Source organism: Cnephaeus nilssonii, assembly GCF_951640355.1.
Source record: "Cnephaeus nilssonii genome assembly, chromosome: 6".
Classification (NCBI taxonomy): Eukaryota; Metazoa; Chordata; class Mammalia; order Chiroptera; family Vespertilionidae; genus Cnephaeus; species Cnephaeus nilssonii.
In genome coordinates, this window is record NC_137077.1 from 83,052,290 (window position 1) to 83,124,378 (window position 72,089).

Genomic DNA, 72,089 nt, shown 5'->3' on the forward strand with positions numbered 1-72,089 from the left:
AAATTGGAAGTACAGCCCCCATTCCATATACTCTGCCGTGGCTACTCAGTAATGGCCCTGAGAGTATGTGTAAGCATTCCTGGGAGTGCCTGGTTAAGCACTGGAAAAATTGGAACATTGGCATTAAGGCGAGAGCTATAGCTTAGTCAAAAGAAATGATTAGTGTAAAACAAGTAAACAAACAAACAAGAAAACACAAAAGTTTTGGGATTGCTTGGGATTACTGAGATGTGGATGATGAAGGCTGAGAGTTAGTTTACTGGGTCATAACAAGCATAACGTGGACTCTCTGGGAGTGAGGTTAAATCTGTGTATTTTGTGTATTGAAGAGAAAGTAAAGGCCCTGGCTACCATAGATCTTTTAATTAGTGAGCAAATAATAAAAGGCCACCACACATTCTTTCAGTCAAAAGTATCCAGTGACAATGGATACAAGGCTAATTGGGAGATAAGCATTCATTACACACACACACACACACACACACACACACACACACCAAAAACAAGCATGATTCTCACTCTCATGGAGCTTATGTCAAACAGAGGACACAATGTGTAATTACTAATTATAGACACTTTTTCATTAAACGCATAAAAGGAGCCATGTAGGAAAAATATAGAAGGCTTTGAACTTCCATAGTGAGGAAGCTAATTTAGTCAGTAGAATTTAAATCTTTAGAACTTTAGAAACATGTTTTCCTTATAATCTGGAATGTTTGCGTGTCAGGGAGGGAGGGAGTAGGTGAGCAGTAGTCTGGTGGCCCAGAGCCAAGGGAAGAAATAACTTTGCTCACAATAGTCATCCTTAGCAAAACCAAAGTATAGTGACATCAGCATCTACATATTTTCCATGATTTCTAAAAATATAATCAGCTCATTAATAGAAAACTGCCACAACATACAATTTTTAAAATTAAAGCATGATTTTTTGCACTTGGCTGTGATATTGCATTTAGATGATGGCCTCCCATATTTCCCATGCCTTATACTGTTGAGAAAATACTCTGCAAAAGAAAGATGGCATCTCCTGCTCAACCCTGACCATTATTTTCCGGCCTTCCTCCTCATTATTATTTTTTTTAAATATATTTTTAGAATGGCTGGGGGAGGGGTGGTCAATTGGGATAAAAGAAGACATATGTAAAATTTTAGACAAAAAAAACAAAACAAAACAGTGACATGAGTTAAAAATAAATTTTTCTTAAATTAATTAACTAAAAAAATATTCAGGTAAAGCAAATAAATTCCACAGCATCTAAAAATTAAATATATATATATATACACACACACATACACACACACACATACACACACACACACACACACACACACACACTAAAGGCCTGGTGCACAAAATTCGTGCGCTGAGGTCAGAGGGGTCCCTTAGCCTGGCCTGCGCCCTCTCACAGTCTGGGACCACTCGGGGATGTTTGACTGCCAGCTTAGACCCTGGGGATTGGGCCTAAACTGACAGTCCTGGGGGGATCATGCCTAAGCCGGCAGTCAAACATCCCTCTCACAATCTGGGATCCCTCGCTCCTTACCACTTGGCTCCTTACCACTTGGCTCACTGCTCCTTAGCACTGCCACAGAGGCGGGAGAGGCTCCCACCACCTTGGCTGTGCTCACCAGCCATGAGCCTGGCTTCTGGCTGAGCGGCACTCCCCCTGTGGGAGCACACTGACCACCAGGGGGTAGCTCCTGCATTGTGCATCATAACAACCAATCGTTTTGGTCATTCTGCCATAATGGTCACTTAGGCTTTTATTATATAGATATATAGATTGATTGATTTCAGAGTGGAAAGGAAAGGGAGAGAGAGATAAAAACATCAATGATGAGAGAGAATCATCGATCAGCTGCCTCCTGCACCCTCCACACTGGGGAATGAGCCCACAACCTGGGCAAATGCCCTGACTGGGAATCCAATCATGACATCCTGCTTCATAGGTCGACGCTCAACCACAGAGCAACACTGTCAAGGCTCTCATCATTAATCAAGATGTTTACAACTATGAACTGTCCTAGTTTTTATGTGTAGGTGTTTGGGGTATTATGTGCTAAGTCCACATCTAAAGAGAACACACAACTCTCCTTGATAATCTTCCGGTCTTCAGTTATAGCAATAGTTTCCTAGAATAGCAGTACAATTATTTGCCCAACTGTAGTCTGTGTTCCAGAAATGCTTAATACTGTCTTGTCATCCACAGTCTAATGGTAAATAGGGGAATTATAGTCTATCAAATTAAATGACCAGAAGAACAGATAAAGCATGACTTTAAAGATTTCTCCCTGTTTAGGAATGGAATGGTTCTATCTGTGCAAATGATAGCATGTTGGAAACATCCCTGTGGTTGTGAAAAAGAATAAAAACATAATTATACTATAGGCCCAATGCACGAAAATTAGTGCAAGAGTAGGCCTTCCTTCCCCCGGCTGCCGGCACTGGCTTCCCTCTGGCACCCAGGACCCGGGCTTCCCTCCTCTGGCCGCCTGCAGGCCCCTGGACCCGGGCCGGCTTCCCTCTGGCCCCAGCTTCATCAGGAAGGACATCCGAAATGACATCTGGAAGACGTCCAGTCTAATTAGCTTATTATCCTTTTATTATTATAGATTATTATTATAGATACTTCTACTCAAGAAAGAAAGTGTGCATGAAGTCCTTGTGCAGAATAGAATGTTATGATTTAGGAAATCATTTTTTGGTCAGGGTTTATTAAAACTGAATTTTTATGATTCTGATTGGGATTGGAAATTTATATAACCAATATTGGCTCCTAGGGAAGACTAAAATCCTTCCATTGATGAACTCAACACTTTTTGCTCAGACTTTTAATTTCAAAGTAATCAAGCTCTGTGGTAGCAGGAAAAATGGTGCTGAGGTATCCAGGAGGTAGCAATGGGAGCAAAACCCTTCATCCACTTTGCATCTTTGCCCTTCCCCAGACCATCCCCTCCCTTGACACACATATAGTGATGCTGCCATCCAAACCCAGCAAAAGTCCTTAACCCTTAGGTCAGTAAGCAGTGATTCTCACCGTGTGCATAGGAATTATCTGGGAGTAGGTAGGAAAATCTCTGTCCTCTAGAAATTGTGATTCTGAGGTCATGTCTGAGCCTAGGATCTTTTTTTGTTTTGTTTTGTTTTGTTTTCAATTACTTCTGGTCAATCTGATACAGATGGCCTAATGCCACACTTTATGGAACTCTGCATACACTTTACACGCTGGATAGCCATGGTCAGCTGCATTTATCTATCCTTGGTTCAATTGGCTGTGCAGTAGAGTGCAGTATCTGAAGTACAAGCATCCTGCTAGGTCCAACTGCATGTAAGGGGGGTAATTCTAAAACATGGAAGGGTGTGGTCTGGGAAAAGCACCTGCCATGAGTTACCAATATTAGCACAGTTAGGGATAATTAAGATTTCTATAAAATACACTTTGAGTTCCATTCAAAGAATTTTCTGGGATTTAATCCGATTATTAGTTGGTGTTATCTAGACTTCTGAAAGTTAATATCAGGTGGTTTATCGCTGGATGAAATGTAAGCTTGTTTAAAGGAAAGGGGCAGAAGTTGGCTTGTGACTTAATACATTAGCTTCAGTGATATTCACATTTAAAAGTACCACAGACTCGGCAGTACAAACCTTAACAAAAAGAAATGGCATTCAGACAACCGTGGGAAAGCTATAATTGTGCCTTGGACTTTTTGGCACCCCTCAAATGATGCTGAAGAAATAAACCATGGAGTGCTATGTTTCTGGTTAACGCTGAATTCACTTTCTTTAGAGAGTGCAGACAGTTTGTGGGTTGAACTCAATCACTGAGTCAGAGCAATGACTGAAAGTCACATCCTTGTTGTAGCTTGGATCTTTGCCATATCCCTGACCAGTGTTTGAACTTGAATTTGGCATGGCACCAGCTACAACGGTCACAAAGCAAGGGCCCATCAGCTATGGCGTGACTGACCTTTCAAGATTCCCTCTAGAACAATTCTCTGAAAATGAATGGATTGGACAGCTTGCTTTTTATCTACTCATATAACTTGAGTATCTATTTTAAAGAAGTTATGTTTTAAACATCTTGTGTGATGTTCCATTCGGTAAACTTAAAAAAGGTAATGCATGTTGGCATAAAAAAGGCTATTGCTTTTGTTTGTTACTCTCAATAACATTATGATTCAAGTTAAAATTAATTATCTGAATCCATTTTGATCTATAAAAATGGCTTTTTTATATAGTTCAATCTACATACTTGCATGACATACTTTGGGAAAAATATATTAGCAAGATATTCATATTATAATACTAAATTAGGAAAAATATAACATTGAGCTTATAGTGAAAACCCAAAATGTTTGTTTAAATTATAGTTATGAATACAAAAATTAACAGAAGAAAGTATGAACGTTGATCAATGGATGTCTGGTATTTTACTTACTTACTGATATTTTATACAGTGGGTATGTATTATATGTATTTAACAACATTGACTGTTTTGTGGTTATCAAAGTAGTATATTACATATTGTTTTTAGAAATCTTGTGAAATAGAAAAAAATGATAAAGAAGAAAACTCTTAGCATACAGAGATTTTGTGATGGCTTTTTACCTACTCCATTCTTGTCATTAAAAGGAACATTGTCATAATAATAAACTTCAATGTTTTTCCTATTGATGAAGATGATAATTTAATACATATTTATTGGTCATTGGTATTAATGAATCTCTTTTATCTATTCTTTCTGGAGCACTGGTCCACTGTTCTTTTCAAGAATAACCTGAGTGTTAGAAGACAGGAAACACTTTGATTTGCTATTGGTCCTATTTTAGCTACAGTGATATTATCAAAAGTAAAATTTTTCATAAAGATACAGAGATAGGCATTCCATATTTTAACAATAAGGCAAGACAAGACAGCATGTAGGAGGAAAATCAAGTACAGAAATGCAAGAAGTGTTGGAATGTTTGAAGATGGTATTTACAGTGTTAAAAATCATAAGGCATGTCAGGTTAACTACAATCAGAAGACAGAGCTTTAGAAAGCATTCATATAGTGAGTCATCATACATATCCTATAAAAATAGCAGTCCATTTCCTCCTCATGGCTCAAACTAACCTGACTTTCCAATAATTCAAAGAACTTCAGGGGAAAAAGCAAAGGCTATTTTTTTTTCATATTTTTTGCTTTCATCCCCACACCTTTCCCCATCCCCAACAAGTGACAGGAATCTTGGAAATAAAGTAAAATTTAGGATGACTTTTGCTTCCAACTCTTTAAGAATCATTACTGTGTATATGAATTTGGAGATGGCAAGTACTTGGCAAAACTTAGCAAAACACTTCTAAAATAAATCTCATAAATGAGCCAATTGTGATGAATAGCTACATTTGAGCTACAATTCTTGGTTAGGTAATTTTAATGCAGTCACTGTGTTTATTTTGTGGTCAATAAATGATATACCGGAGGGAAGAGCTTTACATTTATGTTAAAACAATTCCTTTCTCCAAATTGGTTATTTTCTTCTTTCCTCCTGTTTAAAAATAACTAAATCATCTTATGATTATAACTCTTAAAAACCTGAGCTTTCACTTAAGGAAACCCATTTTAGGTAATTAGGGAAAAATCAAAGTAAAAAATTCTTAATAATTTAATCTCATATTACTCCACTTTGGAGCAACATAATAAATCAACACATTGCTTATCCTTAATTAAAGTCCCCTTATTTCTATATTCTTCCTATTTCCCTCAATGTTTTTTTAATCATTTGAAGTAGACACTCGTATAAATGAAGTTAATTTAAATGTCATCATTTTATTGATTTTCTTACTCTCTTAATTAGCAAGACAACTGATTTTTAATCTTGTTGTGAACTATCCTTCAGTAAAATCAATTTTGGCTTACATGAAATATTCAGCTCAGAAATTCTGTTGGAGAGAAGCTCAAGGAAAACTGTCATCAGGCATCTACTCCTGAAGCATGCAAGCCAGAAATGTATTTTTCTTCACTGATTATTTACAGAGGGCCAGCTAGGACATGAAGGGCAAGGAGAAAAAAATTATTAGTGTTTCTGAGATATTGCTCTTTCTTGACCAACAACTTTTGTTTGTTTATTTTTTCCCTCTAAGGATGTTTTTCTCTTTGGAAATTTAAGTTAGGGTAACTTATGTAAAAGGAACGTCAGACACCTGTTGGAAACTTGAGCCCTGCCCCATGTAGCTCAGTTGGTTGAGTGTCATCCTGTGCACTGAGGGGTCGCCAGTTCAATTCCCAGTCAGGGCAAATACCCAGGTTGCTGGTTTGATCCCCGATTGGGGCTCATGTAGGAGGCAGCTGACTGATGTTTCTCTCTCACATTGGTGCTTCTCTCTCTCTTTCCTTCTCCCTCTCCCTTCTTATCTCTCTCAAAATAACAAACAAACAAAAAAACAAAAACAAACAAAAAAAAACCTCAATAAAAATCAAGAAATTTGAGGGGGTGAGTCATACACAAATAAAATAGACAGACATAGAAGGCTTTCAACGAAAGTCACATTAATTCAAGCATAGAAGTTGCCATTATATCAAAAGAGACTGACATCTTTATATTAGCTTTGAATAATATAAAGTTCTTTTGAGAAGTTTATTTATATACTAAGACTTTGTTTTCTGAGTAAGGAGAAAATAATGCTTACTTAAGCTAATATTGTGGCATGTAAAATGCAAATCATTCTTAACAATAGCAGGGTTGTCTTAGGTCCGTGGTTGGCAAACTGCGGCTCACGAGCCACATGCGGCTCTTTGGCCCCTTGAGTGTGGCTATTCCACAAAATACCACGGCCTGGGCGAGTCTATTTTGAAGAAGTGGTGTAAGAAGTTTAAGTTTAAAACATTTGGCTCTCAAAAGAAATTTCAATCGTTGTACTGTTGATATTTGGCTCTGTTGACTAATGAGTTTGCTGACCACTGTCTTAGGTAATTATAGTGTTAAATATATATATAACTGTAAAAAACAGTTTAATTTTTTAACTTAATTTTTTACCAATTGAAAGTATACTATTATGTACTCATTTAGTACATGATTTCATTTCATTTATTCATTTTATATATATATATATATATATATATACATATGTATATATATATATATATATATATATATATATATATATATATAAAATGAATAAATGAAATTAATTTCCAGGGTGATATATATATATATATATATATATATATATATATATATATATATATATATATACTAGAAGCCCGGTGCACGAAATTCGTGCACGGCGGGGGGTTGTCCCTCAGCCCAGCCTGTACCCTCTCCAATCTGGGACTCCGGGAGGGATATCCGACTGCCCGTTTAGGCCCGATCCCTGGGATCGGGCCTAAACGGGCAGTCGGACATCCCTCTCACAATCCAGGACTGCTGGCTCCCAACTGCTTGCCTGCCTGCCTTCCTGATTGCCCCTAACCGCTTCTGCCTGCCAGCCTGATCACCCCCTAACCACTCTGCTGCCAGCCTGTTTGCCCCCAACTTCCCTCCTCTGCCGGCCTGGTCACCCCTAACTGCCCTCTCCTGCAGGGTTGATCACCTCCAACTGCCCTCCCTTGCAGGCTTGGTCCCTCTCAACTGCCCTCCCTTGCAGGCCGGGTGCCTCCCAACTGCCCTCTCCTGCTGGCCATCTTGTGGTGGCCATCTTGTGTCCACATGGGGGCAGGATCTTTAACCACATGGGGGCAGCTATATTGTGTGTTGCAGTGATGACCAATCTGCATAGTACTCTTTTATTAGATAGGATAGAGGCCTGGTGCACGGGTGGGGGCCAGCTGGTTTGCCCTGAAGGGTGTCCCGGATCAGGGTGGGGTTCCCTTGGGGCGTGGAGCGGCCTGAGCGAGGGGCCTGTGGTGGTTTGCAGGCCAGCCACGCCCCTTGGCAACCCAAGGGGAGGCCCTGGTATCTGGAATATGTTTTCCTTCTACAATTGAAACTTTGTAGCCTGGAGCGGAGCCAAGCCTGGGGCTCCCTCCAAGGCCGGCAGCCATTTGTGTTGGGGTTATAATTGAAACTTTGTTGCCTTAAGTGGGTGGGCCCGGCCAGGGTGTGCGGAAAGCTTTGCTTCCCCTGTTGCCGCCGGCAACCCTGGCCTGCTCTCTCAAGCTCCATTCTGCTGCCATTTGTTTGAATTTGTTTACCTTCTATAATTGAAACTTTGTAGCTTGAGTGGAGGCTTAGGCCTGCAACGGCTATGGAAAGCTTGGCTTGCTCTGTTACCTGGGAAACCTTGCTCTCTGTGGCTGTAGCCATCTTGGATTGGGGTTAATTTGCATGCTCGCCCTGATTGGCTGGTGGGTGTGGCTTGGCTGGTGGGTGTGGCTTATGTAGCGGAGTGATGGTAATTTGCATATTACCATTTTATTAGAGAGGATATATAAAACCCTGGAAATTAATTCATATGTCTGTGCCTCAATTTATTTTTTACTAACACCCCCATAAGGAGCTTTTTAAATACATTTTTTCTTAACTGTCCACACTTAAATTAGTCCTTTCAAGCTTCTAAAACAGAATACTATATACTGGGTGACTTTTAAACAACAGAAATTTGTTTCTCACTGTTCTCGAGGCAGTAAGTTCCAAAATCAAGACACCAGCAGATTCAGTGCCTGGTGGGGATTCACTTCCTGGTTCATAGATGGCCTTAACCTCACTGAGTAGAAGAGACTGGAGATCTAGAGTCTCTTTTATGAGAGCACTAATCCCATTCACAAGGCTCCGCCCTCATGACCTAATGGCCCCCAAAGGGCTCACCTTCAAATCTATTCTCATTGGGGATTAGGCATTTTAACATATGCATTTTGAAGGGACCAGAACATTTAGTCTACATTTAGTACCACTCAATAAAAGTTTAACACCACAGATATACTTTATAGCTGTTTATGTACTGTAGGTATATTTGTGTTTTACATGTTAAAAGGTTGAGATATTTTTCAGCCCCAAAATACTAAGGTTTGCTCCTTTGAGGGAAATATTGTGCCTATTGAGAATGCAAGATAATGTATACCTTTTTAAAAAAATGATTTTTAATTTTTGTTGAACTTTACTTTTTGTAGCTTTATTTTTATTGTTGATGTTATTATAGATATCCCCCATTTACCACCCTTATCTACCTCAACCCAGGCCCCAACCCCCCTTCCCTCTGGCCATCACCACACTGTTGTCTGTGTCTATGGGTTATACATATATGTTCTTTGGTTAATCCTTTCACCTTCTTTTATCCATTCCCCCACTCTCCTCCCCTCTGACAGCTGTATACTTTTTAAATATATATATATATATGTTTTTATCGATTTCAGGGGAAGGGAGAGGTAGAAAGAGATAGAAACATCAATGATGAGAGAGAATCATTGATCGGCTGCCTTCTGCACACCCCACCTGGGGATCAAGCCCGCAACCCAGGCATGTGCTCTTGACCAGAATCAAACTGGGAACCCTTCAGTCTGCAGGCCAATGCTCTATCCGTTGAGTAAACTGGCCAAGGCCAAGCCCTGTACTTTTGCTAAATTCAAAACTTCTGAGTTGGTAAAATACTTTCAGTGAACTGTCCAATCCATTTGTTTGTTTCTTTAACTTCCCTTCAAGGGAATTTAAGGTGCATTGATAAAAGAAACCTAACTATTCTAAGTAGTATCCATAAACACAGTCCTGATGGTGTGTGTATTTTTTTTTTTTTTAATCCTCAAACCGAGGATATTTTTCCATTGATTTTTAGAGAGAGTGAAAGGGAAGTAGGGAGACAGAGAAACATTGATGTGAGAGAGACACATCAATTGGTTGCCTCCTGCACGCACCCTGACCCGGGCCAGGATCAAACCTGTAACCGAGGTACCTGTCCCTGATTGGAATCAAACCCAGGACCCTTCAGTCCACCAGCCAATGCTCTATCCATGGAGCCAAATCAGCTAGGGTGGTGTGCATATTTTAATTCACAAATGGGCATACTAATTCCCCAGGTTCTGTATCTCTTCTCAGAACTAGGAATATTGAAATTTGTTCCCATGTCTCTAAAGCCAATACTAGCATCAAGCAAATGGTACCTTAGCATTTTTTTGTTGTTGTTGTATCAACATATTATGGCTAAACATGACATCACATGGACTACTCTTTTAACTCTGCTGTTGTATTCCAGTTTTGATTACTGGGTCATTACTTTTTTCCAGGTCTATTCGGTGCTGGTCTTGATTATCCCATTTTTCCCTTCATCATCTTGCCTGAGTTTAAATACTTTACTCAACACTTTTTCTTCTCCAATTGTTATTATCCTTTTCTTGTTTTCCCCTCTATCTGCATTGTATGTCATTGCTGCCTATACCATTGCCCCCAAATTGGATACTTGCCCCTGATTTTTATCCTCACAATAATGAGTGTTGGAATTAAGATTATGTTTATAATTATAGTGATGATAATTAGTTCGTGGCTGTAGGTGTTAGTATGTCATGCCTTGAAAAAGTTAGAGTGAACTGCAGATATCGCAATGCTCTTCTGCATCCTAAATACAAAGCTAAGTAACTCAAGTATGCCCTGATCAAGTTTTTCTAGATCTGCTATAATATATTATGCCTAATATTTTGGCACGTGTTGTGAAAAACTTAACTAAAGGTCACATAAAATTCCTAAAAGTATCTAGTGCTATTTTATTAAGATATTAAATTGATATTTGCTTAAGAAAATTAAACTGACTAGATCTTTTACGTAGGGGAACCATTACACAGGCTGACAAATAAAAATATATCTCCAAGAATTTGAGGAACGACTATGGCATCTTTGTCTTTGTAGCATCTGAGTTTTGGGATCTAAACCTCAGATAACTTTTCTAATAAAAAGTTAGAGCTTAAAAATATTTATTGAATTGACGTATCCTTTAGAATTTGTCTTCTACTTTTTACTTTTTATTTTTTTATTTTTTAAATATATTTCATTGATTTTTTTTTTTACAGAGAGGAAGGGAGAGGGATAGAGAGCTAGAAACTTCGATGAGAGAGAAACATCAATATCAGCTGCCTCCTGCACACCTCCTACTGGGGATGCGCCCACAACCCAGGTACATACCTTTGACCAGAATTGAACCTGGGACCCTTGAGTCCACAGGCCGATGCTCTACCCACTGAGCCAAACTGGTTAGGGCTGTCTTCTACTTTTTAAATTGATCCTTCTTTTTCTCTTGATTTAATCCAATACAAAAGTAAATAAAACCACTCCAAATGGATGCAAAAATTATTTTCATAAAGCTCTAACAAAAGCATATAACAAATCAAGCAACAGCTTAAAATATGGTCTTATGTTGCCTACATTTTTATTCATGTCACTCTCTTTGATGTTGATTTTAAAATTGGTGATAGGCTTTTCTGTGATATCTGATCAAACCCTTTTGTTTTTCTCTGTTCCCAAGTCCATATCACTCTGTCCTGAAATAATAAAAAATGATGCCTTTGTTTGATGAGATGGTCTTTCTTATAGATTAGTGCAAAATATGTGAATTCAAAATAGATGTTAATGAATTCATGGGTTATGAATCCTTGATCAATTATTAAGGGACATAGTACACTTATGCCTGTCTTTAATCTTTGGGGACGATTAAAAGTTAGGATATATTATAATGTAAAGGTACTGTTCATGTTTATGCCACCCTCCCACATATAACTTCTTCCATGGGGACCTTTATTCACCTATTACTTCTACCATCTGCAATCCTTTTGTAGTCATGCTGACTGCTTCTGTCCATCACTTAGTGGATATGGCACTGTACCAGATCCAAGACTTACCAATGTATACACTGTAGCCCAGAGTGAATCAGTGGATTACAGTTCTTCTGGGAATCCTCTCTAATAAAATGGTAATATGCAAATTAACCATCACTCCGCTACATAAGCCACGCCCATCAGTCAAGCCACACCCACCAGCCAATCAGGGTGAGTATGCAAATTAACCCCCATCCAAGATGGCTACAGCCACAGAGAGCAAGGTTTCCCAGGTAACAGAGCAAGCCAAGCTTTCCATAGCCGTTGCAGGCCTAAGCCTCCACTCAAGCTACAAAGTTTCAATTATAGAAGGGAAACAAATTCAAACAAATGGCAGCAGAATGGAGCTTGAGAGAGCAGGCCAGGGTTGCCAGCGGCAACGGGAAGCAAAGCTTTATGCACACCCTGGCCGGGTTCACCCGCTTAAGGCTACAAAGTTTCAATTGTAGAAGGAAAATAAATTCCAGATACCAGGGACTCCCTTTGGGTTGCCAGGGGGCGTGGCCGGCCTGCAAACCACCACAGGCCCCTCGCTCAGGCTGCCCCACACCCCAAGGGAACCTCCACCCTTATCTGTGACACCCTTCAGGGCAAACCAGCTGGCCCCCACCCCTGTGCCAGGCCTCTATCCTATCTAATAAAAGAGTAATATACAGATTGATCATCACTGCAACACACAATATAGCTGCCCCCATGTGGTCAAAGATCCTGCCCCCATGTGGACACAAGATGGCCACTACAAGATGGCCAGCAGGAGAGGGCAGTTGGGAGGCACCCGGCCTGCAAGGGAGGGCAGTTGTGAGGAACCAGGCCTGCAAGGGAGAGCAGTTGAGAGGGACCAGGCTTGCAAGGGAGGGCAGTTGGAGGTGACCAACCCTGCAGGAGAGGGCAGTTAGGGGTGACCAGGCTGGCAGAGGAGGGAAGTTGGGGGCAAACAGGCTGGCAGGGGAGCAGTTAGGCATCAACCAGGCTGGCAGCGGAGTGGTTAGGGGGTGATCAGGCTGGCAAACAGAAGCGGTTAGGGGCAATCAGGAAGGCAGGCAGGCAAGCAGTTGGGAGCCAGCAGTCCTGGATTATGAGAGGGATGTCCAACTGCCCGGGATCGGGCCTAAACGGGCAGTCGGACATCCCTCCAGGAGTCCCAGATTGGAGAGGGTACAGGCTGGGCTGAGGGACAACCCCCCACCGTGCACGAATTTCGTGCACCGGGCTTCTAGTTTGAAATAAAAACATATAGAGAAGTATTAGATGATCAGCTGAATGACTGTTAGGTATCAAGACAAGTTATGAACGGCCAGTAACCATAAGTAATAGAAGAATGAAAGGGACTTCATCTTGTATATTGTTCTAACACGGTAATGGGTAGAGTGCCTTACACATAGTAAGTGGTCAATCAATAAATATTCAGTGTGCAGGGAGAATCAGATTTGAGACCATCTGACTCACTCAAAATATGGGAAGATAAAACTTTTTTTTTTGAGGCACTTTGCCTGGATTCTTGTAACTAAAAGAGATTTCTGAAAAGAATGCAGCAATCACAGTCCTGATTTTTTTAAGGAAAATTGGCCATTTGTCTTTGAAGAAAAGAATAAATTTTCAAAATATAATTTTTTAAAAGAACTCAGTGGATTTGTTAAGCAGGATATAAATGAAAAACCAAATTAAGTGAACTTGAAGATAATTTTGAGGAATTCTCCAGGAATGAATGAGGAAGATATGAAATGTAGGGAACGGTTATAGGGTTAAGCCTCGGACTGACCTGCTGGCAAAGTCGCAAACAAGTCCCAGCTTGGAGGGCACAGCTCTCTAAGCATAATTAAGCTTGATCTTGTGACTGCTCCCTAGATCTTTCCTGGGTAGCTAATGGACTGTGGGAGGTGCAGCAAGTGCTGCCAAAACAAGTGAAATTTACAAGAACATTGTAAATTACCTCTGACTATAAAATAAACCATCAGCTTGCAGTCTGGATCTGTTCTGTGGCCTCAGCCAGGCACAGAATATCCACCTAGACCCAGCTTATTCTCTTTGTCTGTCTTTTCTTCATCCTTCACCGGCCGTCCCTCAGGCTCGCCGAACCCTTGGCTGTGCTGGTGCGGCGCAATGAAGAAAGAAAAAGATTGAGACAGGAGTTGAAATATGGAGAATAGATGTGAAAATATCAGAATCTATTTAGTAGTAGCCTCTGAAGGAACAAGAAGAAAAAAACATGTATATTAAAAATTTGGACAAATAATGGACAAATATTTCCCAGAAGTACAGAGAGACATGGAACTTCAGATTGAAAGGGATCAAAGTGCCAAGTAGGACTTGTAAGAAAACCTCTCATTCCTAGATCCATTAAAGTTAAGTTTAAGAACTTCAGAGGCAAAGGATAAATTTAAAAATTAGCCAGGGATAAAAAAACGATGACCTACAAATGAATGATCACTTTTTTTCCCAATATTATTTTGTATTAGTTTCAAGTAAACAGCATAGTGGTTAGACAATCATAGACTTTACAATGCTCCTCCCAATATTTCCTGTAGCCCCTAGCACCATACATATTTATTATGATATTATTTATTATATCTGTGCTGTACTTTATATCCTCATGACTATTTTATAACTACCAATTTGTACTAATGAAGAACAACTTTCATACCACATTTCTCATTAGTAACACCAGCACAAAAAAAGCAATAGAAAATGTTCTAAGTTTTAAAGAAAAAAATTAAAATTTTTTACAAAACTAACAAATTATTTAAATTTGAAGGAAAATAGCCTTGGTGGTCTGGCTCAGTGATTGACTGTTGACCCATGAACCAGGAGGTCATGGTTCAATTCCAGGTCGGGGCACATGCCCCGGTTTTGGGCTTGATCCCCAGTAGGAGGTGTGCAGGAGGCAGCAGATCAATGATTTTTCTCTCATCATTGATGTTTCTATCTCTCTCTCACTCTTCCCTCCTCTCTCTGAAGTCAATAAAAACATATTTTAAAAATAAGTTTGAAGGAAAATAAAGGTAATTTCAGGCATGTAAGATGTTGAGAAGTATCATAGTCTGGGCTCCTACAGGAAAACAGAGCTTGCATGCACTTAATTTATTTTGAGAAGTGACTCGTGAAAAAGAGGAGACTAGTGAGAGAGAAATACAGATAAAGGGAAAGTCAATACAAGGGTGCTTTCTGAAGTTGGCCAACACTTGTGGACATTTGGGCTGGATCTCAGCAGGATCTTAAGAGAAGCTATGTAGAATGCATTTTAGAATTGCTTACCCAAGTGCTGGTTGAAGGAAGCATTTAAATACTGACCTTCTTCTCTTAATCAAAAATGGTTAACCAATAGGGTGTTAGGTCTCTGTCACCTTCAGGTTGCTTATGCAGGAATGCCAGGAAGATGTCTGAATACATTGCACACTGATGTTAGAAAAACCCCAAGGCAGAAAGTGAAGTATATATATGGTTCAGTTGAGGTAAGCTACTGTTCAGTTTTATCTGTAAATAACTTGCTTTTGCTGTAATTATTGAGATAGAAAGTGGGCAGAGAGGATGTTATGAAGCATCCAGTTCTATAATTTACCCAGCATAGGTACCGTCACATAGAACTCTAAGAGTGTGTACTCCAGTAATAATAATAGTTAATAGTGGAGAATTTATGATTTAGTCTCTTATTCTCTCTTGCAATTTATTTATTGCAACCCCCCCCCTCACATATCACTGAGGCTACACTGGCTCCTTGTGGTCTCTCATATTTCCTCTTCTCTAAAATATCTGAGTGCCTCACTCCCTCCCTTTATTCAGATTTCTGCTAAAATGTCACATTCTTGGAAAGGCTGATCACCTTATTAAAACAATATCACCTTCTCTCCTCAACATGCCATAACCACCTTTTCCAGCTTTATTCTCTCTATAGTAATGATTAATCCTGACATAGTATATATTTATACATTTATTTACTTACTAGTGGCCCAGCGCATGGATTCATACACATTGAAAGGAAATTATTATTATTTTATTATTATTATTATTATCATTATTAGTAGTATTATTATTATTTTAAATATATTTTTGTTGATTTCAGAGAGGAAGGAAGAGGGAGAGAGTGATAGAAACATCCCTGAGAGAGAATCATGGATTGGCTGCCTCCTGTAAGTCCCCCACTAGGAATTGAGCCCACAACCCGGGCATGTACCCTTGACTGGAATCAAACCTGGAACCTTTCAGTTTGCAAGCCGACTCTCTGTCCACTAAGCCAAATCAGCTAGGGCAAAAGGAAATTAATTAGAATTCCTGGGGTGGTGCTGTGGCTTGAAGGGCATCTGTGGAGTGAGCAGGGGGGAAAAAAAGAAAAAGAAAGAAAACTCACACTCCAGTCTTCTGGCTCGCAGAACTCGCATAGGTGCGGGGACTAATGCAGGCGGTCCCAGGTCGTGGCCAGCGGGGTGGGACTGGACAAGATAGGTCAGACACACCCTGGAGCCAACCTCCTGCAGTCCCTCACCCATTGCACCAGGGATGGTGCCGTGGCGTGAAAGGCATCTGTGAAGTGAATGGGGTCCTTTCAGCAGGTGGGGTCCCTTGGCCTGGCCTGTGGGGATGGGGTCAAAACTGGCTCTCTGACATCCCCCGAGGGGTCCCAGAGTGTGAGAGGGCACTCTGCAAAGTCACTGTTGTACAGGATGTGGAATGCAAACACAAGTGTGCAATAAACCAGCAACAACATAACCCACAGCCAAAGGTGGAATCACGCGGCTCCCTCCTCTCTGGTCCGGGTCCGTCACCCGAGAACTGCCACTGCCAAGTCATCGCAGCTCGCCAGCTCCTGCGTTGAGTGTCTGCCCCCTTGTGGTCAGTGTGCATCATAGGTACCAGCCGGTCAGATGGTCAGACAGTCTCACAATCTGGGACCCCTTGGGGGATGTTGGACTGCTGGTTTTGGCTGATCCCCACAGGCCAGGCTGAGGGACCCCAATGGTGCGTGAATCCACTTCCCTCTGAAATTTATCAGTCTGTTCCATGTTTCCTCAATGCCTGTGCATTGAGTGTCTGCCCCCTCTTGGTTGGTGCGCGTCATAGCTACCGGTCAAACGGTCAAATGGTCACCTAGGCTTTTATATAGTATATAGATTGTTGTAGGTCTTCTCATTCTTATTATTCAGTTTTTCCAATTGGTTCACTGATGCATTTCTAATGTCTAGCACAGTGCTTTGCATGTATAAGTATTCAGCAAATATTTGTTGAAAAATGAATACTTATAAAATCTATAACTATAAAGTTAACAGAATAAAATTTATGAATGGTATATATATAAGAACAAATCAAATAAATAAAGATGAAATATAATAAAATTTAAAATATGTATATGAAATAAAGACATAAAAATAAGCATTAATGTAAGAGTAATTATAATAGAAATGAGTTAGAATTAATGAATAAATGAAAGACTCATATTGAATTAAATTTGATTAAGCAATATATTTTTATAAGATACATTTAATAGAAAATTTAATACAAAAGAATTCTAATATGTTGAACATAAATTGATGGGAAATGGCATACCAATAACATATGAGTAAATGGGAAGGCAATATAGAAATTTTAATATCTAAAAATAGAATTTAAGTAAGAAACAACATGATTAAAAATAGTTATAACCATGAGGGACACTATAAACTTTAACTATATAAAATAACTTACAGAACTTACATATAATCTTTCCCTTGTGTTATTTTATTGGGTAAAGCCACCAGAGCAATGCTGAATAATATTTCTAGCTGTAGACGACTGTTGTTTCTGGCTTATGTGGGGATACATTAACACTTGTGAATCATGTAAATTTTATTTTGCATATATCTAGGATCACTGAGGGAACAGGATATAACAAATTAGTTACAGTTGATCATTCTGCTTTTTTATTCCATCATTAAGTATGAACTGGTATGTTTGAGAAAGAATATGTAATTGAGAAATGTTTAATACTCTATTGAAAGAATCACATGCTTTTTACCTTTTGACTTATTAAAGTGATAAATTATTATGATAATACTAGAGGCCTGATGCATAAAATTCATGCAAAAGTAGGCCTTCCTTTCCCCGGCTACCGGCACTGGCTTCCCTCTGGCACCCGGGACCCGGGCTTCCCTCGCAGCCCCAGCTTTGTCTGGATGGTCGTCAGGAAGGACGTCCAGTCTAATTAGCATATTACATTTTATAGATTGAAACATCCTTAGATATTATATTTACTGTACTTGTTCACAATGTAATAGTCTTATAATATAGTGATGGATTGGAAGTGGTAGTGTTTTAGCATTTGTATTTATATATAAGATTTGGCTAAAACATTTTGGATGTGTGTTATGGACTGACTGTTCATATTTCTTTCAAATGTATATATTGAAACCCTAAATCCCACCTGCATGTTGATGGGATTAGGAGGTGAAGCCTTTGGGTGGTAATTAAGTTATGAAGGTGAAGACAGCATGAATGGGATTAGTGAGAGCCCTTATAAGAAGAAATGCTAGAAAGATAGTTTTGCTCTCTACCATGTAAAGATACAAAGAGAAAACAGCCAACCAGGAGGGACTGCTTTCACCAGACACAGGATCTGCCTGTGCCTTGATCCTGGATTCCCCACCTCCAGAACTGTGAGAAATAAATGTTGTTTAAGGCACCTCCTCTGTGGTATTTTTGTTATAACATCCTGAACTTACTAAGATGAGGGGATGCTGTTTTTGTCAGATTTAGAATCCATGTAAATGTCATAAAATGAATTGAGTAGCTCTCAATTTTTCTCAAGTTTAAGCATTGAAAATATTAATCTCTAAATCATGTAAGCTTCATGCCTTTTTAATATTTGAATCAATTACTTTCCTTAGAATATTGTCTATTTTCATCACAGTTTAAAAATAAAAGTTTAATATAATATTTTCCCCAGTATAAAATTCCTCTACATTCATAATTATATTGCTTCAGAAATCTTGTAAAAAGTAAATTTACAATATTTGAGCCAGGTATTGAAGGATGAGTAATATGTGATGGAAAAAAAGGTCATGGCCAGAAGCAATGAAAATGTTTAACATTCACAAAATTTCTTTTTCATAGAAACTCAACACATTGTCAAAAGATCAAACCAAAACAAACAAAACAAACACTCAATTAAATTATGTCTATAAAAAAAAAAGACCAAAACATTATTAGGTACCAATACATGTACTCCAGTCAGAATGCTTCTAAGTCTCTGGGAAAGTGTATATTTTCACACAGTTTTTCCTGTTAGATGGAATCCAGCAACTAATCTATTTTCTTACTTGACAAAAGAGTCTTTGTAGATGTGCTTAAATGAGGATGTTGGAATGGGGAGATTATCTTGGATTATCTACATGGGCCTAATTTAATCAGATGAGCCCTTCAAAGAGAAGAGAGGTTGAAGGGTAAATCAGGAGATGTGATCTGGACAGGAGCTCAAGTATATGGGTGGGCTCTAAATGTGAAAATTGCCCTCCGCAGAAAGCTAGCAAGAAAACAGGGACCTAGGTCCTATCATGGCAAGGAAATGAATTCTCCCTGAGAACCTCAAAAAAGGAATGGGAATGCCACTTTGCTGAAGCCTTTGTTTAGCCTAGTAAGACCCATGTGGGATTTCTGACCTACAGAACTGTAACATAATACATTTGTGTTGTTTTAACCCACTAGATGTGGTAATTCGTTACAGCAGCAATAGAAAACTAACATACCCTTAATACTAAGAGAATCAGAACAAAACTTAGGGATGATTCACATAGAAAGTTATGATATTTTTTAAGTTACAGTTTTAGCACAAAAAAAATCTTGGTTTCATTTTCAAGTTTGTAGTGTATCAACTATATGACTATCATTATTTCTTTGGAGCTATACCATAGAGTTAATACTCAATATAAAATACTCTGTTGAATGAAATCACTATATTTTAACTCATTTACTAGTATGTCAAGAAAGAGTTTATAGTCTCTATACTTTATGTATCTAAGATTGCCTGTCTTGAAAACTCTCCTGTTCGACAATCTGACATCTATTCTTCTACATTACTCTTTCTTGAGACCATGATCCTCCTTAATACCCAAGAAGAATAAATGATGTGCTGTGGTGAGCTAATGGTTTCAGTTCTTTATTTAACACTAGAGGCCCAATGCACGAAATTTGTGCAAGGGGCTCAGCCCCTGCAACCCTAGCTGCCTCGGTCGGCCCTCACAGCCCCAGCTTCGTCCAGAAAGTCGTCCGGATGGTCGTTCTGCTGTTCGGCTTAATGAGCATATTAGCTCTTTATTTATATAGGATCTGCATCCTTACTCATTTTTCTAGGTAGCTAACATACAAGGGAAGGGTTAAAAAATCACTCAAGATTATGAAATGAAGTTTTTGAAAGCAGTAGTTACCTGCCATCGTGAATATATTATGCCAAGTTCATTATTTCATAATACTAATTTAAAAGCCTGGTTAGTGTGGTAATTGTTTTGGCACATCCTTTTACCTTAGCATTTTATATTATAAAAAGAAAATTGATGCAGCTTAAATTAGTGTTTGACCATCTATAATAATAAAAGCATAATATGCTAATTAGACCAGATGGCTGAACAGCAGGACAACCTTCCAGACGAAGTCGGGCACTGTGGCTGCGAGGGCCGAGCCCCTTGCACAAATTTCATGCATTAGGCCTCTAGTTTCAATATAAGGAGCCAGAAGAAATGAAACAGAAGTCACTGGAGAAAAAATTGGAGTCAAACATTTCATTACAGTAAACATTTCTCTCTGCCTCCTCTAATCATCAATAAAAATCTCAATTGATCTAATTATTATAGAATGTTATTAAAATTATATTTAAATCAGAATTTCTGCCAGATTACTTTGTAAAGATCCTGAACTTTGGGGAAGTATTTGTTACAGGTGGGATGTGGCTAAGCTATCTTCATCAAATCTTTGTAGGCTTCATGATCTTTTGAATTCTCTAGGATCTTTAGGACTCTGAGTGACCTGAACTTAAGCTTCTAATTAACTCAGTCCAGGTTCAAGTTCATTGAGTTCACCCCGGATGTAGGTTTGAATAGATCAACTTGTGTAATCGATACTTTGTAATCGATACTACATGCTCCATCTATCCATTCAATTATCCATCCATCTAATGGAGAAGAATACAAAAAGAAAGTAAGGAAGATAAGTTACATATTTGGTGGTGCTATATTAGCAGTTTCTTGTTAGATTTTGTGACCACATGTGCTATTTTGTCCATAGCAGCTTCCATTTAAAAAAAATTATAGTCTCCTTTTTAGCCTATACATCCAAATTATTTTTCTGGAGAATAAGTGCTCTGTGTTTTGGAGATGTTAATGATGTACTCCAACTTCTGTGGGATATCAAGTCCTCTGGGAAAGGAGCTCTGATGTAGGTCAAAATCAGGAGCATGATTAAGCAATAGATTAAAATCACTTAGGATATAGTTCTTATTCCTTTTTAAAATCTGCTGCTTTTTATTAGTCCTTTGTATTTTTTTTAAGATAAAGAGATTTGCTCGTTTTCTGTCTCTTTAATTTTCTACAGTTAGAGAGGTAAGAGCTTATTTTGTTACTTTCCCTGTCACAGAAAGACCAAAAATGTGGGTAATTTTGGCTTGAGGGAATGCCTTTTTACTTTCCTTGCTGTTTGTTCTCCTATTGAGGTTGCCTCTTTTTAGGCCTTACATGCTTTTCTTAACATCTAAGATAAGGAGTCTGGTTTAGAGGAGAAATGGGATTCTGTTAGCCTAGGTTTTTATGCCAGAGACAGAAATTACTGTTATCTGTGGGTTCACCATAGCTCAGGGTTTCACATTATAGCAACAAGTAGTGTGCATTTGCCTTTGACTAGCTCCCTGCTGAACTTGAGCTGTAGACTATAGATGCAGACATTATTCCATCACAGCATGACTAAAAAGAGGGAAATAAAATGTTCAGCTTAAATATTATAAACTAGAGGCCTGATGCACAAAATTCACGCAAGAGTAGGCCCTCGCAGCCCCGGCTTTGTCCAGAAGGTTGTCCAGACAGTTGTTCTGCTGTTCAGTTAATTTGCATATTACACTTTTATTATTATAGATGTAACAAACACTGTGACACTTAAGTGCAGCTGAATGTATAGAAGGCCAAATGTGTGGAGAAAAATAACTAGGGTTTTCAAAATTTGAATTGGTTTACCACTATACAGTTTTTAAGTAAAATCGTATGTTTCTTATAGGTCAGTGATTAATCTGTACTATCTTCATATTCTCTTTCTCTACATTTATTTTCTTCTCTGTTTTGCATTTAACAAATGGTATATGTAACTCTGAATCAGCTTTGGAGAAAATTGGAAATCTGGCGACATTCTTACTAGTTTTCACCTCTATCTAATTTACCTGGTATTCTCATGGCATTCTGCATAGTCCAATATCTCCCATGATGGTTTTTTTTTTTTTTTCATGAAATTTAGGGCTGGAAGGCACAGAAATTTATGATGGTAGAAGCTGGTTATCCAATAAATGAACCAGGCAGGTAACCATTTTCTTCATGTACAAACACTATTAATCTTGTATATGAAAACAGAAATGTTCTGAAAATTGACTGAGCTCTTTGTTTTGCTCAAAAGAATTATGCAACATTTTTGCTCTGAAAATTATCTATCTCTGATGGAATTTTATTGTTTCAGGTGAGTTAAATTTTCTTATTTTTGTAAGTTAAAAGTTATTTTGTTCATCTATGTATCAATTATTTACTGAATATATGCAATTTTCTTTATTGCCTTTTAATTTCAAATATTTAATGGCTGTATTGCTTATATGTTTCAGAAAAAAAAAATACCAGAGCTCAGAAGAAGAAAGGCAGAGAGGAACGCCAGTTTAATTTTTCTGTTTACCAAAAGCAGTTTTCCTAAAATATCTTCCTCAAATATCTGACAGGCAGCACACATACACACACATTTACTGCTTAATTGCTTGTCAGTTTCCATGTATTTATCTTGAACCTAAACTGATTTTTTCTGCAGAAATAATCCTGAGCTTATTGGTAACTGCTAATGGATTTTTTTAATGTGGTAAAAAACATTTCATTTAAATTGAAGCCTTATGCTCAGCAATAGTTCATCATTATGAAACAATCTTTGTATGTAACCCACTATGATGGGCAGTGCAATTCTTTGGTGTGTGTGTTTGTGTGTGTGTGTGTGTGTGTGTGTTATCCAAGGGTGATAAAGGGAGGAGAGGGTGGTTGGTGCTGAGGAAGAAGAATGGGAAAAAGAAGACTATGTCAATTTGAGATTTAGAGAAAACAAAAAGAGCTTAGTCTTGATGACTAAATCTAAGGCTGGAACCTGGCAATTATGAGCTGGAAGGTATTCATGCAATTTATGAGTAACCCTATTTTTGGCTGAAACATAATTCAAAGGACTCACTCACTGCTTGAAAGAAAGCCCAGGTATATTGGCACAATCACTGAAAAACAACATTTCTATAGTGCTTCCAGCAGCTCTTTATTACTGAAAGGAATATAAATGGAAAATCTCCCTCACTTGGGGCTTCAAAAGATAGCCACCTACAGCCATTTTACATTCTTAGTGCTAAAAAGATAAAATCATCATCATCATCATCCTTTTAAAGTTTTTATTTGTTATAGAACCTTAATAACATAATATTTTCCTTGTGGATTAACTATTTCTAACCTGCTCTTAAGCTAAAATTTCAAAAAACAGTTTTCTCTGAAGGTCACAATGAAGCAACTAGGAGTATACAGTTTTTAAAAATTCATGAAGAAGTTGTTTGAATCGAAGCAACATGTATTTGGTTCCTGCTAAGCATCTCTCCGACATGCGGAGTAATCAAGACCTACTGGTGAAACCTCATTGGGCTCGAGCATGATTGACAGTGATGTAAGGCTGCTTTGCTAATGAAATTTCATGAATCTGTGGCATGTTTATGCTGAAAGGGAGGTCACTCTAACTCATAAGACTCTGACACCCAGCACAGTGAGTGTCTGAGACATAAAGCTGGTAGTAGATAACTTTTTATTGAAGCAATAAATGAATGAATCCTATAAAAGAATGTATTAATCAACACGGACTTGTTGCAGGGTTTGTATCCTTCATCCCAGTTTGATGTCGTGGTAATGGGTGGGCTCCATCAAGAGAATTACCATTAAAAAGGCAGGAAAAAAAAAGATAAAAAAAGAGAGTTACTGTTAGAAAAGAAAATCCAGAGCAACACAACTGCCATTCCGTGAGATACTGCGTTCTTCTCAGCCAATGCAAGCTTAGGATGTTGTTACTCAAAAAAGTTCTCCAGGCAGCCACTACCAATCAATCAGAGTTGGTCAAATGTTTATCTTTGAAGATCTAAGCAAATTAGCACAAACCTGACACTATTAGTTAAAAAAAGATGTCTCCCATCTTTTTTGTAGTACATTTTGTACAACCCATTTATTTCCTCATTATTTACTCAAGTTGTCAAAAGGTGGGCTGGAAATTCTTAATTAGAGTTTGTTTATGCAGAAACAATTGTGTCCCAAGTGTAATACTAGGTGCTGTTGCCTTTGCCTTAGGCCCATGGTCGGCAAATTGCGGATCGAGAGCCACATGCGGCTCTTTGGCCCCTTGAGTGTGGCTCTTCTATAAAATACCACGGCCTGGGCGAGTCTATTTTGAAGAAGTGGCATTAGAAGAAGTTTAAGTTTAAAAAATTTGGCTCTCAAAAGAAATTTCAGTCGTTGTACTGTTGATATTTGGCTCTGTTGACTAATGAGTTTGCCGACCACTGCCCTAGGCCTTTAACTGGGTCAATCACATAGAAATCACCTATATGGTCCTCTCTCCTTTGAATGAGGTGCAACCTGTGACTTGCTTCTAAGAAACAGAGTATGAGAAAGGTGATGAGATATCACTCTCATAATTACATTTAATTATATTACTCCATCTTAGTAGACCAGAGAGAGAGAAATTCTCTTAGCTGCCTTGAAGAAACCAACAGCCATGTCGTGGACTCCCTATGGAGAAAGCCATGTGGCAAGGAAAGTGGACAGTCTCTCAACAGTCAATACAAAGATGGGTCCCTCAGTCACATAGGAAATGAATTCTACTCACAATCCAAATAAGCTTGTAAACAGATTAGCTAACCAGCTAAAGACTATATTTACAAAACTTCCTTGTAATTAGCTAGTCCTATGATTAGGTTCTGGACAATGAAAAGTAAGCAAACATTATTGATGCAACTTCTTGTTTATCTTTTAAAAGGAAAGGGGCCCTGTCTCTCTCTCCTTCCCTTTCTCTCCCTGTCAGGCTAAAATGTGAATCTGGTAAGAAGCTGTATTCAATTTGTAGCAAGCCCCTACCGGTGGCAGAGAAACAAATGGAAGGGAGACGGGCGCTCTAATACCATCAATCTGCCATACCAGAAATAAACTGACTAACTTCTTAGGCTCTTTGGGGAAAAAGAAAGAAATTACTTTTGGTAAGAAAGACAAATCAACTATATTGTCAAATATCTGAATATAGAACTCCAGCCTTGAATTTTCATCAATACATCAGTCTATCTAAAAACCTAATACATATTGTCTAAGTGCCTGCGTTCTCACCAAGCTCTATACAACAAATAGGTTACATTATATTCACTAACTTGTAGTCCCCGTTTGTGTAATTTCAGAATCTAGGACATTTTCAGCATCCATTTTTCCCCCTAAGTATTTCTTAAAGTGCCCACAAGTTTTCTCACAGTGCTAGTAAATTAATCAAGGCTGTTTGTATACAACACTGCTTGACATCTGTTCTGGGATATTGCTCATTTCTATTTCTGTTCTATGATATACCGTAAGGAACTGAAGGTTTCTTTCCTCATTTTACTGATTCCTATTATTTCAAGATAAAAAGATGAGCTAGATTTCTCATTCTGTATATTATGCTTTGTTAAGGGGTCACAATTCTATTACTTTCATCCCAGAGTTTACCTCAACTATCAAGGTGGCCAGTTGGAACCAACTGAGTTAAAAACCACCAGAGATTTTTGGCTTCTTATGTATGTGACTTATTTCATAAGAATGAGTTCTATCTCTGTGAACTCATAGTGCCCCTGGAAATTATACCTCTAGAGCTTTCCTATTTTCTAATCCCAGTTTGTTCTGTGCTGATTATAAATTACCCTAGAGGCCCAGTGCACGAAATGCGTGCACAGGAGGGGGGTCCCTCAGCCCAGCCTGAACCCTCTTCAATCCGGGACCCCTCAGGGGACATCCCTCTCACAATATGGGACCACTGGCTCCTAACCGCTCACCTGCCTGCCTGCCTGATCGCCCCAACAACTCTGCCTGTCTGCCTGATTTCTCCTAACTGCCCTCCCTTGCTGGCCTGGTTGCCCTACCTGCCCTGCCCTATTGGCCTGGTCACCCTAACTGCCCTCCCCTGCCGACCTGGTCGCCCCTAACTATCCTCCTGTTTTTATTTCTGGAAAAATTATTCAAAGTATATTCAAAGTGATATACTTTGAATAATATTTCCAGAAATAAAAACATAGGAGGGCAGTTAAGGATGACCTTGTTTTGAGAAACCTTGTTTCTCAAAATACAGAAAGACAAGTAATTAAAAGAGATATACTTAAAACCATTTTTAGACTATGCAAGGAATAGATAAGTGAAAAAAATATTATACAGAGTCAAAGAACGAATAACTTTATTCCTATTGGCAGTAGCCGTATGTTCAAGACAATAGCAACTGTTTGATCAACATAAATAAACATTGTGTAGAATTGCTATTTAAATTCTATATTTCTTAAACCTTTTCAAGGAGAAAGAGGACAAGTAACATTGGGAAACCTAGCAATGTTCTAATATATTTTAGTAAGATTTTCTGTAATATGAATTTGAAAGTATATTTTGGAAATATAATTTGGTTTGGCCAAGAACCATCTAATGGCTGTTTTACTCTAGAAAAAACGGAATAATCATGAGCCTTGACCTGCAGATTTGGATCCTACTTACTGAAGTGCAAAACCTAGAATCATCCAAGTAGTAAATGTTTTAACAAAGTAACCCAAAACTAAAAACATTCCAGGAAAATTTGCAAAAGTAACTTTCCTGTTGACTCCAACCACAAAGCACATATTCATGACTAAACATTTAACATCTATACTAACTGCCAAAATAAAGGGGGGAGGGATCAGGGAGAGGAAGGAAATAATCATTTATATAAATTTGAAATACAAAATGTTCCAAGCAAAAATGAGTTACGTTTTGAAAGTATTTTTTCAATGTCAAAATGTTTTCTAATGGGCCAAAAAGAGCTGGAAAATACGTTTTACTTGCAAACATAATTAGACTCACACATATTTTACTCATTAGCATTGTGTTTCCTCACAATGTTCTGTCTATTACCAATTATTCTCTACTGATCATTCTGCACAAATGATGACATATATAATAACGTAAGCGTAAACACTTAACAATAGTAAACATTGGTTTTCCCCTAATAGATTTGCATGATTATATCAACATGCATAAGATGATGCCACTAAAATGCAGGATATGAAAATATTTCCAGCATTATCAAAAAAGATCAGAATGTAGCCAGTAGTGTTAAGTGTATTTTATTGAATAAAATTTTAAGAAAGATTGATAGAACGTTCCATGTGTCAACTACATAGAACTATTCGCAATTCTCTGAGCAAGTCATGTTCTCTATGCATTCATACATCATTAAATGGCATCTTTTCTTTACCTACCATAGATTTCTTCTTCCTTTTATATTCCTGAAAAACTCAAAATAATTTTTGTGTTAAATATTCTCTATATGCAGCAAACCCTACTCTCATGGTGATTTTTAGCATGCTGTTATTGTAGTACTAGTTATACTGTATTCTACATAGAGTGTAAACAACTCAAGGTTATGTAGTCATATAAGATCCCACTTTCCTAGGATCTTGTAATAAAATTATGATCAAAATGTTAAACAAATATTGACTATAATAATAATTTACATAATGTTTGGAGTTTCAAAAAAGTGCTTTCTCATATATTATCTCTTGTAATCTTTTAGCAACTCAGTGAGATAGCTCTATGTTAGCTGATACAATGTAGGATTCAATTGTTGGATAGCATAATAGTAATTTCTAAACATGATCAAACTCACCAGGAGATCAAACAGATCAAACTCACCAGGAGAGATTTCTCACAAATTAAAAACTAAACTAAATTGAAATAAATATATCCATGATCTATAAAAATAAAAGCATAATATGCTAATTAGACCAGTCAGCCAAACGACCTTCTGGAGATTATTCCTGGTGTCCTTCCGGAGGAAGCCACGGTGGCAGGGACAAAGGCAGAGGTGGTTAGGGGTGATCAGGCAGGCAGGCAGAGTGGTTAGGGGCGGTGTGGCAGGTAGGTGAGTGGTTAAGGGCAATTAGGCAGGCAGGCAGGTGGGCAAGCAGTTAGGAGGCAGCAGTCCCAGATTGTGAGAGGGATGTCCGACTGCCGGTTTAAACCGGCAGTCAGACATCCCCTGAGGGGTTCTAGATTGCGAGAAGGTGCAGGCCGGGCTGAGGGACCCCCTTCCCTGCCCCTGTGCATGAATTTCATGTACCGGGCCTCTAGTATAAAATATAAGGGGTACAGAGGGGCATATTGGATATATATCACTGCAAATAAGATTAAACTATACATTCTATTTTATGATTTCTTTATTACCAACTATTATTACTTTGGAGGTGGCTTTCAATATCATCACATATGGATTCACCTTATTTTTTCAGTAGTTCTGGTATATGCCAATATATGTATAGATGCACAACTTATTCAACCTGGTCTCTGTTTTGTGTTTTCTGGGGGTGGGTATAATGGTACTTGTTTGGTTGGCTCTTACAAAGAAAGCTCAATGGTCATGCTCATATATTTTGTATACATACATACATACACATATATATATATACAGACATGCATATATTTATCTTTAGCTATATATCTTTAGGTACTCTTCTGAATATATTTTGAGGTTATATCACCATATATGAATTGCTGGTTCCAAAGGTATATACATTTAAAATTTTGATAGATGTTGCAATTAGTTTCTAAAATTTTGTATTGATTTTAATTCCCACCAAGGAGAATTGAGAATTACTGATTCACTACATGATTGCCTATGGAGGTAGTATCCAAATTTAATCTTGGCCATCCTGATTGTGAAAATTGGCATCTTATTTCTGTTATATTTGATTTTAATTATGAGTGAGGTTGAACATCTCTTCATATATTTATTGGCTATTAGAGTATGTGAACATGTGTATACCATCTGTTCATGCTTTTGATACATTCTTTTATATTGTTAATCTTATTTTTTGTAATAGCTCTATATAAAATGAAAATAGTCCTTTTATATGACTTGGAAATATTGTCATTAGTTGTCATTTTGGGAGAATAATTTAAACATACATACCACAGGGACTTTCACAGATACTTCCCCTCTTCCCTCCAATCTTGACCCATTGAATCTTTGGAATTGAGAAGTAGGAATCTAAAATTTTGGAAAACTTCACCCAGGTGATTCTAGTTGACCAATGGACAGTATTATATAGGATGAATGAAATAGTTAAGTTCAAAAACCTGTGTTGATAGAGAAGCTATTTTTGATAGCAACATTCAAGAAGAGTCATGGAAACCATGACTGTACTCAACTCGCAATCTTTTCCTCATGGGTGTTAATCTGGAAGTCATTTTTTCTGACAAAAGGATCATGGCTATAAAACTCCTCTTGGCATCATAGCATAGTAGAAATATAGAAACTTTCCAAGAAACAGAGACAACTATAAATCTATTCCTGGGTATCTTAGAAAACATATTTGTGGAGCATTTGGAAAAAACAAGTATTCTTTGCAATGGCATGGGCCAAATGGAGATGCAAAGGCTGAGAATTATCTGAAAATAAGACCTGATCAGCAATAGCTGACGATAAAGGGGCATAATTATCCTGGATAAGAGATACTCCTGAGAGCTATGCCAATCCTTTAAGATAAATGGTTAGTATTAATATTATATCTATAATAATAAAAGCATAATATGCCAATTAGACCAGACAGCCGAAAGAACAACCTTCCACATGTCATTCCAGACGTCCTTCTGGATGAAACTGCAGTGGTGGGGGTGAAGGCAGAGGCAGCTAGGGGTGATCAGGCAGGCAGGCGAGTGGTTAGGGGGAATCAGGCAGGAAGAAGTGGTTAGGGGCAATCAGGCAGGCAGACTGGTTAGGGACGATCAGGCAGGCAGACGAATGGTTAGGGGCAATTAGGCAGGCAGGCAGACTGGTTAGGGGTGATCAGGCAGGCAGGCAGGCCAGCGGTTAGGAGCCAGTGGTCCTAGATTGTGAGAGGGTGCAGGCTGGGCTGAGGGACCCCCAATGCATGAATTTCATGCACCAGGCCTCTAGTAACTTTATATAAAACTAGAGGCCCGATGCACAAAAGTCATGCAAAAGTAGGCCTACCTGGCAGGCACCCAGGACCTGGGCTTCCCTCTGGCCACCGGCAAGCACCCGGGACCCCGGTTTCCCTCGGCAGCCCTGGCTTTGTCTAGAAGGACGTCTGGAAGGATGTCCAGTCTAATTAGCATATTATGCTTTTACAAGCTAAGCTTGCTTAGGATACCTTTTTCCTCCCTTACCCTTGAGGATCACAGTGAATATCATGCTTTTCATGACATACTTTCACAGTGCTTTCAAACACTGCTGTCATGATTTTATTCTTATCACATATTTTCAGAGTAACTGCCTGTTCCAGTCACAGTACCAGGCCTTTGAAAGCAGGGACTGCAAGATAAATGAGTTTTCACATCATTGTTGTCTAGGTGGGAATACTGAGGTTGGGCATTGAGGAAGGTTGGACCTATGGACCTATGATTACTATGGGGAGCATTTGTTAAATGGGCATTTTATATATATACTAGAGGCTCGGTGCATGAAATTAGTGCATGGGGGGTGTGTCCCTCAGCCCAGCCTGAACCCTCTCCAATCTGGGACGTCCGACTGCCCGTTGAGGCCCGATCCCAGTAGGATCGGGCCTCAACGGGCAGTCGGACATTTCTCTCACAATCCAGGACTGCTGGCTCCCAATTGCTCGCCTGCCTGCCTTCCTGATTGCCCCTAACCGCTTCTGTCTGCCAGCCTGACCACCCCTAACCACTCCGCTGCCAGCCTGATTGATGCCTAACTGCTCCCCTGCCAGCCTGGTCACCCCCAACTTCCCTCCTCTGCCGTCCTGGTCACCTCTAATTGCCCTCCCCTGCTGGCCTGATCACCCACAGCTGCCCTCCCTTGCAGACCTGGTCGCTCCCAACTGCCCTCCCCTGCTGGCCATCTTGTGTCCACATGGGAGCAGTCATCTTTGACCACATGGGGCAGCAATCTTGTGTGTTGGAGTGATGACCAATTTGCATATTACTCTTTTATTAGATAGGATAGAGGCCTGGTGATGGGTGGGGGCCACCTGGTTTGCCCTGAAGGGTGTCCCGGATCAGGGTGGGGGTTCCCTTGGGGCGTGGGGTGGCCTGGGCAAGGGGCCTGTGGTGGTTTGCAGGCCGGCCATGCCCCCTGGTGACCCAACCAGAGGCCCTGGTATCTGGGATTTATTTATCTTCTATAATTGAAACTTTGTAGCCTTGAGTAGAGGCCTAGGCCATCCAGGGTGTGCAGAAAGCTTGGCTTCCTCTATTGCTGGGGGCAACTCAAGCCTTCTGTTCTCTCCAGCTCTGTGGCTGCTGCCATTTTTGTTGGGATTAATTTATCTTCTATAATTGAAATTTTGTAGCCTTAAGTGAAAGCCTGAGCGGGCCAGGCAAGGCAGGAAGCTTGGCTTCCTCCATTACCAGGGGCAACCCAAGCCTCCTGCTCTCTCTGTGGCTGCAGCCATCTTGGTTGGGTTAATTTGCATACTCACTCCTGATTGGCTGGTGGGTGTGGCTTGTGGGTGTAGGGGATGTACAGTCAATTGCATATTACTATTTTATTAGATAGGATTATTATAGATAATATAGAATAATAATTATAACAGTAATAGCTAACATCTTAAGTATTTTGCTAAGTAAAATATCTGAATTAGTGCCTATAAAGCAGTCTTTATCATCCCTTTTTTACAGAAAAATAAATGAGTTTAATGTGGTCAAATGGTTTATCTGAAATTGTTGAGATGGTAGGTGGCAGAGGTTTGCTTTGCCCAGTACAGCTCAAGAGCCCATACTCATAACCACCATGGTAAACTTCTAAACTTTACAGTTCATTTTTCATTAAGGTGAATGACATGAAGTTTTCATTCCACAAAGTGATTGTGGACTCTAGGAAATACCTTGTTTTGCCTTTCCTTCTCATATTTTCAATTTAACCATAAATAATAAAGTTTACAATACTTTGAGGTTATTGAGAAAATATAGGGAGACCGTGTCTTTTTTTTCTATGTTTTTGTACTTCTCATCTTAGAAGTAGAATACTAGTAAATTACTCAAACTTCTTATTTGTGTTAAAAGATGGTGGCTTTTTTATAGCATCATCCTAAATCTCTCTCTCTCTCTCTCTCTCTCTCTCTCTCTCTCTCTCTCTTCAACTTACTCTCTCCATGGCTAAATGAAGGCTTATATTGTTTCCACTCTCTACAAAGTAAGTGACAAAACTAAGATTCAATCTAATAGACTCAAGCAGATTTCAACTCTCTCTGCTCCATATTCTTCCCGATCCTAAAGCTGATATTGTAAGTTTACCCCACTGGAACATGTCTGTGGTTTTCAATTGACTAGAATTTGTGGGAGATTATACAGGAATTATTTAGTGCTGGTACAATATGTTTTAGAATAAGAATAAGGATTAACATCTGAGGGGGAAAATCATTCCATGGGAAGATGAGGTAGACTTCTTTTGCCTATAGTGGCTGGTGCTCACTGGACAGAAATTTGATTTAAGAGGTGCTTTTTGGTTGTAAATGGGATCCTGAATTGCAGGAGTATAGTTTTAATGTGACCCCAGATACAATGTCAAGGCTGCAGTTAGCAAAACTCTTTTCAAAGGTTCAGAAAGCTTTGTCCAGAAGTTTAAATAGGAGAGATCTGGTTTGAAGGAAAGAGAAATTCCCTCAGATTAGGATTCTCTCTTAGGAAGCATAGTATAGAAGTAGCTTCATTTCTCCAAGGATTTGCTAAAGTCAGCCCTGGTCATGAAAGCTAGAGAGAAATAATGGGCAGGCTTTGATTTGATATCTAGTCTTTTAATTCATTTTTTCCTTTTATTCCTTCTGTATCCTGTTTGTAAGTGAAAATAAAGATAATTATTTTCCTCAGAAGTTACATTTTGGGATGATCAAAAGACTAGTGGTTATGCAATCTTAAAAGAGGAAAGAAAATGTTTGGAGGAGAAAATATATAGTAAAGGTTTTATTGTTCTCTAAAGGTACAGGCTCATTGAACACCAACATCAAACTAGGACCAAAGGACCTAGGTGAGACTACCTGCGAAGATAGTGAACGCTCAGTGGCATTATGAGGGAAACTCTATGGTGATAGACAATGTGTGATGGTACTAAAATTCCAAAATAACTTGTGCTCTTAAAGGGGATGGAGGTGGAATATATTGCAGCCGTAGAATTTAAGACATTTAGGATTATTATAATTTTTTAATTTCCCTTTTATCATCATGGTGTGTTTGCCTTCTGGATGAAGTTCAGAATCATTCAACTTGGAGGACTGGAAATACAAGACTTAAAGTTATATATGGAAATTATGTTGTTCTGCATGTATGGGGAGACAGCAAGGCCAGAAGAGAGCTTCAAGGAAGTCCTGGAGACAAGGAGTACCACCACTGGAAATGTCTATATTTTTTCAAAGGGCTAGGACAGTGTCAAATGTTACTTGTCTAAAATACTGGGCAACGCAGAGATGATTTTCTGCCCTGAATGTGTGAGGTACAATGTCACAAAAATCTTTCCAACTGTGGTTAAATTTCCAGATCATGCATTACAAACATGTAGCTGAAACAAATGTTTTCCCTACTTTAATGCTTTTTTTTCTGTCTACATTTTGGCTTTGTCTTTCATCAGAAATATGTGTCTGGCTTAGACAATATACTGGGATCTGAAAGCATGACTATGTTATGGGCTAGCCCCCACGGCCTAGATGATTGCTTGTGCATTCTACATATTGTGTGAGAGATGCTGGTGCCATCGTGCTTCCTCTCTGCCACTTTGGAGTCTTCAGGAAAAGTGGGATGTATGAGAGAGCCAGGATTTTGTTAATTCACCTTTGAAGCTCCATGGGATCCCTTTCCTGAGGGTGAGTGTGGAGAGACAGTCCATACCTGCACTCAGAGCATTGATTCTACTCAGTGTCTGAACTAAAATCTTTGAGTAATAATGTGCTCTTATCTTCATTTGACTTTTTTGACATATTTCAAAGGGGTGGAATTCAGGACTGGGTGGGTTGGTGAATGGTTCTCAATTAATAATTTTACAATCATTTAAAAGTCACCATTAGCCCTAACCGGTTTGGCTCAGTGGATAGAACGTCAGACTGCGGACTCAAGGGTCCCAGGTTCAATTCTGGTCAAGGGCATGTACCTTGGTTGTGGGCACATACCCAGTGGGGAGTGTGCAGGAGGCAGCTGATCGATGTTTCTCTCTCATCGATGTTTCTAACTTTCTATCCCTCTCCCTTTCTCTCTGTAAAAAATTAATAAAAAATATATATATTTTTAAAAAGTCACCATTAAATGATTCCATTTGTATGATTCCATTTATGTGAATTATCCAAAAATAAATAAATAAATAAATAAATAAACAAACAAAGACAGACAGCAGATTAGTGGCTTGTTAGGACTAAAAGTGAGAACGGGAGTGACTGCAAATTGGTACATAATTTTTTTTAAAGTTCTGAAAATGTTCTAAAGATAGATGATGGTGATGTTTACATATTCTGTAAATTTACTAAAATAAGTGAGTTATATGATACTAGTAGCCCTGCACATGAATCTGTGCACCAGTAGCTCTCTGCTGCCCTCCTGTAGCTCTCCGCCCACTGCCCCGCCCTCCTGTAGTTCCCCCTGCCCCCTCCTGTAGCTCTCTGCTGCCCGCTTGTAGTTTGCTGCCCCACCCTCCTGCAGATTCATAATTCGGTCGTTATGCCTCATGGCATAATGGATAATTAGCATATTCCTCTCTTATTATATAGGATGTAAATAAAGCTGCTTTATTTTAAATATAATAAAAACAAACCCAAAACTCAGAACTCAGCAAGGAGTATTATACACAAATATCTGATCTGGGTGGATCCCAAATGAAAATTGCTGGTAAAAGGCTGATTTCAGGGTGACCAGATCAGATAAGCAGTATTCTTTAGGCCAAGATTTTTCTTAAATGAGTGTTGTACATGTTACCCCATCATTCATTGTAAAATAATCTACAACCAAGAAGAACAGATTTTACCTTCCTTCTGTGTCCCACAGCAAGGACAAAGCTCAGGCCTCTTAGGACCCTTTCCACTTTGTTAATAACTATGCAAATACCTCTTGGTAAATAATAATAAAGGACATTTCATTTACATTTTATGACTAAAGATTTTAAACATATGTGCCATGCCTTATTTTCATAATTGCAAAATATATTACTTATGTCAAAGTGTAACCATTTTCCTAAGGCTTCTTGTTACACACATGAGTTATTATTATAGGTAAAGTTCTATAAGCCCTTCAGGAAAATCAGCCTGGATAGCACCGTGATCCACACATTGTTCTTCATCAAACCTGTTTTTAAGTGAAGCAGTCTATATGCAAATGGGTAACCATGATTTGACCAAAGGTATAGAACAATTTGATCTGGAGTTTTAACCTACATTTGAATTAAAAAGAAAACAAAAGCTGATGATTTTCTAAGTAGGGCTTCTCTAGCACATAAAATTTAACTATCGTGAGTGATATTTCTCAAACTTACTTGATGCCTTTCACAGCACCCTATCAAATGAAGAATGAGAACTCAGGCCTTATTCTTCAGGATTCAGAAATATTTTCAGGTTCAACACTCCACACATTGTCAACCTAGTTGCTCACTTGAATTCTTCACTTCTTCCCAGTTATGAAATTAAGTAGTTGGTTGGATAATATATTTGCCTTAAATTCCCTGTCTCATCTGTGGGCAGTGTATTATGCATTTCCTTTATCTTTATTCCAAAATAGTCTGGTTGCTTGGTCCAGCTCCCAGAACATCATGTAGGTTCAGAATTTTGAGCTTTGGTTGCTTTATGAGGGAGCTAGCTGAAGTGACAACACAGCTATAGGGCAAAAACAGCAGGGGGAATACAGTTTAGCAGTATGTCTACGCCCGGAGGCAGAGCATTAACTGGAGATCTGATTTTGCCACAGACCCTATAGAATGGTTACCAGGACAGTATTCCTGTGAATGCCTCTTTAGTTGGACATATTCCAGGCAGTAATTAATGTTTCATGTTGCATCATGGAGGTGAAGAAAAGGAAGAGAAAATACACACTTGGCCCAAACTTGAAAGTCCTATAAAAAACAGCAGCGTCTGAGATCTTTGTCTATGATAATGAACATACTAGGTAATTATTTATGGGCAGCCTACCGAACTCATTCTAGAAGGACATAAGACTACGAGAAATCACTAGAATTAAACCTCAAGATCAGAGAACAGTATGCAAATATGGCCACATTAGGGAAGGGAGAAGGGGAGCAGCTAGGTTGTGTTTTTTTTAATGAGCTGGATCACAGTTACTAAATATTTATCAGTTCAGCAAAATCAGAGTTATGTTGAACTCTAGAATGTGAGACTAAATCTGAAATTTATTATATGTTGACTATTCCCCCCTACTACCTTTGCCATTCAGAATACCCCACCTTCCATGATAGAGAATATAAAACAGAAGTAGTGGCCCACTTGTTTCCTGAATTAATGCTCATTCTGTCTTCTCTCTCCCATGGATCCCATGACAACCTTGCTTTGTGTCCAGCTTCCCATCTGGACTTGGCTTTGATTTAAGTTAAAATTCTTCAGATCCAGAGCCTTGGCTTCTAGATTTGACTCTTGGACATGTTGCTTGCTTGGCTCTGGTATTATTTTTGTCTTTGGGGTTTGGTCAGGAATGATGTATTGCTATCCTCAGTCCACCCTGAATTATAGCTAGGTTAGGCAATTCTCTCTGTATTGTTCTCATAGTAGGAAGTGAAATCAGTCATGGTTATAGGTCTGGAGGTGAGCCAACAGAGAGAGATCTAATGCCTAGTCCCCCTTACCCTGCCCTGCTCCCATATCCTCTGTGAATGAAGAAAAGTAAGACCAGGCTACAGGAGTGATCATAAAAACTAACGTTTATTAAGTGTTTACCTCATGCCAGATATTATCCTATTTAATCTTCAAAATAATAATGGGGTCTGTGATACAACACTTTTGGAATTTGGGTTCTGCCAGAGCTTGGAGATGTATCCTGTGGAACTAAGGAATTTATAGAGTATGAAATGGAATAAAGAAGAAAGTTGCCTGGGATATGGGATAGTGATCTTAGCATAGATATATGTCCAAATTATGCTGGGAACTTTATTCAAATCAAATTCTTGTATCTCTAGACATTTGTATTTTCAGTTCCTAATTAGCAATCTGCCTCTCATAGGATTATTTATCCTCCTTATACATTTGATATAGAGATGAAATCATTACAAAATGTGTAATCTTTCATGTCACTCCCAGGAAGTTTTGAGTAGTAATAAGTAGATTCAAATTTATTATGATCAATAACATTCTCCAAGACTGTATGACATAATGGATTCAGGGTATCTACCTTTGGAATCAAAAGCTGAAAAGACCTAAATTATTTTGAAAAGGAAAAAGAAAGACTTGGAGGGATGGGACATGCACTATGGATAAAGGATATGTGATAGGTGACTCTGCAGCTGAGAAAGGAGGTTTGGAACGTCTGTGTGTTAGGGAATTTTTTCTAAGTAAAACATGTGCTGTATATACTCCTTTCTCTTCTCTTTAATTTAATATGAGTGGAGTCTCCATAACAAATAAATATCCCCATTTGGTTTTGCTTCAAGTATTGGCACGGGGTGAAAATAAAGATTTTACTAGTGATCAATTTAAGATATGTGTTTTGTCCCCCAAATGTTAGTCAGACTTCAGTCAGATGGTGATAGTTGATGTCTAACTTCCCTGATGAAAGGTGGCACATAGATGGTAGTGGCTGCACATGCTTTGCAATAAAGAATAAAGAATCCTTCCTGATTATACTTTAACTATTTTGGTTTCAATATACAAATTAAGCAATGTTTAAGAGCCTTCCTTTACTCTATTTTTAGCTCCTTATATACCAAAATTATTTAAATAATAAACACAATTTGTTGACCACTGTAATATTGTGATATAATAAGACATGCTAATATATATGTTTGACTTTGTCCCTAACAAAGGGCATGGAACTTCTAAGACCCTTGAAATCTTTCGAATGATAAAAGTGTCATTTTGAATGCTAATAACGTGACTGCTGGCTGGAGTCTTTAAATAGCTTCAGAATTTGGGCTGGTTGCCAGAAAGACAAAAGCATGATTAGAAGGTTGAGGCTTTCAGTTCTACTCAGGAACCTCTGGGGAGGGGAGAGGACCAATGATTTAATTGTGCTTATGTAATGAAGCCTCCACAGAAACCCGAAACAGTGGGTTTTGAGAGTTTCCATGTTGATAAGCTCATCCATTGGCTGTGAATGTGATGCACTCCAACTCCACAGGGATAGAACAGCCTTTGCTCTGGACATTTCAGGACCTGGCCCACAGTGCCTCTTTTTTGGCTGTTCATTTGTATCCTTTGTAATATACTTTAAAGTAAACGGGTAAATGTCAGTAACTGTTTCCCTGAGTTCTGTGACCCACAATAGCAAATTATCAAAATTGAGGAAAGGGGCTGTGGGGACTCCCAATTTATAGCCAGTTGGTCAGAAGTACAGGTGACAACCTGAGCCTTGTGACTGGCATCTGAAGTGGGGGCAGTGTTGTGATACTAAGTCCTTAACCTGTCAGGTATGCTCTCAATCTGGGTAGTTAGTGTCAGAATTGTGCTGTCCAGGTAGTTGAAAACTGGTTGTATGGGAACTCCCCTCCCACACACACACATGCACATATTGTGACAGAAGTATTCTGAGATTAATAGATTTTCATTTACCCTCCAATCTCAGTGATTTTAAGCAGGTGTGTAAAATTTTTCCTACTCTAAATTCTCTAATAACATTATTTTTAGCATTCTGCGATACTCTCAGAAGGAATGGACCCCTACCTTTTTGATGTTTGGCCAGGCAAGAGGGACCATTTAAAGTAGCGATCAGGAGAATATTAATATTCTACCAGTTTTGTTTGAAAATCCTTAAATGAGGCACAGCAAAAAGGAGAGAGAGAGAGAGAGTGAGAGAGAGAGAGAGAGAGAGAGAATATGTGTGGATGAATATGTAGGTAATATGTGTTTTTGGAATTAAAGCTTTTAATAATATATAAAGTCTATATATTACATATGAGATATAAAATTATATGAACTATTATAACTACATACACAAGCAAAATTTGGCACAAGTTCTCATTTTTTATTGTCTATCATTTAACTTCCAAGTCCTTTGTATATATCTTACAGCATTTACCACTCCCTGACTTATTGTCACTTATAATTATTTCTTATTTGAGATTAAAGTGGACAAAAAGGATCACTGTCTGTATTTGTTTGCTAGGGTTGTCTAACTAAAAACTGGGTGACTTAAACCAAAGAAACTTAACGCCTCACAGTTATGTGATGAAGGTGTTGGCAGGGATGGTTCCTTCTAAGGGCTGTAAGGGAAGGATCTGTTCCAGACCTCTCGCCTTGGCTGTCTTCTCCCTTTGTCTTCACCTTGTCTTCCCTCTGATTATGTTTGTGTTCAAATTTTCTCTTCATATAAGGACGCCAGTTATTTTGTATTAGTATCCATCCTAATGACTTCACTTTCAGTTAATTACTGTGTAAAGACTCCATCTCCAAATAAGGTCACATTCTGAGGTACTGGGGGTTAGGAATTCAACATAAGAATTTTGGAAAGATATAATTCAACCAATAACAGATTCCTTTCACTGGAAGCTGGAGATTTTCTCTGGAAGCCTTCTGGGTTTATCTGATTGTCTTTGATAATTTACAACTGGAGATGGAAGGTAACTTGTGAAGGGCTAATGTCCCTTGTACATAGAAATTCTAAAGGTTTTATCTTTTGAAGATGTAACTAATTAGTTCTCCACGTAAAGAGGCCTATTTTGTATCAAATACAAAAAAAATAAGCATTCTTAATGGTCTATCCTATATAATAAAAGCCAAATATGCTAAGTGTCTGGTCGTCCAGTCGGCCATTCAACCAATCAAAGCATAATAGGCTAATGATATGCTAAGGCCACTCAACCGCTCGCTATGATGTATACTGACCACCAAGCAGCAGTTGCTCCAACTGGTAGATTAGCTTGCTGCTGGGGTCCAGCCGATTGGGACCGAGGGAGATGGGCTGGACACGCCTTGGAGCCCTCCCACGGTCCCTCCCCAGCTGGGCAACCTCCCACATTCCTCCCTGGCTCTGATCATGCCCTGGTGGGGTCCCTCAGCCTGGCCTGCACCCTCTTGCAATCTGGAGTGAGGGCCCCCCCTCAAGTGCACGAATTTTGTGCACTGGGCCTCTAGTAAGTGATATTCTTTAATTCAGTTTTCAGCCAATTTTTATACCTTAATGGTCCCCACCTTAATTAATAAGTTAAACATAATCTTTGATATGCTTGTTTTATATTTGTATGAGTCATTATTTTACCTTATAAAATATCTTTAATACAATATTCAATTATTGAAAACTCCAGAGAAGAGTAACTATGTCTGCTCCCAAGGTATCAGAATCCCACTGAATTAGTTGTGAGGAAGTCCAGACTATAGTTATTTTCAAGCTCATTGTTATTACCACTGGTAGATTCCAAAATGGGAAATTCTCTTTGGAAACATTCTTTGTAAATCCTAAACCTGCTCCAGAGGCTTGTTAGAAGACTCAACTCCTGTTATACATTCTCTTACATTATTAATGGTGGGGTCTGAGTGAAGTATATGGAGATGTGAAAGTTTACCTTTTGTGAATGTCAGTATCATTATGTTTAATTCTATTTTATTTCCTGCTTTGCTTTAAGCCCCATAAATTGTTCCATCCACCCTTGCTCAGCTGCTTATGATAGGGAATGTCCAATTTTGGTCATTTGCATTAACAGGAATCTATTATATAGTTTTTGAAGTCTGAGAGGAAGCCATGGGGAATTCAAAACAAGTTGAAATAGTCAGGCCAGGTCTTTGGAGTTCAAGCAGAAATGCCAAGGCCAAATGAAATTATGGGAACAAGTTGTTAAACTATGATAAAAACACGAACAGAGTGCTTTTTAGTGACCTCAAGGCAAGAGGCTTAGAGGATTTGTAAACCAGTGGAATAGAGGGCATGATATTGGGTCAGGGTGTGGGTGGCAACACTAAACTAGATTCCTCCAACAGGGCTCAGTGATTCCCTCCATTTTTCAAGTTGAGTCCTGGTGATCTAAAAACAGAGATAGTGTGGGGAAAACAAACAAATTGCCTCTGCAGTTGCAAAGGGTTTGAAAAGTATCCAGTACAATTTAAAATTACAAGGTAGCGTAGAAAGAGAATGAAATTTAAAGCCAAAACACTCAGATTAAAATCATAGATTCACCTTTTACTAGCTGTATTCTTAAAAGCCAGATTACATTTCTGAGATACAGTTTTGTCATTTTAATGAAATGGAGATTTTATGCCAATAGCTTATATAATGAGTTCACAAGCTATCTTAAAAATAAAATGAGATAATTTAAACAAAAGTAATTTATAAAGTGTCATACACATTTAGTTTTTATTATTAATCATAGTAATTTAGATAGATAATATCAATGCATCTTTTTTAGGTGCTAAATACATTTAAATTATATTATTTTAATAATACAATCATTAATAAGACTAGTCCTTCTCCCCTTTCTTATTCCAAATGTAAATCATAGAAATAGAATACTAAAATAAGAATGGTGTCTTCTGACTCATGAAATTTTGATTATTTTAGAATTTACTTTTGTCAAAAAAAGTGTACATTCATTTCTGCCCTTTACTGAGTTCAGTGATTGGAAAAAAAACACTAATATAAATTGAAAACCAAATATGTTTGGCTGTGCTGGCACCATGTTGCCTATATATCTAATCTTGCCAGTGACCCTATAACTTAGTTCTCAATCCTTTTATTTCCAGTGCAGATGCTGAGACTGGGAATGGTTAAATACTGGCCCAAAAGGACCCAGCCTTAAGGTGAAGGATGTGATCTAAGTAGAATAAGAATGGGGTGGTTGAGCTCTAGCTGTTTTGGCTCATTGGATATAGCACTGGCCTTGTGGACTGAAGGGTCCCGGGTTCAATTCTGGTCAAGGACACATGCCCAGATTGTGGGCTTGATCCCCAGTAGGGGGCATGCAAGAGGCAGCCAATCAATGATTCTCTGTTATCATTGGTATTTCTGTCTCTCCTTCTCCCTTCCTCTCTGAAAAGAAAAAAAAGAAAAAGAAAAAACAAAAAGAAATGGGGTGGTTGACAAAAAGGATGATTAATGAAAATTAATGAGGGTAATTTTACATTTCAAAAAAAACGGCATCAATGATCTTCAGATCAAACTTGAGTAACTGCCAGAAATGCACAATAACAATAAAATATGCAGAGAATATAAGAGTTGACAGAATATAGATGACTCAATTATCAAAACAATCAACAATTTATTATTGAATCACACATTGTTAAAGGAAAATGTTTCTACCCAGACACTGTTGCTAGAAGTCAAAGGAAAAATTGTATATCCTCTAAAAAATAAAGAGTAAAACGAGGGATTTCTCCCACAGTGTTAGAGAATATTGGACTAAGACCATAATTCTCACAGGTAACAATGAGGCAGCAGACTCATTGAAGGGCATTAGCTCATATCAGAATATCCTAAATAGACTTTCGCAATATAATTATCTTTTATTTCCTATCCCCTCATTTCCCTCATATTTATCTTCTGTTCCTGGTACTTTAGAGCAGGGGTGGGGAACATCCAGCCCTCAGGCCATATAAGGCCCACAAAATCATTTGGTCTGGCCCTGCCAAGGCATTAAGGGTGAGTTAATTAAATGACCAAATATAGCAGGCTAATTTTTAAATTGATAATTTGGTATGGCCCACAAATAATGTTAAAAACATCCAAATGGTCTGCCCTAGCTGGTTTGGCTCAGTAGATAAGGTGTTGGACTACAGAGTGAAGGGTCCTGGGTTCAATTCTGATCAAGGGCACATGCCTAGGTTGCAGGCTTGGTCCCCAGTGGGGGTCATGCAGGAGGTACTAGATCAATAATTCTCTCTCATCATTGATGTTTCTATCTCTCTCTCTCTTTCTCTCCCTTCTTCTCTGAAATCAATTTATATAGATAGATAGATAGATAGATAGATAGATAGATAGATAGATAGATATAGATATATATAGATATAGATATAGATATAGCATAATATGCTAATTAGACAGGACAGCCGAACAACCTTCCAGATGTCCTTCCAGATGAAGCTGGGGTGGCGGGGGCCAAGGCAGAGGCCATTAGGGGTGATTAGGCAGGCAGGTGAGCAGTTAGGGGCAATCAGGCAGGCTGGCAAGTAGTTAGGGGCAATCAGGCAGACAGGTGAGTGGTTAGGGGCAGTGAGGCAGGCAGGCAGGTGAGTGGTTAGGAGCCAGCAGTCCTGGATTGCGAGAGGGTGCAGGCAGGGCTGAGGGACCCCCCTCCCATGCATGATTTCATCTACTGGGCCTCTAGTATAATAGTAAAAGTGTAATATGCTAATTAGGCTGGACATCCTTCCAAATGACCTTCCAGACGAAGCCGGGGCTGTGGGGGAAACCTAGGTCCCTGATGCCTGCCAGGGGCCAGAGGGAAGCCCGGGTCCCAGGTGCCTGCCGGTGGCCAGAGGGAAGCTGGTGCTGGCAGCCGGGGAAGGAAGGTCTACTCTTGCACGATTTTCATGCATTGGGCCTCTAGCATAATAATAAAAGCATAGTATGCTAGTTCGAACGGACATCCTTTCTTCCGGTCAAAACTGCAGCGGGTGGGGGCTGCAGCAGAGATGGCAGAGGCCCCCAGCCATGGCAGTGGTGGGCGGGGGCTGCAGCAGAGGCTCCCGGCCTTGGTGGTGGTGGCAGTGGCAGGCGGGGGCTGGGGCCAAGGTCCTTGCATAAATTTCATGAATCAGACCTCTAGTATATCCTATCTAATAAAAAGAGAATATGCAAATTGGTCATCACACCATAATAAGATGGCTGTGCCCACAGCAGAGGCCGAGTTCCTGTAACAAGCCTTAATGAGCAATCAGCAGGGACCTGAGGCTGTCTGGCACTGGGCCGGGACAGGGAACCTGAGGCTGCACTCCCTGCCTGGTGGGGCTTGACAGGGGCCTCAGGCCGTGCCCCCTGGTCTGGGTCAGGGGACCTCAAGGTGCGCCCCCTGGCTGGGGCCAGGCAACCTGAGGCTGACCCACCACCCGGCGGGGCTTGATGGGGTGGGGCCGGCCGGTTCTGGATCTAGCCCAATGGGGGTGAGGCCGGCCGGGTCTGGGTCTCGTGCAATTTCTAGGTGCATGTGGGTGGGTGGGAACTTGACTCTGGTTTCCCGTGGTGCGCCCCAGACTCTGACAGGAGGAAGATTTTCATACATATACATTTTACTAATTTTCTTTGATCTCTGACACTTCTATTATAGAGAAAGGGCAAATAGCAATATTAAAATATTTCCTCTAATTAATTCCCTTTTAATGTGCACGGATTTTGTGCATTGGGTCACTAGTATATATATAAATTGATAAAAATATCCTTGGCAGAAAAAAAGGTTCCTCACCCATGCTTAAAGGCTATGTTGTAAACAGCTGCTACGTCTACAATTCCACAACTATAGTATTGACTTACTGTGTCCAAATCAATAACTGTATGATCAACCCCCACCCTAAGCAAAGACATTACCATCAGGTATGACATACTGGTATATTACTTCCTAGAAGTCAAGGTCAAAGGACAAACCACTTTTTGGGCAAGACCAAATATTTATTATACACTGATCATCCTGATCAACATTTATTTGAAATATTAAGCTTTCTGGTCTATCTGTCTATTTAGTAAACTCTCCCCCAAACTCTTCACATTGTCTTATCTCATCCTTCAGGTTTTGTTTCAATTCTCATCTCTCAGGAAGGCATTCTTTGACCACTATTGTATAAAGAAGATTCTTGTCACCCTACCTTGTGTTAGTTGTTCACTATTATATCATACTTTTATTTCCTTCATGCCATTTATTTGCTTGTCTCATTATTTATTGTCAGAATTGTGACTAAAATGCAAGGGACTTGTCTTTTGTTTTCTGTAAGTCTCTTATAATTAGAAAGGTATTTTGGATATATGGATACTCAATATAATTAGGTACTAATAATGCATTAGTGAAAAACAGAGCAAGGAGTTTCTTGAGCTTGAATCTTAGCTTTAATGATTTCTAGCTATCTGACCTACTTGAATTCTCTGTGCCTCAGTTTCCTCATCCATAGAACAGTAATAATGATAATAACTATCTTAAGAGTATTTGTAAGATATAAGTGAATTAATATGTATAAAGTACTGTCAAAGAGGCCCTGTTACATAATTAGCATGCTAATGTATGAAATAAAAATGGAAAAAATATTTTGGAGAAATTGAATATTCACAGGAAAAACAATAAAGTTCACTCTTACCTTATACCATATATAAAAATTACCTCAAAATGGACTATAATCCTACATGTAATACTCAAAGCTATAAAACTCCTAGAAAAAAATAGAGAAAAGATTTATGACATTGGAGTTGGCAATGATTTCTTAAATGTGATACCAAAAACACAGGCAACAATAGCAAAAATAGACAAGTAGGACTACCTCGAACTTAAAATGAATTGTGCATCAAAGGACTTAAGTGAAAAAGCAATCTGTAATGGGAGAAAGTATTTTCAAGTTATTTATCTAATAAGGGGTTAATATTCAGAATACCTAAAGAACTTCTATAACTCTACTACAAAAAGTCAAATAACTCAAAATATGAGCAAAGAAAAAGGCTGGGCAGCTCAGTTGGTTAGACTGTTATGCCAATATGTCAGGTTTTGGGTTCAATTCCTGGTTTGGCATGCAGAAGCAGCAATTATTGAATGCATAAATAAGTGGAACAACAAATTGATGTTTCTCTCTCTCTCTCTCTCTCATCAATAAAATAAAAATAAAGGAGATTTTTAGCATCACAGAAAAGATAAACAGATAAAAGATGTAAAGAGATTAAGTAAATTTCTTGTACTCCTGAATTAAATTGGAAATATTACATAAACTTCATAATAGTTTATCTTAAAAGTTAACAATGACAAAGCAAATATACACACAAAAAGAATTTCCTAGTCTGTTCACTGTAAAGACATAGTAGGGAGGTACAATTCAGTAGCTGTGTGGTGGTTAATTTTATGTCAATTTGACTCAGCCAGTGGGTGCCCAGATTAAACGTTATTTCTGGGTGTGTCTGTGAGAGTGTTTCTGGAAGAGACTAGTATTTGAATCAGTAGACTCGGCAAAGTGGACTTCCCTCCCAGTGTAGTGGGCACCATCCAGTTCTTTGAGAGCCTGAATAAAACAAAAGGTAGAGGAAAGAGGAATTCGTCCCTTTTTTTCTGCCTCATTTCTTGAGTTGGGACATTTTGTTTCATCTTCTGTCCTCAGACTTGTACTTACAACATTGGATCTCCTGGTACTCAGGCCTTTGGACTTGAACTGAATTATACCATCAGCTTTCCCGGACCTTCAGTGTGCAAACAATAGACTATAGGACTTCTCAGGTTTCATAATTGCATGAGCCAATTCCTCATAATAATATCTCTTTACTTTCTCTTTTTCCTTTTTCCCACCTCTCTCCTCTCTCTCTCTCTCTCTCTCTCTCTCTCTCTCTCTCTCTCTCTCTCTCTCTCTCTATATATATATATATATATATATATATATATATATATATATATTGTCCATATCTATCTCTCTCTCTCTCTCTATCTCTCTCTATCTCTATCTCTATCTCTATCTCATCTCTATCTCTATCATCTTGACCTCTACCTTTTCCTCTACATCTACCTCAACATCTATTTATATTTATACCTATACCTCTATCTATCTATCATCTCTCTAATCTCTATCTCTAATCTCTATCTCTGTCTCTATCTCTATCTCTATCTATCTATCTTTTATATTGGACTGATATAAGCAGTAAGCACTCATAGTGTCTATTTGGGATACTTTTAACATTAGCAGTAAGAATAATAACTACAATTAATTAAGTCACATAAATAAAATTTAAATCAATGAGTTCATATTGATACTTAAAAATAAGAAAATTATAAAAATCAAGAAAATATCTAATTAGTCATTTTTTAATATACAAAAGAATTCACTCATTATTTCGAGAATTTGTAAACACAGGAAAACTGTTTCTGAAATTTCTATAGTAAGGTTAGCACACAAAATTATAGAATTAAAAGATGAATATGAGTTGTTTGATTGCATTTAAAATGTGTTTTCTAAATGTGTGTCTAGGAATGTGACAAAATTTTTTTCAAAAAGTGAGGTACTACTATAACCAGCATAAAATAGTGTTTAGTGCAACATCCTTGTCCTTTTCCTTTTCCTCAAATTATTTTTTTGTTATAAAACACAATGAAGAAATTAATTATGATAAATATTGCATAGGAAAATATTCAAGAAGCAGTAGACAAAAGATATGTGTCTAGGTCCTTTCTATACAACATGTGGGTTATAGGACACTGTACAAGTCAAGTCACCAAGTTTCTGAACTACAATGATCTAGCAATAACATAGAAATAATGATTTTTCTCTTATTTGTCTCATAATTTAGTTGGGGAAAATAATATCATATTTATGAAAGCTCATTGAGAACTGGATACATAGTTTTGAAATGACAGTTATATTTCACTTTTAACATTTAATAAAGTATTTATTTAAGATGGTCATAATTCTTATTGTACCCTGTCTTGTAAGAGAGCAACACCATAGAATGAGGCATTAAAGCACACCATAGGACACTGATCTATATCCTTTATCTTTTGTTTATCTTTATTGTTGAAAGTATTACAGATGTCTCCTTCATTTTCCCATTGACCCCTTCTATCTTTTCAGAAATAATTCATTAGGAAGTTTCTGTTGATTATTTATGGTTGTGCAGTTCACCAAAGGAGAGAAAATTATAAGGGAACAACATGCATTATCCATTTTAATAGACTTTATCATCATGGGATAGTTAAATTTAAGTGGAATAGATCAGGGCTAATCTCCATTTATTTGTCCACTAGAGTAGAAAATAAAATTTTCCAGAATATTTTTTAGCATTTATCTTCAATTGGTTGTCTTCATCCAAAATATCATTTGTAAGAGGTAAACATGTTATGAAATAGGTTAAGAAGGAAAAGCTTATTAAATGCTATAGATGAGAACATTCATATGGAAATGTGAAAATTAATTGAATCCTGCTTGGCAATTGCAGTGCTAACATGAGTAAAAGCATCATGACCCATCTGTCATTATCCATAATGACTAATGCCATGTTTCAGGTACTGTATATAAAGCAGTTACCATGCAATTAGCTGTGTTCTCTTTCATTTAGTAGGTACCCTCCTGGGTTAAAGCAACTTTATTTCTAACATTATTGTCAACGTTCCATTAGCGTTTCTGATGAAAAAATACCTCCAGGTTGGAACATGGTAGTTAAGCTTTCAGCTTGAGATCATTTTCTCTCTTTGATTCTTTTAAACCTCAGCAATACAAATTATGTGGCTTTAAAATTATGTATGAGTTCAAACACCTTTCAGAAGTCCTTAATAAGTTCCAAAATAAAAATAGCTTGTTTTTTTAGCATAAAATTGGCAAAGATACTAGACAATTTTATACAGTCTTAACTCAGGGCAGTAAGAACAAATTTTGTTCTCACACAGCAAGTTCAAAAATCTTTAAAATCTTGAGTTTAAAAATAAATAAAAGTGTTGTTCCTTCTTTATCTCTGGAACACATTATCTTTGCCTTTCTAACCAACATCAGTGACAAGCTTATCCCTGGCCTTGTATCAAAATGTTTGGCATCTTACAGAGATAGGCGCTACCAGAGAGCAAGTTTAAGAATAAAGGAAGAGTTCTCTGTGCTTGGAGTAGGTGATTTGGGCACCATTGCATTGTGAGTAGTCGGACCACCCCTTTCCTCTCTGATCCTCCCCTATAAGCAGGAGAGGTGTTAAGGTCTTTACCATGCAATTAGCTGTGGTAAATTTAACTATCCCCTGATAGAAGGGGTCAATGGGAAAATGAAGGAGACATCTGTAACACTTTGAAAAATAAAGATAAACAAAAGATAAAGGATATAGATCAGTGTCCTATGGTGCGCTTTAATGCCTCATTCTATGGTGTTACTCTCTTGAAAGACAGGGTACAACACTCTTCTCAGGTGTTAAGGTCTTTTCTTTCTTTTTATTTTATTTTATATATTTTGATTGATTTTTAGAGAGAGAGCAAAGGGAAAGAGAGAGAGAAACATCCATGCAAGAGTGAAACATTGACTGATTGGCAGCCTGCTGCACACCACCTACCAAAGATCAAATGGACGATGCCCAACAACTGAGCCACATTGCCAGGGAAGGTGTTAAGGTAATTTCTGATGGAGGTTTTTTTGTTTTTTGGTTTTTTTTTTGGTGTGTGTGTGTGTGTGTGTGTGTGTGTGTGTGTGTGTGTGTGTGTTTTCCCCATCCTTCCTGGAAAACAACAACAACAACAAAATAAAAACAACTTGTCATGTAAGACAATTCACATACCTGGAATATTTTGAACATAAATTAACAAAATTAATTTATCTAATACATCAATGTCTTATAGTTATAATGTATATATTTTTTATCTCTTTGGTTGCATTTATTTCTAAGTATGTTAGACGTTTTGATGTAAACAAAGTTGTTTTCTTGAATTTTTCTGATATTTAATTGTTAATGTATAGGAACACAACTAATTTTTTTATTTTTTATTTTATTTTTAAACTAGAGGCCTGGTTCATGAAATTCGTGCACGGGGCGGGGGGTGTCCCTTAGCCCAGCTTGCACCCTCTCCAATCTAGGACCCCCGAGGGATGTCTGACTGCCCGTTTATGTGTCAGTCGGACATCCCTCTCACAATCCAGGAATGCTGGCTCCCAAGTGCTCGCCTGCCTGCCTTCCTGATTGCCCCTAACCGCTTCTGCCTGCCAGCCTGATCACCCCCTAACCACTCCTCTGCCAGCCTGATTGATGAATAACTGGTCCCCTGCCAGCCTGTTTGCCCCCAACTTCCCTCCTCTGCTGGCCTGGTCACCCCTAACTGGACTCCCCTTCAGGCTTGATTGCCCCCAACTGCCCTCCCTTGCAGGCCTGGTCCCTCCCAACTGCCCTTCCCTGTTGGCCATCTTGTGGTGGCTATCTTGTGTCCACATGGGGGCAGGATATTTGACCACATGTGGGCAGCCATTTTGTGTGTTGGAGTGATGGTCAATCTGCATATTACTCTTTTATTAGATAGGATAGAGGCCTGGTGCATGGGTGGGGGCCACCTGGTTTGCCCTGAAGGGTGTCCCGGATCAGGGTGGGGGTTCCCTTGGGGCGTGGGGTGGCCTGGGAGAGGGGCCTATGGAGGTTTGCAGGCCGGACATGCCCTCCGGCAACCCAAGCAGAGGCCCTGGTATCTGGGATTTATTTATCTTCTACAATTGAAACTTTGTAGCCTGGAGCAGAGCCAAGCCTTCTGCTCGCTCTGTAGCGGCAGCCATTTCTGTTGGAATTTATTTATCTTCTATAATTAAAACTTTGTAGCCTTAAGCGGAGACCTGGGCTAGCCAGGGTGTGCGGAAAGCTTGGTTTCCTCCATCGCCGGGGAAACCCAAGCCTCCCTCCTGCTCTCTCCGTGGCCGCAGCCATCTTGGTTGGGTTAATTTGCATACTTGCTCCTGATTGGCTGATGTGCGTGGCTTGTGGTGTAGTGGAGTGATGGTTAATTTGCATATTACTCCTTTATTAGATAGGATATATATTTAAGTTGTTGACAGTATTACAGATGTCTCCCATTTCCTTCCTCCCCCCACCTGCCTCCTTCCCAACCCCTACGCACACACCCCAGCTATTCCTCATCCTATTGTTTCTGTCCATGGGCTATGCATATAAGTTTATAAGTTCTTTGGTTTCTCTCTCCTCGTTCCCCACCCCCACATCAAGGTATGTCAGTCTGTTTCATGCCTTCATGCTTTGGGTCTTATTTTATTGGTCAATTCACTTTATTCATTAGATTCCACAAGTAAGTGAGATCATATGATAGTTGTCTTTCTCATATTGGCTTATTTGACTTTGCATAATAGTCTCTAGTTCCATCTATGCTGTCCCAGAGGGTAAGAGATTCCCCTTTTTTACAGCTGCATAATATTCCATTTTGTAATGTCCCACAGCTTATTTATCCATTCATCTTCTGATTGGCCCTTGGGCTATTTCCAAATGTTACCTATCCTATATAATAAAAGCCTAATATGCTAAGTGTCCAACTGTTTGTTTGACCAATTGCTATATGCTCACTGACCACCAGGGGGAAGACTCTCCAACCAGTAGGTTAGCTTGCTGCTGGGGTCCAGCTGATTGGGACTGGGTAAGATGGGCCAGACATGCCCTGGAGCCCTCCCACAGTTTCTCCCCGGCCAGCCAGCCCTGATCAGCCCCAATTGGGACTGGGCAAGATGGCCCTGATTGGCCCTGATCCTCCCAATTGGGACTGGGCGGGACTGGCCGGACACTCCCTGGAGCCCTTCCGCATTCCCTCCCCATCCCAGATTGTGCACCGATAAGGCCCCTGGACCTGGCCTGCACCATCTCGTAATCCAGGACCCGTAGGGGGATGTCGGAGAGCCGGTTTCATCCAACCCCCGCAGGCCAGGCCAAGGGACACTACTGGTGCATGAATCCGTGCACCAGGCCTCTAGTCATAAATAATGCTGCTATGAACATAGCGGTGCATATATTCTTTCTCATTGGTGTTTTGGGGTTTGGGGATATATTTCAGAAGTGAGATCACTGGGTCAAGTGTAAGTTCCATTTTTTAATTTTTTAGGAGACTCCATACTGTTTTCCATAGTGGCTACACCAATCTGCATTCCCACCAGCAGTGAACTAGTGTTTCCTTTTCTCTGCATCCTTGCCAGCTCTTGTTGTTTGTTGATTTATTGATGAATAGAGGCCCAGTGCACAAAGTCATGCACAGATGGGGTCCCTCAGCCTGGCCGGTGATCAAGGCCCATTAGGGGGCCAGCCGGCTGGGGGAAGGGGCCGCAGGAGCTTGGCCAGGTGGCAGAGGGGACGGGCCATGGGAGGATGGCCAGCCTGTCTCCCCATTGGGGCCAATCGGGGGTGCTGGCCAGGTGGGTGGGGGAGGGGCTGTGGGAGGTTGGTTGTGGGAGCGTACTGACCACCAGGGGACAGCTCCTGCATTGAGCATCTGCCCCCTGGTGGTCAGTGTGCATCATAGTGACTGGTCAACTGGTCATTCCAGTCGTTCTAGTCGTTCAGTCGTAAAGGTTGCTCAGGCTTTTATATATATAGATAGCCATTCTGACAGGTGTGAAGTGATATCTCATTGTGGATTTTTAATTTGCATTTCTCTGATGGTTAGTGACTTGGAGCATTTTTTCATATGTGTCTTGGCCATTTGTATGTCCTCTTTGGAGAAATGTCTATTCAGGCCTCTGCCCATTTTTCCATTGGATTGTGTATCTTCCTTTTATTGAGTTATATGAGTACTTCACATATTTTCGACATTACCCCCTTAACAGATGTATCATTGGCAAATATGTTTTCCCATACATTGGGTTCCCTTTTCATTTTGATGGTGGTTTCTTTTGCTGTGCAGAACCTTTTCATTTTGATGTAGTCACATTTGCTTATTTTTCCTTTGTTTCTCTTGCCCTAAGACAGTGGTCGGCAAACTCATTAGTCAACAGAGCCAAATATCAACAGTACAACGATTAAAATTTCTTTTGAGAGCCAAATTTTTTAAACTTAAACTTCTTCTAACACCACTTCTTCAAAATAGACTCACCCAGGCCATGGTATTTTGTGGAAGAGCCACACTCAAGGGGCCAAAGAGCTGCATGTGGCTCATGGGCCGCAGTTTGCTGACCATGGCCCTAGGAGATGTATCGTCAAAAATTCTGCTATGTGAGCTGTCTGAGATGTTACTGTTTATGTTTTCTTCTAGGGTTATTATTTTTTCATGTCTTTTTAAAAATCTTTTACCCATTTTGAGTTTATTAGCTTGTATGGTATAAGTTGGTGGTCTAGTTTCATCTTTTTGCATGTGTCTGTCCAGTTCTTTTAATACCATTTGTTGAAGAGGCTATATTAACTCCATTATATGTTCTTACCTCCTTTGTCAAATATTAATTGACCATAATGGTTTGGGTCAATTTCTGGGGTTTCTGTTCTGTTCCATTGGTCTATATGCCTGTTCTTGTGCCAGTACCAGGCTGTTTTGATTACAGTGGCTTTGTAGAGTAACTTGAAATCTGGTATTGTGATTCCTCCAACTTTGTTCTTCTTTCTCAAGATTGCTGCAGTTATTCCCAGCAATCACCTGAATAGGAGTGGGGAAAATGAGAAGAAGAAAAAGCCCTGGTAAGTGCAATGACATGCATGGGAACATTGAGAAGCCATGTGGAATGCATGTTAGCCTTGTCCCTTGGGAGGGTGAGGAGGGCTGCAACATTGGTTTATGGTGACCCCCAGACCCTTCAGGTGGATCTTCACTAAGCTACCATGGAGTCAGATAAATCCTTCAGGTAGAGAAGCAGAGAGGCTCTGAGATGGGAGGTCTCAGAATGTAAAAATTGGGCTACAATAGCTTCAGGTAAACTGAGACACGGGCAAAGGAAGATGACAGAGCATTCTCAGAAGTCAGTAACTGTAGAATATTAAACATAAGCATTGGGAGAAAATTAGAGGTTTGTGAAGAGGAAATAAAAGGATCTGTGAATTCCATTACAGGAAAAACTGAGGCATGAATTGGTATTCATGTTCGGGCTTTATATGTAGACTACAGGCCTGGTGCACAAAATTCGTGCACAGGGGTGTGTGTCCCTCAGCCCAGCCTGCACCCTCTCCAATCTGGGACCCCTCAAGGGATGTCCGACTGCCCATTTAGGCCCAATCCCAGTAGAGCAGTCGGACATCCCACTCACAATCCAGGACTGCTTGCACCCAATTGCTCGCCTGCCTGCCTTCCTGATTGCCCCTAACCACTTCTGCCTGCCAGCCTGATCACACCCTAACCACTCCACTGACAGCCTGATTGATGCCTAACTGCTCCCCTGCCAGCCTGTTTGCCCCTAACTACCCTCCTCTGCAGGCCTGGTCACCCCTAACTGCTCTCCCCTGCAGGCCTGGGTCCCCCCCTAACTGCCCTCCCCTGCAGGCTTGATCACCCCCAACTGCCCTCCCTTGCAGGCCTGGTCCCTCCCAACTGCCCTGCCCTGCTGGCCTGATCACCCACAACTGCCCTCCCTTGCAGACCTGGTCCCTCCCAACTGCCCACCCCTGCTGGCCATCTTGTGGCAGCCATCTTGTGTCCACATGGTGGAGCCATCTTGTGTGTTGGAGTGATGGTCAATTTGCATATTATTCTTTTATTAGATAGGATTAGATAGGATAGAGGCCTGGTGCATGGGTGGGGGCTGGCTGGTTTGCCCTGAAGGGTGTCCCAGATCAGGGTGGGGGTTCCCTTGGGGCATGGGGTGGCCTGGGCAAGGGGCCTGTGGTGGTTTGCAGGCTGGCCACACCCCCCGGTGACCAAAGCGGAGGCCCTGGGAGGCCCTGGTATCTGGGATTTATTTATCTTCTATAATTGAAACTTTGTAGCCTTGAGCGGAGCCAAGCCTCCTGCTCATTCCGTGGCCACAGCCATTTTTGTTGGGATTTATTTATCTTCTATAATTGACACTTTGTAGCCTTGAGTGTAGACCTGGGCTGGCCAGGGCAGGTGGAAAGCCTGGCTTTCTCCATTGCCGGGGAAACCCAAGCATCCTGCTCACTCCGTGGCTGTAGCCATCTTGGTTGGGTTAATTTGCATACTCACTCCTGATTAGCTGGTTGGTGTGGTTTGTGGTGTAGTGGATGTATGGTCAATTTGCATATTACTCTTTTATTAGATAGGATTAGATTAATGCAATTTGAATCTACTGATGACTCTGATTCTTTTGTAAGAAACCTACACATTTAATATTGAATATATGTATTTAAAACTATTTTCTTATAACTATGTATAATATAACTTGCTTTATACTTTAAATATTTCCAAAAATCATTGAAATGAGAAACTATGCCCACCAACATTAATCCAGAAAGGTTTTATATGGATTTTGGTGCTAAATATTTAATCAGAAAAAAAACATAGTAAATATCTGTACCAACTCTGTTCTAGGCTCAGTTAACCACCACTGTCACAGAGAGTAATAGGTGTGTAAAATGGTAGTCAACAAAGAAGCAACAACAGCAAATTAAGATGTCTGAGGAAAGAGCTGTAGAAGGCCAGAGGACAGAGTAACTGATTTTGATGAACAGCTTGGGAAGCGGAGAAATCTGTGCTCGGTTTTGAAAGCTACATATATATTTCCTATGAACTACCAAAGAATGTTAGAAATTAGTATATAGTGCAAGATAAACAATGACAATTCCATTTATTTGAAAAACATTTAGCATTGTAATATTATTTTCTCTTGTCTTCATGTCTTTAAAGTTTCTAAATGAGGCTTTTCAGTTTTCTTCATATAGGTCCCCGGAAATTTTATTAAGTTTATTCATACGTAGGTTATTCATATTGTGGACCTTAAAAATATTTTTTCTTGTATGTAATAGCTGTCACAAAGGATAACTAATAATTTTCTTTATTTTATCATATACACAAATATTTGTATTGAAGTATTCTGTATTACAGATATTTATTGACATATTATTTCAGGTTTTCTAGGTATAAAGTTGTAGAAAGTAGTGGTTATAAAGTAACTTTTAATTTCTAATTCACTGAAAGCTTTTAAAAATCAAAATGGATGTTGAATTTTATCATTTGAATTTTTAGAATCTTTAGAGGTGCTCATTAGTTTTTTCTCTTTAAATTATTAATGTCAAGAAAAGCATTAATGGATTTCCTAATGTTGAACTGTTCCCTGTACCACTGGAATACACTTTCACTTATCATGCTGTATTGTTTTAATGTACTGTTGGTATTGACTTACTAATAATTTATTTGGAATAAATATATCTTTGTTTATATGTCAATGTATCCTACAGTTTACACTTTTGTAAGCTATCTTAATCAAATTTTAGTATCAGATTCATACCAGCTTAGTAAAATAAGTTAGGAAATTAGGAAATTTCAAAAAAAAGTACCATTTTGTACTCTCTACAACTTCATATATATGATAATTATCTGTTCTTTGGAAGTTTTAAAGAGTATGCCCATCTATTTGTACTGTACCAGTGTTTCTTGTCATATATTTTATATATAATTTCTTTCACACTATTCTGTCATTTTAAAGTAAAATTTTATTGTACTTTTTGTCATATGGACTTTATGTTATTTGCTTTTATTTTTCTAGCAATTTTTCAAACCATAATTTATTGAGCCTGTAATACTGTCTAAGACTATTGACTTAAGTATGTAACCTACTTTTTGAAACATTGTGGAAGAGGTATTAATATCCATAGTTTGCATTTGTGGAAACTGGAACTTGGCAAGTTAAATTACTTGCTGAATGTCCTAGTACCTGAGCACTTCATTAGATTCTGATACAATGTCCTGTATTTCCTTCATGGCTCCAGGCAGATTGCAGACACTCAATAATTGCTTGTAGAATTGAACAGAGACCACTTCTGCCTCACCCAAGGATCTTTCCATGAGTTACAAGGTAATGAAGTATTGTTGCTGCTCCTGTTTCTTAAGATGATAATTGTCTTAACATAAAACAAACAGAGTTATTATGTTTGAGTTCAGAAAATTATAAGCAGCAAAAGTTTTATATTTCTTTTTTTAGTTAACAGTGTCTGGATATAATCCTATATAATAAAAGCCTAATATGCAAATAGACTGGACGGCGGAACAACCAAACAACCACCGGTCACTATGACATGCGCTGACCACCGACCACTAGGGGGTGCATGCAGAACATGGCAGGCATCGGCAGCAGGCAGTAGAGCATGGAACATGGTGGGTGTCAGCCGCGGTGGGATGGTGGAGCAGGTGAGCAGGGGCACCAGACCAAGGCGGGGTGCTGGTTGCTGTCATGGGGGCGAGCCTCTGGTGGTTACTGAAAATTCTTTGCTCATACGGGCCACAGTCCCGCCCAGCACTTTCACCTGCTGCTGGCGCTGGAGCCACCGCTCACACCCGCTGCCAGTGCCCGGCACCTGCCCTGATCTCTCGGCACTGTCTGAGGGTGCAAGCAGCAACTGCCGGCCCTGATCGCTCCTCAGGGTTTCTCCACCTCCCCCTGGTCCTGTGAGGCGATCGGGGCTGGCAGCCACCTCTCGCAACCACTGCCAGTCCCAATCACTCGGTGCCGTCAGCAGGTGCGAGCAGTGGCTGCCAGCCCCAATCACCCCTGAGGGCTTCTCCACCTCCCCCTGCTCCTGAGGGGTGATTGGAGCAGCAGCCGCTGCTTGCACCCACTGACGGTGCCAGCCTCACTTGCACCTGCTGCTGGTACCGGCCCCAATTGCTCCATGCCATCAGTGGGTACAAGCAGGGCCAGCGCTGTCAGCACATGGGAGCGGCAGCGGGAGCAGGGCTGGCTGCCGACAGACAGGGGACTTGGGACTGCGGCAGGAGGAGCCGGGTGGGGGCGTGGAGGATGGGCCGAGACCCGCCCCTGTGCCCACTGCAGCCTTGCGGCCCACAGTTCCTTTCAAGGTTCATGAATTTCGTGCACCGGGACCCTATTTTACTTATAATGTAAGGTACACATTTCTAGTGTAGAACTGGATTAATTATGACAAATATATGTCACCATGCAATAAGTCAAAATATACATCTCCTGCCCTAGCCAGTTTTGCTCAGTGATTAGCCAGTTTGGCCTGTGGACTGAAGGGTCATGGGTTCGATTCCAGTCAAGGACACGCAGGCTCAATCCCTGGCACAAAACCTTCATGAAGTTTTCTTGTATTTAAACTTAATGTAAATGTAAATTGATTTATCAAGTACTTACTGGTTTTTGTGCTTTTTTTTTTTTTTGCATTCATGTACCTGTGAGATTCATCCATCATGTAGCAGTGGCTTATTTGTATATTTGTTTTGATATGTAGAGCTTCATTGGACGAACTCATTATTTGTTTATGTGTTCTCATATCGGTAGATGTTTGAGTTTTTTCTGGTGTAGGGGATGATTATGAATGAAGATTCTACTATTATTGAAGAAAGCCTTCCCAAAACATATACAATCATTTTTCTTCTATTCTTCAATCTAGGAATATAATTGCAGTGTCATGGGGTAGCATATGTTTACCTATATTAGAAACTGTGTAACAGCTCAGCAATTTGGATGTGCTATTGTACACTCCTACCAGCAATGAATGAGAATTCCAGTTGCTCTACATCCTCATCAACAATCGATAGTTTTTCTATATTTACACCTTGTAACAGGTATCTGGTGGTATCTATAGTGGTTTTAAATTGCACTTCCTTTTATGATTAATGATGTTGAACATCTTTTCATGTGCTCAGTTGTCATCCATATATTTTATTTTAATGAACTATATTTCATTTTAAAATTATTTTTATTGTGTTTTGAAATTTTTTACACATATTCTGAATATAGGTATTTTACCAATGTGATTTCTAAATATTTACTTCTTGTCTGTAACTTTAAAAAGGTAGAATGTCTTAATTTTGATGAAATGCAATTCATCAAGTTTTTCTATTCTGGATCATTTTTTTTATTATATATCCTATGATTTCTTCTAATGTTATGTCATTTTAGACTCCACATTTAGGTCAAGAATCCACTTTAAATTAATTTTCATATAACATGCCAGATACAGATCAAAGTACAATTTTTTTCATATTGATATCCAATTTTTCCAACACTTTGTTGAAAGACAATTTTTTCCAGTAAATTTCCTTTACACACTTTTCAAAAAGAAAGTGGCTATATAGGTATGAGTTTATTTATAGACTTTATTCTATCTATTTCTCTATTTTTATGTGAATAGAACACTTTTAATTATTGTGTCTTTATAATAAGTCGAAGTCAGGTCATGTTAGTTCTATAATTTTATTCTTCTTTTTCAAAGTTGTTGGCTATTCCAGTTTTCCTGCATTTACCCCTGAATTTTAGAATGAGCTTGCCAATTTCTAACAAAGCAAACAAAATACTTTCTCAGGTTTTACTTGGGTTCTCACTAAATCTACTACTATAGATCAATTAGCGGCAAATGTCTAACATCTTAACAATTTTCAGACTTTCAATCCATGGGCAGTCTATCACTGTATTTTTTTTAGAATCTTTAAATTTTTCAATAATGTTTTATTGTATTCACCATTCAGGTCTTTTAAATTCTAAATTGGTCCATATTTAATATATTTAATAGCTTCATTAAAATATAGTGGATCTTACACTATAAATAAACTCATACCTATATACATCATACAATTCATCACTTAAAAAGTTGGCTTTCACTTTCATGATGCTGTTCTTTAAAGCATAAAAGTTTTTACTATTGATGAAGTCCAATTTATTAATTATAAAATTCGATTGCTTGTAACTTTGGTGTCATATCAAGGAAGTCATTGCATAATCCAAGATCATGAAGAGATATACCTGTTTTTTCTCCTAGGAGATAGATAATTTTGCCTCTTATTTTTAGGTCTTTGATCACATTTTGAGTTAATTTTTATTAGGTCAGAGTCCAGCATAATTTTTTTTTGAATGAGGATGTCCAGTTGTTCCAACAGCATTAAAAAATAATATAAATATTAAAAATAAATGATTGATTGTTACAAATAAAAATAGGGTTTTCATATTAGTAAGAAATTCAATATTTCCTATCCTGAGGCAAACACTTTGCTGAGCCCTGGATGGATAGATTAGTGAATAAGACAGACAGATCATGTCCCTCGTGGTGCTTATAGTCTAGTTCTAGAAAAAGGTGCTGTTATTACTGAATAGTTTTGGAACATATAACAAAAGTAAGAAATCAAATGTGATAGAAATGTAGCATATGTATGCTTAATATTCATTTCCGAATCCTTTTATCACTTTTTAAGATGGTGTAAGTTTTACATAGTTTTGTGATCTCATAAAGTTTATGTTGGTGGATGTGAAATTTAATATTTATGATTCTGATTCTCTTAACTCAAAATGTTTTACAAGACCAAAAGAAAGTCTCAAAAGCCTTAGGAGATAATTTTAGGACTGTGCAGAGCATTGCCGCCCCCTCACCTGGAGAAATAGGAAGTCTGCCCAAGAGTAAACAAACTCCACAAGGCAATTTAAATTTGGTCTGAAGCTAAGAATCCACAAGATCTGGGTTGGTTCTAAATATTGGGAAACATTATTTCTTCCTCCTCATTATTATCCTGCTGGTCCCCTGTCACTGCATGATTACCAACCACAATCAAATGTTTTGTTCAACTTAAATTTAGATTATTCAACTTCTAAAGGCTTGTTATTCATTAAAAAAGAATAAGTTGTACTATTTTGTGATCTGTATTAATCAAATTCTATTAACTCAGTCATAATTCTCTATATGAAGACTAAATAGTTCATAGAAGGAAAATTATTTTTTAAAAATTTTAATTGATACTCTAGGTTAAAACTTAATAACAACAAAAAAACCTCTCTCCAACTGAAAAGAAATATAAGGCTAACTGGAACATGCAGGACTTGGAAAAGATTCAGAGGCCAGCCATTAAAAAAAGCATCTGTCTGGAATGGCTTAGCTATTCACATGCCGACAGAGCGGTTCTGGGCCAAAGTGTTTCATGAGGTCTTTTGCAGCTCAGATGGGCAATGATTCTCTAAATCCATGTTGGAACATGAGATTTAGTGAAACTATGCAATAGCCAGAATCCCATTATAATTCAATTTGAAATTGGCACCTGTCCTCACAGCAGGCTCACTATGACCATTTCTTTAACCTTGCATAACCCAGCCCCACATTTTACACACTGATCTTTTGCACTCCACTACAACATGATGGGGATAATTGTACTGTGCGGTAATATAAATATACATGGAAACTAAGGCTTGTGGATAAACTTCCCAGAAACTGAGGTTGCACTTGCTGAAGAACAAAAAAGTGAGACATTTCTCAGTAACGACAGTCAGATAACCTATATGCACACCGAGAGGCAGTGGGCTGGGCTACCTAGCACTCTCCCCCAGATTTCCATGTCTTGATTAGTGAAATTGTCAACTTGGGATCCTGAGCCAGAAATCTCTTCTTTGCCTCCCAAGTTAATGCAAAGTTGTAATGATTTGATCCAAGTATTCCTCACAGGAGGGGTTTTCTCTTGTCACTCCTAGGTCTATACCACAGGTCAGGCCCTTGGCTCCTATCATCTGTACTAATGCAGCAGACTCTTGTAGAAATGATAAAACATACACATAAAGAAATAAGGAATACTATAATACATCTGCTAAGCAATACCTAGCTTAAGAAAGAAAACAATACCCATATATTTGAAGCAGCCTGTATACTACTGCTCTCCAACTATATCCTCCTGCTGCCCCACGCCCTGAAGAAGGACCTCCTACCTTCATTTGGATTCTATTATGTCCATGCATGTTTTTATACTCTTTATGTGCTCACATATATACATATCACACATATACTTGTTACTTTGTTTCCTTCTGTAACTTAGGTTTACTACTTAACATTATTTTGAGAGTTATTCATATTAATTTGTAAAATTTTAATGTTTCTTTTTATAGCTGTTTGTATTCAATTGTGTGATTATATCACAATTTATTTATCCATTCTTTTGTTGATGGACAATTAAGCTATTTCTACTTTTGCCTGTTATAGAGGATTGTTATGAACATTCTTTTATGTGCCCTCTTGGGTAATATGCATACATTTTTTAGATTATGTATCTAGAAGTGGACTTGGTGAATGAAGGAATAAATCTTTAGCCTTGCTGGTGTTGCTCAATGGTTGAACATCAACCTATGAACCAGGAGGTCAGGGTTCAATTTCAGGTCAGGGCACATGTCTAGGTTGTATGCTCAATCCCCAGTAGGGGGTGTGCAGGAGGCAGCTGATCAATAATTCTCTATCATCATTGATGTTTCTCTCTCTATTTTTGCCTTTCTCTCTCTGAAATCAATAAAAAAAATATTTTTTTAAAATGACTGTATCTCTGTCAAGGAGCAGTAATATTTTACACTCTCCTGGAAATCTCTGCTGCCCTCTGCCCTATGGCCTCTGCAATAGTAGGCAATGCAGACATTGGAGGATGTCCTGGAAAGGAAGTGCCCTCCTGTTGCCTGTGAGTTGAACCCCTGAATTCAGCAGCTACTTCTCCCCTCTATTGTCCTTGCAATGGACATTCTACCTGCTGTTCCCAGGGTGGGAGTTTTTTCAAGGACACAGACCATTTAGAAGGTACATGTGACTAAATCCAGTTAAGGCCTCTATATAAACTTTTGACATGCTGGGCAGGTATGGAGATCTATTTGTTTTGTGGCCACCCAAGACAAGCTTCCTATATATTAAGCTCCCTTGCTTATTAAAACTATTACCTACCAATATGGAATGGTTTGTTTCTTCAGTTTCTCCTTGCCCTCCATGGATGGGGCCAGTTTCAGATTTTACCCAGGAAACTCCTGACTTTGCAAACTAACACTGAATACTTAATTTTTTAAAAAAAATATTGAAGTACTGAATTATATATCATTCTGTGTTTTCTTGATTTCAAGTGAGATACAATATCTTTAAAGATATTTTTGGCCACATGATTTATTCTACAAATTGCCTGTTTATAGTGTTTGCTAATTACTATTGGATCGTTTTTGTTTTGATTATTGATTTGTAGGTATTACTAACATGTCCTAAATACCAATTATTTTCTGTTTAATACCGTGCAAATGTCTCTCCTTTGCTGCCTGCCTTGGCTTTCTCACCTTTTGAATGGAGTCTTGTGATAACCAGAGTATTTTATGTAGTGCAGTAAAATTAGCATTCCTTTAAAGTTATGTTTGCCTAAAAATTTTTTACTTTAATGTGAGGAAAACATTTTCTTCAAAAGCTTTAAAATAATTTTTATATGTGGGATAATAATGTACAATAATTGAGTTTTGTGTATGTCATTAAGTAGAGAACTGTTTATTATTATTATAGAGGCCCGGTGCACAACATTCCCTGTGGGAGCGCACTGACCACCAGGGGGCAGCTCCGGTGTTGAGCGTTTGCACCCTGCTGGTCAGTGAGCATCATAGGGACCGGTCGTTCCACCGTTTGGTCAATTTGCATATTAGCCATTTGTTATATAGGATTATTATTATTATTATTATTATTATTACTATACTAGAGGCCTGGTGCACGGATTTGTGCACTGGTGGGGTCCCTCAGCCTGGCCTGCGGGGATCGACCAAAACCGGCAGTCCTACATCCCCCGAGGGATGTAGTAATGCCTGAAGTGGCAGGCGGCCGGAGAGGAGCCCAAGCCCAAGCCAGGTGCCATGCCACTCTCGCTCATCCCGGCCCCACTGTGCCTGCCACCGCCACCACTCGGTAAGCTCGCTGCTGCTCTGCTGTGGTCTCCGTGCACCTATCCTAGGCGATACCAGCACACCCATGACCAAGAAGCAGCCATGGGCTCGTGCCCAGTCAGTCCCAATGCTGGTCCCCATCCAGGTCCCGGTCCAGAGAGGGGAGGGGCACACAGAGGGAGTCTCCGCGGGAGAGGCTCGTGCCGCCGCAGTTGTGCTCACCAGCCATGAGCCTGGCGTCTGGCACCCGTTGGTCAGCTGAGCGGTGCTCCCACTGTGGGAGTGCACTGATGGTCAGTGCGCTTCATAGCTACCGGTCAACCGGTCGAATGGTCGACCGGTCATTTAGACTTTTATGTATATAGATAGAAAGCTATTATTGAAGAGTTTGTCCTTTTCCCACTGATCTACAGTGACCATTTTAAGTCAAACTCAAGTTTTGATACATACATGGGGTTGTCTCTGAGCTCTCTATTTTGTTTCAATAATCAAGTTTTCTTGCAGCATTATAATTATCTTCATAGCTAGTTAAATAAGTACCTGCATCTCTTCCTCTTTTTCCTCTACTTCTTCACAAATGTCTTTACTGACTGGAAATTTTATTTCTATATATATTTTTAAATTCCTATAGCTTAAAAAACACACAAAACTTTGGATTATCAAGAATTTGTATATCAGTGAATGGAGAATTGTCATATTTATGATACTTAATCATCTTACCCAATAACCTGTTTTTTTTTCTCAATTTTGTTGCTATCAAGAAGGTTATATTTTTACAATTATATTTCAGAGTTTCCAGTTGCTGAAATATAAAGGCATGATATAAACAATAATTTATTTTATCTTCATCAACTGCTCTGAACTGTCATTTATTTTAATAATTTAGATATAAATTCATTTGAGTTTCCTGAATAGGCAACATTTTTTTTTTAAATATATTTTACTGATTTTTTACAGAGAGGAAGAGAGAGGGATAGAGAGTTAGAAACATCGATCAGCTGCCTTTTGCACACCCCGTACTGGGGATGTGCCCGCAACCAAGGTACATGCCCTTGACCAGAATCGAACCTGGGACCCTTGAGTCCGCAGGCCGACGCTCGATCCACTGAGCCAAACCAGTTTCGGCTGAATAGGCAACATTTTGAGAACAATTATAATTTTGTTGCTATCCTTGAATTCCTTCTATTTTATATTTTTTTAAAGAATAGTTAATTGATTTTTAGAGAGAGAAGAAAGGAGCGGAAGATAGAAACATCATTATGAGAGCATAAATTCAATTGCTGCTTCTTGCATTCCCCCAAACCAGGATCAAGCCCTCAAAATGGGCATATGCCCTGACCAGAGCAGAAGTGAGAGGAGTTAGAAGCAGGATTAGGCAGACAGGGTAAGGGGTGGAGCTAGCTGAAACCACAAATTTTTTGCAGAAAAACAGTATGTCATAAAAACAGGATGCTTTGAGACAAGGATATTTCTCTTGCAAATGCAAAATAAAATGCTGCAAAAGGACAGGAACCAATCAGTGGCACAGATATACAAAGAGCGGGCCTTTAGCAGAAATAGGGAAAGAGCAGAATGTGTCCCCTCCAGGAGTGGGAGCCTGTGTTTGTTTGCAATAAACTCCTGCCTTGCTTGAACTCCTCTGGTCTTGGGACTTCATTCTTCAATTCTGTGAGACAGAAAAATTCCTGCTCACTGGTTCAAGTTTTAGAAGCAGCAACTCTTTGGTGCATGAGACAATGCCTAACCAACTGAGCCACACTGGCCAGGGCTATTTTTTTTTTTTTTTAATCTTACAGGTAGAATCTCTAGTACATCTATATAACAAAAGCCTAAGCGACCATTACGGCGGAACGACCAGTAGTTATGATGCACACTGACCACATAAAGGTCTGTACTGGCATGGGTAAACTAAGCTTTCCACCTCTTACTCCCCCACCAATGACAGACATCTGCTTCTTGCTCAGCCAAACCATTTTTTCTGGTGCAGAAGCTTGAACAATTATATGAATTTCTTCAATAGCAAATGTCCTATTATGTTAGATCACTGTTGTTTTTTGGAAACTTATGTTTACTTTCACATCAGATTATTTATTTATGAAGTTTGGTACACACACATTATGAAAAAATAATTACTTAACAATGAGGAAGTAGATATTTTATTCATGTTTTCTATGCCTTAATTTTAATTTTGCTTCTATCAAATAACATGATTAAATTATACCAAAAGGAAAAAATAGAACAAAGTCCTGATTTGAGTTCAGTAAGCTATTTGTTATTTTCAATCTCACTTTAAAGACTGTTTCTCAAACTAAACAGGTAGATAGCATTTTTCTAGGGGTTCTTTCCACTGTAGCTCAATCAAGCACTGACTTCCAAACTATTGCTCCTTCTCACATGTTTGTACCTTTTGATTGTTTGTGGTTCATTCTACTCTTCAGCCTTATCCCCTTTCTTCCTTCTTGACATAACAATATACTGGACTCCTAATTATTTTCTATCTGGCAAAACATTAATCCCTGTCCCACAGTATCTCGCTCCACCTCAACCATAGTCTTTCCATTCAAACCTTTAACATTATCCTGGCTGACTTCAACCTAATTACCCAATCAATGCTCTGCTCTCTCTATTCCTTAATGCTCAAATAGTTCTACTTCAGAAGTTCCTAATTTCAATATACATCCAGTCCAGCACATTCTCTCTGAATCAACCTCCTGTCTCCATTATGTGTTTGTCCACTTAGAGTTATCATCAATAAAGATAAAATCTCTCTTGAAAATATTATTTGTCTTTTTTGATATTCTCTCATTCAGAAACACTGATCTGGAAAATGTCCAACTCTAGATGAACCCAAACACATGAATTTTCAGTGCTGTTCCTATTGTACTAAGCATCACTGAAGGAAAATTTTCTATTTAAATTAACTTTTAGCCAAAACCGGTTTGGCTCAGTGGATAGAGCATCGGCCTGTGGACTCAAGGGTCCCAGGTTCGATTCTGGTCAAGGGCATGTACCTTGGTTGCGGGCACATCCCCAGTAGGGGGTGTGCAAGAGCCAGCTGATCCATGTTTCTCTCTCATCGATGTTTCTAACTCTCTATCCCTCTCTCTTTCTCTCTGTAAAAAGTCAATAAAATATATTTTAAAAAATAAATTAACTTTTAATAAACATTTGAGAATGCTCAGTATATATTTGAGTACCTACTTATTACCAAGCACTGATACAGATACCAGGGGTACACCTGGTAAAAAAGAAAAATAAAGTCTATATCTTAAGATATAGAAATACACTGAATTTAATAGCCTCCCTATATTTATATATATCTCTGTCTCTATCTATCTCTCTATATCTATATCATCTATATCTCTGTCTATCTATATCAAGAGAAAGAGAGAGAGAAAAGCAACAAGAGTGAGGGCACTTCATACCAGATATTAGAATATCATATAAAGCCAAGTTCATCTCATTTACACCAACCCAGCTCCCAAAACCTCTAATTTCTGGAACACTTTGACATTGTATGAACCATTCCTTACCACTGTAGGACACAATGAGTTGTGAACTGATGTCCTTTATGGTGTGTGTGTGTAAGGCTAAAAGAACTACAGAAAATATTAATGTTATATTTTTTGAATTTTGAAAATATGTTAATATTTTCAATAAATATAACAATAGCAAAACATAACTTACATTTTGCAGGGAATTTGTAGCGATAGAAAATCTTCAATATGCAAATTGAAGAATGGACCAATTCAAGTTTAACAGAGTTGAACAATCATTATCTTTGAATAGTTAACCATCCTATTATCATCAAAACCTGAAAACTGTAATTGTGTATATACTAAAACTAGAGGCCCGGTGCATGAAAATCGTGCATGGGTAGGGTCCCTAGGCCTGGCTGGCAATCAGGGCCAATCTATGAGGTGACTGGTGGGGTGATCAGGGAGGCCCCTGTGGGAACTAGCCTTGGCTGGCCTGCTGCCACCTGCTTGCCAGCTCCGCCCCTCACTGCCACTACTGGGTGCCTCCCTCTGCGGGGCAACCAGGGGGGCAGTCAGGGGGCCCCCGCGAGCACCTGCCTTGGAGGCGACCAGCGGGGTGACTGGTGGGGCTATAGGGGGAACCCCTGGCACCCACCTTGGCTGGCCTGGGGCCTGTGGGCTAGGGGCAGCTCCTGCTTTGAGTGTCTGCCCCCTGGTGGTTAGTGCATGTCATAGTGACTAGTTGTTCCAGCAGTCATTCCACTGTTTGGTCAATTTGCATATTAGGCTTTTATTATATAGGATATAGTAACTCTATACAATCATAACTAGAGAACCTATACCCAAATAGTATGGGACAATAGACAAAGGTACTTACATATTTTTGTAAGCAATCTACACATTTACATAGGACTATTATTTGTTATGCTCAGTCTTAAATGGCTGAAAACTTATTTCTATTTCATTTACAATTTAACTACCTTAATGTTAGCCTTATGAAATTAAATAAAACATTTGTAATTTATTTAAAAATATTTATGAAAAGTATAGACACAAAATGCAAACCAACCAATAAATTTTATCTTTACCTTCTAGGGTAGGGCAAAAGTAAGTTTACAATTATTAGTATGGAAAATAATACAATCCTCTCTAATAAAATGGTAATATGCAAATTAACCATCACTCCGCTACATAAGCCACGCCCACCAACCAAGCCACGCCCACCAACCAATCAGGGCGAGTATGCAAATCAACCCCAATCCAAGATGGCTACAGCCACAGAGAGCAAGGTTTCCCAGGTAACAGAGGAAGCCAAGCTTTCCATAGCCGTTGCAGGCCTAAGCCTCCACTCAAGCTACAAAGTTTCAATTATAGAAGGTAAACAAATTCAAACAAATGGCAGCAGAATGGAGCTTGAGAGAGCAGGCCAGGGTTGCCGCCGGCAACAGGGGAAGCAAAGCTTTCCGCACACCCTGGCCGGGCTCACCCGCTTAAGGCTACAAAGTTTCAATTGTAGAAGGTGAATTAACTGCCACAGAAATGGCTGCTGGAGCCCCAGGCTTGGCTCCGCTCCAGGCTACAAAGTTTCAATTGTAGAAGGAAAATAAATTCCAGATACCAGGGCCTCTGCTTGGGTTGCCAGGGGGCGTGGCCGGCCTGCAAACCACCACAGGCCCCTCGCTCAGGCCGCCCCACGCCCCAAGGGAACCCCCACCCTTATCTGTGACACCCTTCAGGGCAAACCAGCTGGCCCCCACCCGTGCACCAGGCCTCTTTATCTAATAAAAGAGTAATATACAGATTGATCATCACTGCAACACACAATATAGCTGCCCCCATGTGGTCAAAGATCCTGCCCTCATGTGGACACAAGATGGCCACCACAAGATGGCCAGCAGGAGAGGGCAGTTGGGAGGCACCCGGCCTGCAAGGGAGGGCAGTTGTGAGGGACCAGGCCTGCAAAGGAGGGCAGTTGGAGGTGATCAACCCTGCAGGAGAGGGCAGTTAGGGGTGACCAGGCTGGCAGAGGAGGGAAGTTGGGGGCAAACAGGCTGGCAGGGGAGCAGTTAAGCATCAACCAGGCTGGCAGCAGAGTGGTTAGGGGGTGATCAGGCTGGCAGGCAGAAGCGGTTAGGGGCAATCAGGAAGGCAGGCAGGCAAGCAGTTGGGAGCCAGCAGTCCTGGATTGTGAGAGGGATGTCCGACTGCCCGTTTAGGCCCGATCCCACCAGGATCGGGCCTAAACGGGCAGTCGGACATCCCTCCAGGAGTCCCAGATTGGAGAGGGTACAGGCTGGGCTGAGGGACAACCCCCCGCCGTGCACGAATTTCGTGCACCGGGCTTCTAGTAATTAATAAATAATAATAATACAAGAATAAACTCTGTATTTTGTTTACTCACAACTGTAAACCTACTTTTGGACAACCCTGTATTATTTTTCACAATTAACAAAATACTCTGGCAGGAGGCAGCCAATCCATGATTCTCTCTCATCATGGATGTTTCTCTCTCTCTCCCTCTCCCTAAAAAAAAACAAAAAAAAAACACCAAAATACTCTGTTTTTTTCTGCTTAGAGCCGTGGTCGGCAAACTGCGGCTCGCGAGCCACATGCAGCTCTTTGGCCCCTTGAGTGTGGCTCTTCCACAAAATACCATGGCCTGGGCGAGTCTATTTTGAAGAAGTGGCATTAGAAGAAGTTTAAGTTTAAAATATTTGGCTCTCAAAAGAAATTTCAATAGTTGTACTGTTGATATTTGGCTCTGTTGACTAATGAGTTTGCCGACCACTGGCTTAGAGGAATCTATCATTATTTCTATCCTTTTGTAGGCTAGGATAATCAAGCACATATACAACAAAATCATAACAAATTAATTTGAAGTACTAAAGCATAAAACATCAATATATATAAACCCTAATATGCAAATAGACCGAACGGCAGAACAACCCAACAACCAAACAACCGGTCACTATGATGTGCACTGACAACCCGGGGGCACGCATGGAACATGGAGGGTGTTGGCAGCAGGCAGCAGAGTGCAGAACATGGCAGGCATCAGCTGCGGCAGGATGGTGGAGCAGGTAAGCCGGGGCACCAGACCAATGAGGGGTGCTGGTTGCTGTCATCGCGATGAGCCTTTGGCAGTTACTGAAAATTATTTGCTCCCATGTGCCATGGTCCTGCCCAGTGCTTGCACCTGCTGTCGGCACCAGCCCCTCTCGCACCCGCTGCCAGGGCTGGAGCCACTGCTTGCATCCGCTGCCAGCACCCAACACCTGCCCCAATTGTTCAGCACTGTCTGCAGGTGCAAGTGGCTGCTGCTGGGCCCGGTCACCCCTGAGGGGTCCTCCACCTCCCCCTGCTCCTGAGAGGTGATCGGGGCAGCAGCCGCTGCTCGCACCCACTGCTGGCACCGGCCCTAGTTGCTCCACGTGGTCAGTGCGTGTGAGCGGCAGTGGCGGGAGCAGGGCTGCTGGCAGAGAGGGGACTGGGGGCTGCAGTGGGAGGGGCCAGGTGTGGGCTCAGAGGATGGGCCGAGACCTGCCCCTGTGCCCACTGCATCCTCACATCACACAGTTCCTTTAAAGGTGCATGAATTCATGCACTGGGCCCCTAATTATTTTATAAACATTACTTTGACAGTTGAAGACTCAGCGTTATGGAGGATTTACTGACAAGTCTGTGGACTGAACACTAGAGTTTATCATTGTTCAATATCAGTTTTACCTTCTCCAGTTGTATCCTTTACATATATCATGTTGCCTTGTAGCAAAGAAAAGTAGATGATTTTGAACTCTTGTTTGTAGATAGATACCATGTTCATTATTTAGAGAGGTAAAGTGAATTCTCCTGTATAATCTATTATTTAAGCATTATCAGTTACTAACATCAGCTCTTTGCTACATCTACTTAAAAGAAATATACAGTGTTTGCTGGCATTAGCACTAAATATAGTAAAATTCCTTATTTCAATTATGTATTATCTCCAGGCAATAGGTGATTAGAGAAGTAAAAGTTTCTTGCATGATAGGTTGGATTGTGATATTGCCCAGTGCAGTTTGGCAGAGAGACAACAGAATAGTATAAGAGGTCAGTTCAGGTGACTTCGACGATATTATCAGAGCAGAACTATGCTGATAAGTCAGTATGCTTGATGTTTACGTTTGAAATAGGCACCTTGTAGGAAGGGAAGACAGCAAGTGAAAAGGAGAGGAGAATTAAAAAGGAGAAGAAAAGGAGTCACATAATGCAATGTTTATTACCCTCCAGAGAGACCAGTCACTTCTATTTACATTGAGACTAATATATATCCATCACAGCCAATGTTACCACCTCCCCCCCGAGATTTATTGAGAAATAATTGACAAATAAAAGTGTATACATTTAAAGTGTAAATAATGATGTTATATACGTATAAATTATGAAATATATACCATGATCAAGTTAATTAACACATCTATCATCTCATATTAACTTTTTCTTTTGTGAGAATGTTTAACATCTACTGTCAACAAATATTAATTATACAATACCATATTATTAACTACTAGAGGCCAGATGCACAAAATTCATGCAAGAGTTGGCCTTCCTTCCCCCGACTGCCAGCACTGGCTTCCCTCCGGTTCATGGGACCCGGGCTTCCCTTGCAGCCCCGGCTTCGTCCAGAAGGTTGTCCAGAAGGATGTCCAGTCTAATTAGCATATTATGCTTTTATTATTATAGATAAATATTCCATTATAAGTTTATAACATTGCACACATCATATTTTTTTATCCATTCAGTCGTCAGTGGACATGCAGGTTTGTTTCGGACCATGAAACAGAATAGAGAGCACCTAAACTTTGACAAGAGAACAAGAATGCACAATGGGGAAAGGATAGTTCCTTCAATAAATGGTGCTTGGAAAATTGGTCATTCATAT